Raw genomic sequence first — 50,613 nt, 5'->3', positions numbered from 1 at the left:
TTTAGGCGGTGGGTCCAAGAGGCTTTTTTGTACACCTCCACATGGGCTATTTAGGAAAAAATATTTCATGCGTGTACGCTCAACCTAGAGGGGGGGCTATTGCTCAGAAAAAGGGCATAAAATCAGTCACATTTCATGTCGCCATTAGGTATGGCAGAGTTCAACTGACAGCTGTGTGTGGTGCATGTGGAGACGTGTGCCATCTCTCCTCCTCCCTTTGTGTCCAGGCTGTAATGAGAGGAATTAAAAAAAGGAATTAAAAGTGGCATGGCTGTTGATCTGGTGTGAGGCAGATTGAGCTGCATGTGAGATTCACAGTTCCCCATGTGTCACTGATAGATCTCTGACTCCATCTGGTGGTCGCTGTGCGCCTGTGTCTCTCCCCTCTATGCTCCCCGAGTGAAGATTGAGTGAAAACCTGGCTGATTTACACACTTGGCTAAAAACATTTTTTTTACCTACTTTATCATGACTTTAGGCGGTGGGTCCAAGAGGCTTTTTTGTAAAGCTCCACTTGGGCTATCTAGGAAAAAATATTTCATGCGTGTACGCCCTACCTAGAGGGGGGGCTGTTGCTCAGAAAAAGGGCCTAAAATCAGTCACATTTCATTTTGCCATTAGGTGGCGCTCTACCTGTGAGTTAAAATTGCAGTGCAAGCATGAATATTTTGGAGCAGATCGGAGAAGAAACGGTGAAGTTATAACAGCTTTAATGCCTATGGCGAAAGTTGAAAATAGTAGCGCAGTCAAGGCGTCGCCGTGGCCACGCCCCTAAATATTCTGGACATCTTTTGATAACTTTTTCTCCTTAAGGCCTTTCCAACAACATATCCAATTTTGATCTCGATCGGATCAACGGTATAATCAGTTTTTGATTTTGTACGACCCCTGTGAATGGCCAAAAACAGGCAAAAACGGCCAAAAATGGCACTTTTTGGAAATTTGTGGCAGCGCCAAACATTACCCAATTTTAATGAAACTTGAAATGCATGTTCTTTGAAGCTATTGCAACATAGGTTTCGAGTTTCGTAATTTTGGGGGCAAAGGTTATAGAGTTATGCTAATTGCATTTTGGTAGCCCAACCCTCTAATGTTCATTGGCCGATGTCTCCTGATTAAATGCACATTTTCAGAACATTTTCGGACCATACCCTCAGCAGAAATGCGCAACTTCCTTTTTTTCATAAAATCCAAGATGGCGGAAAATTTCGGTAGGCGGACTTTGGTACTCCAAGAGGATTTTTTGTAGAGGACACTTGTTTGCACATGTGTGCAAAGTTTCATGTCAATTGGAGTTACGGTGCGGCGGGGCTGGCGATTCTCCAGTCTAGGTGGCGCTAGCGAGCAACTTTTTCATGAGCGAATGCAAAGATGCCAAATTCTTCAGTTTTTCACCAGGCCCTATAGACACTCCAATTTTGGTTAGTTTTTTTTCACGCTCAGGCCCCCAAAATGCAGGGCGAAGGCGTGAAAGAATAATAAGAAGAAGAAAAAACATTCGAATAACAATAGGGCTTCGCAGCCCGACGTTGTCGGCGCTCGGGCCCTAAAAAACATTTGAATAACAATAGGGCTTCGCAGCCTGACGTTGTCGGCGCTCGGGCCCTAATTAAATAACAATAGGGCTTCGCAGCCCGACTTTGTCGGCGCTCGGGCCCTAATAATAATCGAGCCGTTTTATGACTGAACATACTGTTGATGACTGTGTAGGACACAGCGGGATTCTGGGTCGGGCTTGGGCTTCAGACTCGTGATGTGAGCGGGACCGGAGCAGAACCGCTACTTTTATAATAAAAATGCCGCTGTGTGCTTTCACTGCCCCCTCGCTCAGCTCCACTCGGGAGGCTGTAATTAAGGTGACAAACGGTTGACGTTCTTCTTGCATGTGATGTTGATTCTTCCCCTACGTTGCTAGCAAAGTTGCGCACTGCCCTCACAATTCGATTCGATTACGATTCACAAGGTAACGATTCGATTCAATTTGATTCTACGATGCATTGCGATGCATCAAAAAAAAATTCATTTTTTCATCAGTTATGAGGCAATACAAGCAGTTAGCAGTTAGTTAATAACAGCTTTTATTGGCTGCTACATGTGTATTATCACTCTCCTGTATCTTTGACATAAATGGCATTAAATAAAATAAAATAAAATTGAATGGTACATGGTATTGCATATGGCATTTTCAAACCTGAAAAAGAAAACATAAATCACTGCTTTCAGTGCTTTCAATGAGAAATGTTTCTCTTCTCCCTCCTTTTGATCATATTCACTGAAACCGACACTATGCTCCGATAGAACAACATAAATCAGCCGGTTTTAGAAAAAAAACGTGCATCTAAGCGTTGTTTGTTTTGCAAAAATCCACAGCGCCCGTATCATCCTGTCCACAGCACAGTTCAGTTTGTGTACACGCCACAGATCCCACCTCCCCCCATATCACAGGCACATGCCTCAAGCTAGGCATACTCTAGGACGCTAGCATAGCAGTTGCTATCTATGAGTAAGTTAGCCAGCCTACCTCTGTGTAGCATGTACTCCATGCAGTTTATCGATGACACAGGCACGCGCAATGACGAGCACTCAATGGGAGCTCGGTGGTAGAGGGGGAGGGGCCTGAGTGTTGGAAACATTCCAAATGTGACTCGATCTGCCAGACTTGCCAACTGCAACTTTAATTACCCGTCTATCGCGGTCATCTCCCTCCGCCTCAGCCATCTTGATTCTTTAGTGTTGTTGGAGAAATGCCCCCGGAAATAATTGAAACTTCACAACTTTATTGTCCACTCAAGGCCAATCGATTATGGCATGTTGCCGCATCGATGCTGAATCAGGCATGCCCCGCATTGCGATGCATCGCCAGATCGATTATTGTTGACACCACTACTGTTTAGGGTCCATATCGGCTGATAACAATCGGCGGCCAATCGATCGGATCATCCCTACTATGTAGCCTATAGATGTAGCTAGCTGTTGTTCACAAGTGGGCAAATCACTTAGCATTAGAGGTTTTCAGATTTCCGTCACTAAAGTCTCATGTCGATCTCTCTTCTCTGCTCCTCCCTCCAGTATCTGTGGGACTCCTCTGGTTCTGACATCCCTCGCCTCCTCACCCCAGATTCAGACTCAGAGCTCTTGTGTGATAAGGTGACTATCTGTCCAGAGCCTCTGGTCCTGGAGATCAATGATCCTGCCCAGGAGGCCCTGGTGAAACCCCCCTCAGGCCTGGAGCCTGACAGCAGGTTGGCTTCTCTCTGACTCTTAACAGGTTTTGTATGAAGTGCCGCTACTCTGGAAAGACAAACTCCTCCATGATGTGAAAAAGTATCCATATGTGCAGGTGGAGAGGCACGTCCAGTCCCATCTATCATTCTGTAGCATTTACACCAGATCAGCCCATTAAAAAAATTAAATTGCAGTAGCTGGGTTTCAACCAGTGCAGGGCAGCCACTCTATGTATTTAGAACACAATATGTAAAATTCAAATACTTTCCACTTAAATTTCTAGATTTAGACCTAATCAACAACAACAAATACTCGATACCTTGTGTTTAAGCTGAATAAAGTGGGTTAGAGGTTTATTCTCTAAGAATGTGTTGATTTGTTATGTTTATATATATATTTGAATTACACAGTCAGCATTTAAATATTAAATATTTAGATATAATATAATGTAATATAATTTAGATATAATATAATGTGTGGTGTATATTTGTGAATTAATAAATGGATGAATTAATAATTCCCCTTTATGTCTCCAGTGGCAGACCCAATTCCCAGGACAGCAGCGGCAGAAGAGACTCAGGAGTGTACTCCACAGGGAGCAGCTCCGGACACAGCTCAGGCAACAGCTCAGGCAACAGCATCGGCAACAGCATCGGCAACAGCTCCGGACACAGCTCCGGCAACAGCTCCGGCAACAGCATCGGCAACAGCTCCGGACACGGCATCGGCCACAGCTCCGGCCTGCAGCCCCCGAACACCAAACAGTCATCCGTGGGGGGCGGAGTCTCTGGGCAGGGCCCTTTAGACTTGGAGCAGGTGAAGATGCAAGACATGGCTCGGGGGCTCAGGACTGAACTGGTGATTTCAGACGAGGGCATTGTAGACATGTGTGTGTGAAGAAATGCATGCAATAAGACTGTTGTTGAGAAGAGCATGCAGCAAGGATCATATTAAGGAAGATGGAGGTTTGCGGCGTGCCTTTTTTATTCAGCTGTCACTGTGGAACAAGGACAGGAAAGCATTAAAGTGTGGAAAAGGACTTTCACAAAACATGTTATCGACTCTTCACGGTTGACATCTCTCTCCTGAAGAGCTGGCTCGAAGATGTAGATCTTTTTTCATTAAAACCAGGAAGTAACTTTCCATGTTGTACATTTCCTTCATCTGAATAGCAGTCTGGTTCCAGATAGTAGCTTCATAATGCTAATTGGGTAGAATTACATAACCATAAAAAGATGAAGGTCTGAGCACACCAACAAGATAATGGTGAAGGATCTGGGAAGTAACAGGATCCCTGTGAGACACTCAGAGCAGTGAAAGCTCAACCAAAGAGTGTGTAATTGTGGCAGTGCTGGTCATTGCCAGTTAAAGTCTCAGACGGCAAGTCCGGCGGATCAAGGGCACTTTTGAATGAGATTTTACAACTCTCACGCTCCTCCCCCACGACCACGAGCTCATTCCCCTCAACTTCGTGCCCTTTGAAATCCCTTAGATCATGCCACCTTTGAAATGCGGGTCCGATGTTGACTGGTTTTATCACGGGCACTGTCGCAATCTTTCTGTTTTTCCTTATTTTCCACCGGTGTTTTCTTTGCCTTGGTTGTTTTGGACCTCCTCGTTTGGGTTTTTAACCGAGGAATTGGAAGCTTGTTCCTACTTCCCTCTGTCTCCCCCTATGATAGTGGAACGACCCGAGGGGGGAGGGGCTCTGTGTGTGCACGAAAACAGCCCTGCGTGCTGATTGGACAGGATGACCCCGGGCTTTGTTGATATTCTGCAAAACAAACTACAGTCTCTACGTGCTTTTTTTTCTGAAACCGGATGATTTATGTTGTTTTATTGGAGCATAGTGTCGTCTTCAGTGAATATGATCAAAAAAATGTTGCCGACTGGGACTTTAATCTGCTGACTTAAAACGTCTTCAAATGTCTTATATGTTTTTCTAATAAAAAGCCTTAAGAAATATGACAGTCTTAAATTCACATTTGATAGGTCTTAAATATTTTTGGTCACATTGTCTATGTCTTTGGTCTGACAGACTGAAGAAGGATGTTGAATGTGGGGGGCATTAGCTCAGGAGGTAGAGCAGGTTGGCTGGTAACCGCAAATTGCTAGTTCGATCCCCGGCTCCTAGCTGAGCTTCTGGCGTCTCTGAGCAAGACGTCTCCTGACGAGTCGGCTGTCGGTGTGAATGTGTGCATTAATGGGTGAAAGTCAGTCAACACTGTAAAGCGCTTTGGATGAAAGCGCTATATAAATGAGGACCATTTACCATTTACCAATGTTGTTCTCCTGTGGGAGGCACAATCCTCAGAGAGCAGAATCCAATTGATTGTTTCTGATACTACTAGCAGAGTTTGTCACGGATGGGACAAGTTACCAGTCTATCACAGGGCTAACATGTAGAGACAGACAGGTTACCAGTCTATAAGAGGACTGAGATGTACAGACAGACAGGTAACCAGTCTCTCACAGGACCGACATGCAGATACAGACAGGTAACCAGTCTATCACAGGGCTGACATATAGAGACAGACAGGTAACCAGTCTATCACAGGGCTGACATGTAGAGACAGACAGGTAACCAGTCTATCACAGGGCTGACATGTAGAGACAGACAGGTAACCAGTCTATCACAGGGCTGACATGTAGAGACAGACAGATAACCAGTCTATCACAGGGCTGACATGTAGAGACAGACAGGTAACCAGTCTATCACAGGGACATATGTACAGACAGACAGGTAACCAGTCTATCACAGGGCTGACATGTAGAGACAGACAGGTTACCAATCTATAAGAGGACTGAGATGTACAGACAGACAGGTAACCAGTCTCACAGGACCGACATGCAGATACAGACAGGTAACCAGTCTATCACAGGGCTGACATGTAGAGACAGAAAGGTAACCAGTCTATCACAGGGCTGACATGTAGAAACAGACAGGTAACCAGTCTATCATAGGGCTGACATGTAGAGACAGACAGATAACCAGTCTATCACAGGACTGAAATGTAGAGACAGACAGGTAGAGACAGACCAGTCTATCACAGCGCTGACATGTAGAGACAGGCAGATAACCAGTCTATAAGAGGACTGACATGTAGAGACAGACAGGTAGCCAGTCTCTCACAGGACTGACATGTAGAGACAGACAGGTGACCAGTCTATCACAGGGCTGACACATAGAGACAGACAGGTAACCAGTCTATCACAGCGCTGACATGTAGAGACAGACAGGTAACCAGTCTATCAGAGGACTGACATGTAGAGACAGACAGGTCTCTACATGTAACCAGACTATCACAGGGCTGACATGAAGAGACAGACAGGTAACCAGTCTATCAGAGGACTGACATGTAGAGACAGACAGGTAACAAGTCTCTCACAGGACTGACATGTATACAGACAGGTAACCAGTCTATCACAGGGCTGACATGTAGAGACAGACAGGTAACCAGTCTATCACAGGGCTGACATGTAGAGACAGACAGGTAACCAGTCTATCACAGGGCTGACATGTAAAGACAGACAGGTAACCAGTCTATCACAGGGAGACATGTAGAGACAGACAGGTAACCAGTGTATCACAGGGCTGACATGTAGGGACAGACAGGTACAGCATTTTTAGCGATGATCAACATTGGTTAAGATAGGGCTATCAGCCAAATGGCTTAGTACTAGCGCGATGGTACAGTGTGTATATCTCGTAAATTACCCCACTAATAATGCATGGAATATTACCAAACTTATGCAGTAGTACACATAGTGTTGGTACTCACAAAACAAGGCATTTGAAAGTTTGTAAGTACACCAGGAGTTTATTTAAAATAACACTTGCCTGATAGCTTCTATCCTCTGCTGCTAACGCTACCGCTGGGTATGAAAAAGATTTGCTGAATTTTTATAAATGCTTGTATCAGGTGAACAAATGTTGATGAGTGTTTTAATACCCCTCTCCCTCCAGACTGCAAACACCCCATCCAGCCGGGCAGGCAAGAATGAATGATTTTGACATATGGGTGTATGTATGGAGATACTGGGAACCTGGCAGGCAACTTTTATCTGCTTTAGGATACGTAAGGAGTACTTCGCAGTGAAGTTACAATTAATTAATTTCACTACTGGGGCGGAGTCAGAAAACAAAAGGGCAGGAAGTGAATACATGTCGACCGCAGCAGCTTCCAACTGTAGCCACAAAGGGTTATCCTCATCTTTGCCACTTTTACCGTTCCAGTAGGTAAGAGCCCTGGAGTTAGCTGCCCAGTAGAAGTGTTTAAAGACAGGCATCCAAGACCAACATTTTTGGAAGGTTTTTGAAGGTGAGCCTTGGATATCCTGTGTGATTTGTAACCCCACACAAAGGCCAATATGATAGAATCAAGCTTATTAAAAAAAGATGCGTTTAAGTATTTAGGCAAGTTCTGGAAAAGGTATAGCAATCTGGGTAGGTTCACCCTTTTGATTGCATTTACCCGGCCAATCATAGATAGGGGTAATATTCTCCAAGACTCAATATTTCTTACGTTTTTTTTATAGATTCTGTAAAATTAAATTTGAAGGGATGTTTAGGGCTTTTAGTCAGTTTAAGCCCTAAATAGGTGAAAGACTCCTTCATCACTCTAAAAGGCAATTTTGTCAGAAAGTCATCAGTGAATTGGTCTGTTAAGGGCATGAACTCACTCTCCCCCCAGTTTATAATATAGCCAGAGATGCTCCCGAAGGCATTTATATATTCTAGCAGGACGGGAATGGAGACCACTGGATCAGCTAAACAGATAAGGAGGTCATCCGCATACAGTCACAGTCAGTCTCAGTACTGCCTGACCTAATACCTTTAATGTATGGATGTCCTAATACCAATAGCAAGTGGCTCCAGTGCTATATTGAACAGCAGGGGGGACAATCGGTCCCCTTGGCGGACACCACGTTGAAGGGTGAATGGACCGGATCTGTCCCCATTCGTTAGAATGGAAGATTTTGGGTTGCTATATAATATCTTGACCCACTCTATGAAAGTGTCACCAAATCCAAATTTCTTAAGTGTTGCAAATAGATAGGGCCATTCTATCATATCAAATGCCTTATGAGCGTCTAAGGACAATATAGCTGCTCTGTCATTTTAATCGGCATACATGATATTAAGAATACAGAAGGAGTACCTGCCCGGAATTAATCCTGTTTGGTCAGGATGTCACACCGGTATGTCAAGCAGAGTTATTTTGTCCTGTCTCCATGTTTGTCTTGTCATTTCCTGTTTTATTATGAAAAGTAACTCTCCTCTCGTTTCAGGTCACTTGCCCTTCCTCATGTGCCCAAGTCTGATGTCATCCTTGATTCCTGATTGTCTCCACCTGTCGCTCATTACCCTCATGTGTTAAATAGTCTGCGTCTCCCTTTGTCCTGTGCCCGTGGTTTTTTGTTGGCCTTTTGCCTTTGAATTTTCATAGCCTGTTTTAAGTTAGTTATCATTGTTCCTGGTTGTAGTTTTTCCCTCCCCGGAGGCGTTTTCTGTTTAGAGCTTTTTTTGTTTTCCCCTTTTTAGACAGTAGGGTTTTTTCATCGTTCCTGGTTGTAGTGGCTGTTTTTATCTCCGGCCCCACCCCCACCTGCGGCAGAGGGATAGGCAGCTTCAGCAGGCTACTCAGCCTCAACACCTGGCTCTCCTCTGCCTGCAACTCCCACCATGTTGGCTTCATCAACAACTTTGATGTTTTCTGGGAGAGGCGACATCTTTTTGGGTCGGACGGACTTCATCCGAATCAAGCAGGTGCCCGCATGCTGTCAGACAACCTGGCACACGGTGTAGAGCATGCTAATTTCCCCAACCCCTCACCAGCTGCTCTGTACGCCACTAATTGACGTCCCCCAGGTCCTTGCCCCCATTCATTCAGCTCCACCTCTGACTACCATGCCCACAACACCGGACTTGGACCTCATAGACTCACCAACATTTCACCCATCCCCATAATCATTACACTCCATCATCACATCAGACACTGCCACACCCACTCTGTGAACTTAACAACCTCAGACCACTCACAAAACAACCGTCCTCTCCAGTCCACAAGCCACCTGTCAACATCAACATGGCACTTTTTAATGTTCGCTCTCTTTTAAACAGAACTTTTTTAATGAATGATGTGATTTAAGATAATAAGTTGGACTGTCTTCTTTTAACTGAGACATGCTTGGAATTTTTTATTTTCTACTAGAGAGGGTAGAAGAGGGGGGGGGGGGGGGGGCGGCATCCATCACCCACGACTCCGGTCACACGAAGCTGGGGCCTGTACTACGAAGTGAGTTCAACATACCCAGGGTATCTTTCAGAGATCCAGCTTAAGTAACCCTAACAAAGGCAATCGGAGATAAGCGGTCACACGAAGCTGGTTATCAACTCATTAACTCAACCCAGGGTTTACCTGTCCAGCTATGAGCGCGTGCACATGAAAGAGGCGGCGTTTGCAGCATTTGACCAATCACATACATGGATCAGTCTACGGCAGCGGAGCGGTGTATTTCACGTACGAGGAGCGAACCATAATCTTACAGAAATACGAAGAAGTTAAACATATAATGCTGGCAAAAAGCAACAGTTTCATCTGCCAAATGCAGGAAGAACAGCTGGCAAAAACTCACCGACTGTGTGAATGCGAAAGTCGTATTAATAGTATTAGTAGTATAATATGACTACCCCATCATAAGGACACTACTAGATCTGACTGATTAAATGCTAACCTTAACTTCGCTGATAGCTTAGTGGTAGCGTTACCGCCCTATGAACCAAGGCTCCTTGAAGCGGCCCCGGTTCAAATCCGCCCTGTGGCCCTCTTTTAAATCATGTCGTCGCTCTCTCTCGTCCCTTTAACTCTTACGATGTCCTTCCGCAATAAAAGGCCAAACATATAACTTTAAAATGATGAATGTGTTGCTTGGATGTAATTCTTATAACGTGGTTTATGACAATATCAGCCTCATTCTTTCAGCTGCAATCCTGGCGGTGTAAAGCGGACTTGGGAGCAAATAAAATACATATAAAAACATAATTCAAAGTGGTCAGTAGGATGTACGCTGACACAGACAAGTATTTCCCTCCGATGAGAATCTGTATATCTCTCATATAAAACATCATCAGACACAGACAAAAGGGTTTTGCCGGTCTCTGTACACTCTATAGTTTTCCTATGAGACCCTCTCACGATCCACCAAGCTTCTTTTTTTTTTTTTTTTCTTATCCGCGCACCAAGAGAGCTGATTGGTCAGTAGGCGGTGTGTTTCTCCACGTTGATCTCTTATCAGGAACATAATCTGCTCCTGAGCAGGTTAGCTCCACGCTGTAAGTTACCATGGCGATCTACCCCGGTAAGAAGTGAACCAGCGTCGTAGGACGGAAAACCCAGAGTTAACCCTTAAGTTACCTCGCTAAGCACAAATCCTGCTTCGTAGTACAGGCCCCTGGTTATCAACTCATTAAGTCAACCCAGGGTTTACCTGTCCAGCTATGCACGTGAAAGAGGCGGCGTTTGCAGCAATTGACCAATTACAAACATGGATCAGTCTACGGCAGCGGAGCGCTGTATTTTACGTTCGAGGAGCGAACCATAATCTTACAGAAATACGAAAAAGTTAAACATATAATACAGGCAAAAGGCAACAGTTTCATCTGCCAAATGCAGGAAGGACAGCTGGCAAAACCTCGCCAACTGTGTGAATGCGGAAGTCGTATTAATAGTATTAGTAGTAGTATAATATGACTGCCCCATCATAAGGACACTACTAGATCTGACTGATTGAATGACAACAGTAACTTCGCTGATAGCTTAGTGGTAGAGTTACCGCCCTGTGTACCAAGGCTCCTTGCAGCGGTCACGGTTTGAATCCACTCTGCGGCCGTCTTTTAAATCATGTCTTCGCTCTCTTCGGGTGCAGTGTGGAGTCGGTATGAGTGTTTTTAATGCCATGCTAACTAGAACGATTGACTTGCGCTAGCCATAGCACAAGCAAACTCGGCAACTAGAAGAACTGAATGAAATTTGTTGAAAACATCTCCAGACGTCTCGAAAACACCGGCTGAGTTAGAAAATAGGTCTTATGTCCAAAATTCCGAACTATCCCTTTAACTCTTATGATGTCCTTCCACAATAAAAGGCCAAACATATAACTTTAAAATAATGAATTTGTTGCTTGGATGTATTCTTATAACGTGGTTTATGACAATATATCAGCCTCATTCTTTCAGCTGCATTCCCGGCGGTGTAGAACGGACTTGGGAGCAAATAAAATAAATATAAAAACATAATTCAAAGTGGTCAGTAGGCTGTACGCTGATAAAAAAAGTCTTTCCCTCCGATGAGAATCTGTATCTCTCATATAAAACATTGTCAGGGACAGAAAAAACGTTTTGCCGGTCTCTGTACACTCTATAGTTCTCCTACGAGACCCTCTCACGATCCACGAGCCTCTTTTTTTTTTTTTCTTCTTATCCGCGCACCAAGAGAGCTGATTGGTCAGTCGGCAGTGTGTTTCTCCACATTGATCTCTTATCAGGAACATAACCTGCTCCGGAGCAGGTTAGCTCCACAGCGTAAGTTACCATGGCGATCTACCCCGGTAAGAAGTGAACCAGCGTCGTAGGACGGAAAACCCAGAGTTAACGCTTAAGTTACCTCGCCAAGCACAAATCCTGCTTCGTAGTACAGGCCCCTGGCTGTGTCTGACCACTACTGTGTATTTTTTAATATTGCACTGAGGAAGAACTATCTAACTTCTGAAGTGGCTGCAAATTTCATGGGGATTTTACAGAGCACTCCTGCTGAAATTTTACCTGCACCCTGCAATGTTATCGTTGATAATTTTAACAGTAGACTGAAGTCAACTCTGGACTCAGTAGCTCCACTTGTAACAAAAACAATAAAAAGAAAACCTACACCCCCATGGAGAAAAAACGATGAAATCATTGAACTAAAAATAAAATGCAGGAGTGCTGAGAGAAGATGGAGAAAAAGTAAATTAACAGTCCACTATGACATTCTACGTCAACAACTCAAAACCTATGATAATGCAGTCAGAAAGGCACGAATTTCCCATTTCTCAAAACTCATCACCAACCATAAAAACAACCCCCGGTTCCTCTTCTTCACCTTCGATATTTTAATAGGTTCTAAGTCTAATGAAGTTTTTAAGACACCCACAGATGATCTTTGCGAGAACTTTGCAGACCACTTCAGAACCAAAATCAAGGACATCAGATCCTGCCTTTTATCCCATCAAGTTTTATCTGTTAACACACCTGAACTGATGTCCTTCCCCGAGGAAACAATGGAGAGTTTTGCCCTGGTTGATGCAAGGACACTTGGTCGAGTATTCTCCCAAGTAAACCCAACAACCTGCCTTTTAGAAGAAAAATGCACAAAATACTGGTGATAACTTCCCTTTGCGACATGTCACATGACTTTAAAAACTTGCGGTATCTCCAGGGTACCTCCCTCCGCATGCTTTTCTGTGCAGCTGGGGTGCAGTCGAATAGTCTTTTTTGCTTAGGAAGGTTCCTAACTGAAGAAGTGACCCGGAAGTAAACAAGTGGCCACCATGATAAGAGCCGTTCGGATTCTCTAAATGCAAAGGAAAGGAGCTCCAATGCTTCCTTTCAGAGCTCCTTTAGCATAGGATGCAATGGACCTTCCTATGCGAAAGGAAAGGAGATTACGCCGACCCACAATTCTTTGCGAGAGCAACATTTAAACAGTTACTTTCATGCCGACATATAGTAATTGGAATAGTGATGATAAATGTGTGTGGACAGTGATAATAATTGAATGGTATTTTTTTTATTTATTTCAATCATGTTACAAACTTGACAAAAACGAAACTAAAACCACAAATGAAACGTAAATAAAGCAACCGGTCAAACAGAAAGGAGGAGCTGCTGGACCTGAAGCCAGTCAGCGAACCAGCTGTTGATAAAACCAACATGTGGAGAAGTGGACGACGCGATTTTTGTAGTCCATTATTGTAGTTTCTCCAGCGCAGACACACGTCAATCGCCAGTGCCGATCATCAGCTGTCAATCATCAGCGGCCGCGTTATAATGACGTAGCTTAGTGAAAGTCCGGTCAGATTCTCTGAGCACCGCGGTCGACTTTTCCTAAATCCTTTTGAGTTCTCCTATCGCCTTTCCTTAACCCCGTGACGTTTTCCCCATAGGTCAAGGAATAGGAGTTAGCAATAGGAGTTAGGACCTTATTTTTTGACTATTCGACTGCACCCATGTCTCAAATAAGTGCGGACATAAGACACTCCCCTTAATGTTGCCTAGTTGCCCTAGTTGCTTAGAATTACCCACGTGAGAAAATTCCTCAGCCTCCGTCAACAAGGGGGGTTCAAATGCCTTGGCTCGAATACGTCAGCGACGAAGAAAGCCAGCGCCACTGGGTAGACCATATTCTTTGTGCAAAGTCCGTGAAGTTTCCCCTCGCTCGACAGTTTTTGTTATGTATATAATTATTAATAAAGTTTACATTTTTTTTTTTTTTTTTTAAGTCTGTGAAGTGCACCTGTGTCCGACTTGATGTGGTGGGAACTTGACGTGTTTATGACGAGTTCCGGCGGATCCTCTCAAGTCTCGTGCATGCATAGACGCAAATGCATGCGATCCGAAACGCAGCCAAAAGTCGGACACAGGTGCACCTCACGGACCTTTTTTTTTTTTTAAACTTTATTAATAATTATATACATAACAAAAACTGTCGAGCCAGGGGAAACTTCATGGACTTTGCACAAAGAATATGGCCTGCCCAGTGGCGCTGGCTTTCTTCGTCGCTGACGAATTCGAGCCGAGGCATTTGAACTCCCCTTGTTGACGGAGGCTGAGGAATATTTTCACGTGGGAAATACCACGTGGTAATTCTAACCAACTAGGGCAACGTTGAGGGGAGTGTCTTATGTCCGCACTTATTTGAGACCATCTGCACAGAAAAGCATGCGGAGGGAGGTACCCTGGAGATACCGCAAGTTTTTAAAGTCATGTGACATGTCGCATAGGGAAGTTATCACCAGGGCTGCGTTCCAAAAACAGTTTGAGTCGCCCTCGCTCACTTGCCCTCAGCCCTTGCTATGACATCACACGGAGGCCACTTGGAGGGCAGAGGGAAAGTGTGCGCAGGAGGAGTGAAAGAGGTAAATGGAACACACCTGCCCTCGTTCACCAACAGCCCAGACAATCATGGATCAACCACACGTTGTTGGAGTAGCGCTATACTGCCTATTCCAAATTACACAAAATATGCGTTAGACTCATTTCATTGAGACAAAGACGTATTTTGCGCTTGACGGCAATACGTCGGCTTATATACTTACACTTGTAAACGGTGGGCTCTGCCATAACTCTGCAACAGACAGTCTAATTCAGACAGTCTAATTGCACAATTAGTACCTGCCCTTGCTGGCTCCTTTAATTCATTTTCTTCTTCTTTGGTGGTGAATAGACAGCAGACAATGGTGTTTGAGGTTCATTATCGCCACCGCATGGACATATTTTTCGTGCACCACTGCAATGCATTGTGGGTGATATAGTGAGTGAGGGCGACTCAACCTGTTTTTGGAACGCAGCCCTGGTTTTGCGAGGCAAATGCATGCGCATGCATGATTGGAAACGCGCCTATTGAAACCTGAAAGGATGCAGCGGCCGCTACTTTCAAATTAAAAGCCCCCCGCTAAGAACCCAGTTCTAAACTCCGATAGGGTGCGATGTAACGCTCTTATTTTTAAGACAAATTCGTTGTCTAAATCGTTTCCTCCGCCGCAACAACCTCACTTGCAGAAGGATGCCAGAGAATTCACAGAGACGCTGGAGAAGTTTGTGATATTTTCATCCCAGATTTTTGAGATGAAGGAATTAAACGCCTGTTCCAAATAAATGCCTTGTCTGTTAAGTGATTGAAACAAATTATTATTTGGTATTTTACGGTATGATAACTCCCGGCCTGGGGAGAGAGACACGCATCACAGTGCTCAGCTGCAGACACAGCAGAGAGATGACGAGACACGGCTCATCATGACTGACAGGCATCAAGGCCACTCAGCGTTACCTGACCGACCCGCCCCCAGATACTTCTTTCAAAAAAAGAGGCCTGTGGAAATGCAGGGATAAGTCTCATAAATTCACTTGCTCACCTGTCTTGCCAAATGCATTGCTTGTCTATTTTTGTTGAACAGATTGCAAAGTGGCACTTTTATTTTCTGTATTTTTGAACTTGATACAAGTTATGACACAGCTGCACTTTTATTTTCTCTATTTTTGACCTTGCTGTTATTTCACGTTATTGCGTTAGAATTTAGATACAGCATGATGTTACTTATCCGGAGGCGTGGAGCGAGCGCGCGTCGGTCTGAAAGTCTGATAACTGCACAGGTCCTTCACTCAACTAAATACAGAGAAATGTCCCACACAGCAACATTACAGAACCAAACAACAGTAATGTAGTAACTGTAACTGTCTTTGACAACTTATATGAGGAAAAAAATACCACAGCTGTATGTGGAGAAGCGTCCGTCCTCCCGCCTGTCCTGCCGACTCTTCCTCACATTTCTGCCCGAAAAACAGCGTCTGTCACCGGCAAAAAACTTTAACTCACCAAGTGTTTGTGATAAAAATGTATGTTCACCACAAACACAACAACGATTGTGGTGATCTGTTTTAAATAAATGTATTTATTTATTTTATTTTAAATAAATCACCACGACTGTCAGACAGAGTCAGACAGCGACCTGATGCCGATTATGTAATTATGTACTTTAGCGAGAAAAACCTAACTTTGTCACTTTCCAGGATGTTTGCTGGGGGAACACCTAAGAAACACCAACGTCAGCATCATGACGTGTACCATTGCGCCTCATTAGGAGCCTCACTTTCTGTGGGAATCTGTCACGGATCAGAACCTAAGGCTCAAATGCAGGCAAGAGACAGACCAGAGCAGTTTAAAAAAATAGGATATTTAATAAGCCCAAACAATGCAAACAGACACAGGTCAAGAGGGAACTAAGGGGGGCAGCTTACAATAACTAAAGGCGCTGTCTACAAAACACGAGACAGGGGAATCACAGCAAACAGGAACTAAGGCGGTAAACAATTAACGAAAAACGCTGTCGGCCAAAGTGCGCGACAGGTACGGGAAACTACTATAAGGTAAACACAAGCAAAACAGGAACTAAGGCAGCAAACAATTAACGCAAAACGCTGTCGGAAAAAACGCGCGACAGGTACGGGACTTAACTATTACCAGTTTAGGCGAGAGAGAGAGCGTGAGCCGGACAGACTTAGGTTACTGGCTGGAGGGGAAGAGGCAGGTGGCGGTGGCGTGGTGCGGCCAGGTGGAGACCGGCGGAAGCCACTGAAGAGCCGGCGGGTCCGAGTGCACGGGCGGAAGAGGACACTGGAGGCAGAGACGGAGACAGGGATCAGAAACTGTTCAACTGGAAACGTGTGACAGACGTATCTCGATACTGACTGGTTTAGGGTTACGGTCTGGCGTCGGGTCATGGAAGGTGTCTGGCTTTATGGTGGCAGGTGAATGAATGAGCTCGCTCCCCTCCAGAAGTGCGAAGTGGCTGCACCTGTCCGCCTGGAGACCGCATCACGCCACCGCCTGCTAGAGAGAGAGAGAGGGGGAGAGGCTGCCACTATCCAGTCCTAGACGTGGAGGGCGTGACAGAATCACAGGTGATCTGCGGAGATGCTTCGCTCTGTGTGAATCTGCACCGGAGAATTGCCGAACCACCGCTCCTGAGATAATGCGGCGACGCTGTTTGAAAAGAGCTAGCCTACAGTTTCACCACAAGTTTCATTTATTCACTCTTTTTTTTTTTGATCGGTCATCCCATCATTTTTGGGGGACCCCCAGGCTGCGGGGCCGTTTCAATTGAAACGGTTGAAACACAGGTAAGGCCGCCTATGCCTCCACGGTGTAGTCGGGGAAGATTAGGATTCGGTTACCTTCATATTCCATAGAGCTCTGCCTCCCGAGCCACAGAATATTTTCCATCTCCTGTGATAGATGAACCCGTGCGATTATCATGCGGGGACTGGATCCTTCTGGTGGTTTGGGTGTGTTGTGTGCGGTGCGCTCTGTCGATAACAACCGGCTTGGTGAAGTTGTCGTCCCCCAGCAGCTTGGGGATCAGGTTAGACACAAACTCAGTCAGCCTCCCCTTCTCCTAACCTTCCAGGACACCAAGAATTCTTATATTGTTGTGCCTGGATCTTCCTTCAAGATCCTGAAAGCCTGGCCTGTAGCTTCTTATTCTCTTGCTGCAATTCAGTGACCGAGGTTTCCACTGCGTGGATACGTTGCTCATGGTCCGCAGCCTGCCTCTCGGTGGTAGTCAGTCTCTCGGTAAGCTCCCGCTGGGCGGACAAAATGTTCTGAAAACTCTGCTTGAACTTTGACAATTTATGCCAAGCGGGTGGAAGCTCGTCTTTATCTTCAGCTGGTGACTTTCCTGGTGATTTCTTGCTAGCTTGATCACGGCTAGCATCCGCGGCTAGTGGGTGACTGGTTCCCTTTCCGCCTCGTGCAGTTTTACCAGACATTTTTGCTTTCCACATAATGGTGGTGTAGACACGAAATAAAGTTTGACAAAATAAGCGAGTCAGGTGTTCAAAAAACGGTTTTGAATAGTAAGTTTTGGCGTACTGTGAGGAGCTCTAAAAAAACACGTCTTCACTGCTATCATCTCACTAGCGCCCCCTCCGAACCATCACTTGTGAAATGGACTCACAAAACGAGGCATTTTAAAGTTTGTAAGTACATCAGGAGTGTATTTAAATGAACACTCGCCAGTTTATGAAAAAGTTTCGCCGATTTTTTATAAATGCTTGTCGACCTGAAAATATAAGCATTTATTAAAAAGAAATCGAAATCTTTTCATACTCTCTTGTGAAACTCGCGTCACAGAAACTGGGTATACGCCGACTGCCATTAAACACCAACGAAGAAGAAGCTGTGTAAACATGGTCTACGCAAACAGCGTAGCTTTAGCAGTAGAAGCTATCAGGCAAGTGTTCATTTAAATACACTCCTGATGTACTTACAAACTTTAAAATGCCTCGTTTTGTGAGTACAGACCCTATGTGTACTACTGCAGAAGTTTGGTAACATTCCATGCATTATTAGTGGGGAAATTTACGACATATACTGTAAGTACCATCGTGCTATTACGAAGCCGTTCGGCTGATCGCCCTATCTTGACCACTGCTGACCATCGCTAAAAATGCTTCCGAGGGGGTGTTTGGCTGGATGTCTTGGTGGAAATTACCTAGGGTCCATTTCACTCCGAACCATCACTTTAAGCATTTTATTGAGGAACAGAAGGTCAAACCAAATATCATCTGTATACAAGAAACCTGGTTAAAATCATCACTCGATTTCATTATATATGGATACACAGCAGTGCGCAAAGACAGGGATACTGGAGTGGCTACATTTATTCAAGAAGGGATTCATTATAGATCTGTAAATTCTACTAAGATATAGAGGCAGTCCTGGTTGATATCTGGGTAGGTAAAACTAACTAAAATCATTAACTTTTATAACCCTTGTAAAAGAATACTGAGAGAGATGCTAGATGGGTTGTATGAGGGGGGGGGGGGGGGGGTGGAAAGGTAGTATTATGTGGAGATTTTAATGCTCACAATCCTCTGTGGGGAGGAACAAAGATAGATGAGAATGGGAGAACTATTGAGGAGTTTATGGATGACTATAAGTTGGTATGTTTAAACAATGGAAGGAACACTAGGTTTGATGCATCACATGGAACAGAGTCGGCATTAGATCTTACAATAGTATCTGATCAGAAAGCAGGGGTAAGTCAGTGGGAGGTTAGTGGAATTTCTCTTGGCAGTGACCATTATATTATTTGGGTAAGTATTAGGAGCCAAAGGGTGTGTTTAGAGGAAAATTGGTTTCCAGGATGGAAAATGAGACAGAGAATGAGAATGAGAAACTAGGGGCTATATAACCTGAAGGCAAGCGGTAAGCTGATGGAAATAAGTTCAGATATGAGTTATGATGTTGATGAGTTAAATTCAATAATCACAAACATATTGTGTGAGTCAGCAGAGGAGGTTCTTGGTAAATCTTCTGGCATGAGGAAAAGGAGAATGGTACCTTTTTTTATTATTTAATTATTTGTATTGTTGCATACAAGAGGCAATACAAGTATCAGTATGTCTGTATCATATACGGTGCTTTGTAACATCTTACAGTTTATAAACCTCCCTATGGTTTTAGCAACACTCATGCTCACACATTCATACGTGCGACACAGACACCCCCACCCCCAGATACCGTCCCACCACACACACACACATTTTGACACACAAACAAACCCTCCCTCCCCTACTCAAAACACACACATACATACACACACACACACACACACACACACACACACACGGTTCCCAGCTCTCAGTCATCATACCTAATCCCTATTCCTTGGCTTTTAAATTTACAAGGCTTTATATTAGTCCTGCCACAGCTTTCAGAAATCGGACATCACTAAAGAAATCCGAGAGCTCAAAGAAGAAATTAAAAATGACATAAGGGCCCTCGACGTGAGCTTTAAACAGGAGTTTGCCAATTTTAAAGAAGACATCAACAACAAGCTTAAGGCGAACAGTGACGAGCTACAGGACCAGAAGAAAAGTCTTATTGAGGCACAAACACGCATCAAGGAACTCCAGACATTCAACATGGAAGCCAAAGGAGCTCTGTTAACAACCCTTTGTGAGCAGAGAAAGCTACAGGAAAAGCTAACCGACCTTGAGGGAAGATCCAGGAGGAACAACGTGCGGATATTTGGAGTCCCGGAGGGGTCGGAGGAGGACTCGGTCATCCGTTTTGTTGAGGAGCTGCTACAGAGAGAGCTAACTCTACCAGAGGGGACCAACCTGCTAATTCAGCGAGCACACCGAGCGGCAGCGAGGAGACCTGGTCCCGGTGAGACTCTGCGGTCTATAATCATAAACTTTCTTCTGTTTGACACCAAGGAGATGGTATTAAGGAAAGCCTAGCAAAAACGGGTTAAGCTTGGCAACACACCCCTGTTCTTTGACAACGATTACGCAGCCGAGGTGGTACAGAAACGCAGAGCCTATATGGAGATCAAAAAGACCCTCAAGGCTAAAGGCATCTGGTTCCAAATGCCCCTGACCAGGATCAGAATCCACTGGTCCGACGGACCTCGGCCCTACAACAGTGCCCAAGAGGCAGCTAAAGAGATGAGGAAAAGAGGAATGGATGTACAGATGAAGGAAGCTGACGAGGGGCGCACGATGGAGGAGCGGATACAGGTGGCATCGCGGTGGCAACATGTCGGAGGACCATGGACGCCTGGTGGATTAACTCAACGCACGAGAGGAAGGCTGCAGGAGTTTTGGAGGGCCGAAGATGGAGATAACACTTGATTTAAACGGGAGATGCAGACGTGTATAAGGGTTCATCTTAAAATAAGTATGAATCATGATAATACAACCTACTATCTGTATAGTACGACATGTCAATTAACAGGCATATAAGAGACAGAAAACGGTAGGGAAAGGACATTTGTATTATTGGCTTTTATATTCATTTATACATTTTTGTTCATAAATACAGAGAACGGCTATGTGGTAATGTATCCTTCAGATAAAGTCATCGTTGGGGGAAAAAGGATGGGAAAAACAGACTAAGTCATTGCAATACCCCAGGAGATAATATTTGTTTATCCATCAACTTATTGTCAAGTATAGAGTTTGTATACTAGGCTATAGCTTGCCTCCCACTACTAGGCTTTTCATATGTTCTATTCAGACTGGTAGAGTGGGAATGCAGAGAAATGTTGGACACTACTAGAAGGCAAGGGGGACTCTATGCAGGACCTTGGTTCACCTCTAGTGAGGAGCCCCTCCATTGCTGGGGGACCTTCCCCTCTCCTTCCAACAGGGGCACAGGCATGATAGAGGCCCGTTGTCATCGGAAGCATTGTTTTGGAGTTCATGTTCATAGTGTTAGAATTGCAGGCGTCAGTTGGAGAGAAAGGAAAAACCTAAAGAAACGAGGTGATGCAACATAACCAACTTAAAAGTAGTGTCTCTAAATGTGAAAAAAAAGGAAGGATCACAGGTTAGTTTTCTACAAGAAACACATTTATCTGATCAGGAGCATGAAAAATATAAAAAATGGGATTTAAAAGTACATACTATAGCTCATACAAAAATGGGAGGTGTAGGAGCTGTATTGTGTCACTGGTGGATTATTTGTCTTTTGATTTGTTTGGTCTGGTTGCCACGGTGATACACAGGGCTTGGGTCACGTGGGCACTGGGGATGATTCCCGTAGGTGATATAGGGAACTGGATCACCTGCACTGGGGGAGGAGAGAGAGGAGTGTAGCCGCAATTTTTGTTGACCGCATTTTGTTCAGTTTGTTGCTTTATTACATATTCGCCACCAGTGCATGTTTTCGTAGCCGTGATTATTATTAGTAAGTAAGTTATAAGTTATTAAATGATTGAAACTTACCTGGACTCAGCGTGCTTATGACCCAGCAGCAGCACGTCACACAAACATACAGGACCTCTCAAACGACTTTAAGGACAGGCAAGCGGTTACATTTGTCAACAAAAAAGGCAACAAGAAAGCGATCGCTCACAGCGCAAAGGCATCAACGAGACGCTCAGTAAGTACAGCGGTGTCAAAGGACAAAGCGCCACATCACATCCGTCATGAAGGACAGGTAAGCTCACCTGTGCATGTATGTGTGTGGAGAAGGAATCTGGATTGCATCAATGTCGAAGTGTCTCCGTTTGGAACAGTTGAATGAAGCTGAATGAAGCTGGTCGGATATGCGATGTCTGTGCCCTATGTTTGCTCCGTGCGCTGAATGACGTCTGCACTTTGTTGCCTGTATGCGAAAGTTTATGATGTTACGAGGAGGAATGCTGATGCTGCCTTGTTGAAATGAATTGCTCAGATTGATTGTGCATTGTGGATGGATTTAAATGTCACAGTTCGCTGAAACTGAATTTTAAAAAAATTAGTCAAACAAATGACGCTGCCTCGTGCTCTGACATGGAGTCTGGGAAAAGGAAGAGGAAATTCACCGAAAAGGCTCTGTTGAATAAAATTGAAAGCCTGCAAAATGAACGCAAACATGTTGTGGATACAATTAAAGGGTTGATACCAAAAATGAAAGAGCTCATGAAGCAAAGGGAAAATGTGTCTCAAGTGAAACAATGTTTGGGGAATTTAAACACACTGTGTGAAAATGCCACAACCTCATGTGTTGCCTCTACTTCCTGAGGATGAACTCATTAAACAAAAGGATTGGTTTTCAAGCATTATGAACTGCAGCAATACATTTCAAAAGCATACTCAAAAATGGATTGTTGAAACTGAACAAAAAATCTCTCAGGAAAAACAGGATTCACCAGAAATACCATTACTCTCTGTGGAAATGAATGAAGCAAATGAAAATGAGGATGAAATTTGACCAAGCGACAGTGTTTCAAATGTTGGAAACCACAAAACATCTCAGTCACAATGCTCTTCAATCTCTTCTGCACGTTTAATGGCAGAAGCCGAGCTGACAGCCTTAACCATGAGGCACAAATTATTAAAGGATAAGCACGCTTTGGAAGAAGAGGAACAACGCCTGCGCAAAAGGGAGAAGACCTTAATCTGAACACTGAAATTGCAGAAAAAAACTTGCAAAACTTGAAATTCTCAAGACAAAAAGCACAACCAGTGGAAAAAGAACATCAAAGGTCTCGGATGGAATGAAATCATAATTTGAAAAGGCACAAGTTAACAGTTACTCAATGTCAATGCAGATGAATTTATTCCAAAACAAACTGAAACAAATACAAACATGAATACAACTTCATATGAACAAAACCAAATGCAACTTCATATGAGCCCATTCAACACACAAGATTCACATGGACAACAAGGAGTGGATCAGGAAAACAGCAATGACGTTCTTGGTATCATGAGGAAACAAAACGAAATAACAACATTGCTAATGCAACAGCAATGCCTCTCAGCCCTACCTAAGAGAGAGATCCCAATTTATGACGGTGATCCATTAAAATACCACACTTTCATTAAAGCTTTTGAGAATGGAGTTGAGAGGAACACAATTTTAACAGCTGTGATCGTTTATACTTTTTGGAACAACAAACAAAGGGTCATGCCAAAGAGCTTGTGAAAAGCTGTCGACACATAATTCAGAACGAGGATAGACAAAAGCAAAAGCTTTGTTAAAGGAGCAGTTCGGAAATTAACAAAAGATCGCCTTTGCTTACATGGACAAAGCCCTCTCATGGTTTCCCTCTCAGATTGATGCAGGAATAGAGCAGCTGGAAGTGGTGTGTAGCGTGAATGATGGACCGTATGCCCATGCTGGGCTGGACTGCCAATGGTCCACTGACAGGAAACAGTGGAGATACTGTTAACTGGGAGCATCCACAAATAACTGTCAACAGAGTTTCAGTCGTGAACCTGGGTGACCTCGTGCAGCAACAGTTTAAGATTGACTTCCCTGAAAGCAGCATTGATGAACAACCTGCAATGTCAAGAGAGGATCAAAGATTCTTAATGTGCCAGGGGGTCCCCGGGATCAGCCGTGGGATATATAAACCGGCATCCACTTTGAAACTTTCTCTCCATCGCAACTCGCCGTTGCAACAGGAGGTGAACTTTTAACGTCTGCAGCGTTTTCCTTTGTCTTAGGCCACAGTCTTTCCCCCAAACTTGCTGGACGAGAGACAGACTGTTTTCCCCCTTTTTCTCGACTCGCCTTTTTCTTTTTTATTATTACGGATCCTGAGAAGATCGCCGCACCGCGCGACTCGACTGTTTGCCTGCAGAAGGAAGAACACAAACGGTTTCTTCATCCAAGCTACCAGCAAGAAGGATAACTTCTACGACCCGCTCTTGTCTGAAGTCAGCTGACCAAATCGCCACACCATGTGATTTTATTGTTTGCCTGCAGAAGGAAGAAACAGAAACTGTTTTCTTCAGTCAAGTTGATCAGCGAGAAGGATAACTGCTAAGCCCCGCTCTCGGCTGAATTCAACCGACTCGTCGCATCCCCCACTGTCGCACGAACCACAGTCCGTCGCTGGCACGTCAAGAAACGCCCACCGCATAGGACGGACCCACGCACATCGACACAAGTACGAGGCTTATTGTCTGGGCAGAAGCATAGGTTCGATAGTGAAGGATATGCTTGTAATTCTTGTTTTAAGTTTTGATCACGGACCGCTGAGTCCGTTGCTTTCTGTATTGTTGTATTTGAATGCTGATTGTGTACCCACGCCACTGGGTTTATTTCTGTAACAGTGTGTGGCCTAACCTCGGCCACATTCACGAGCTCAGTAAGCGATCTACTATCAGTTAAAGGACCGGGGTCCCGCCGAACGAACGCTAGTTCATTCACGAGATCTACAAGACAGGGCTGTTGCTTATCACCAACTCTTTTGGCTATTTTCATCGAGCCTTTGGCCCAAGCAATAAGAGAAGATGAAGGTATAGCAGGGATAGAGGTGAAGGTGTTTGTCTTCCAAGACTTATAGAAAGACTGGACTCATTTTATTACTTGTCAGGTTATAAACTCAATGTGACAAAAACACAGGTACTACCCATAAACTATACCCCGCCGCGAGTCATACAACAAACATATAAATTAAAATGGGAAGCAAAAACAATAAAATACCTAGGTGTAATAATTAGTAGAAACTTAACAAAACTGGACAAAATTAATTATGGGACTCTAAATCAAGATATTCAAAAGGATATGGAAAGATGGACGGCACTGACATTGGATTTCAGCTCTAGAATAGAAATCATAAAGATGAATGTGTTACCGAGAATGTTGTATTTGTTTCAATCATTACCCTATAGAAAATAGAAATTCCCATATCACAATTCAAAGAATGGAACAAAAAAATCTCATGTTTCATTTGGGGGGGGGGGGGGGGGGGGGGGGGGAATGCCAAGGATAAAATATACAACTCTTCAGATCCCTAGAGGCAGGGGCAGGTTAGCCTTACCAAACCTCTTAGAATATTATTATGCTGCACAGATTCAACCTTTGGTGTATTGGTGTGATCATGTGTATACTGCAAGGTGGAAAGATATTGAATTAAAAAGAGAGGGCTACCATATCCAAAGTATGATTGCAAGCAGGGACATATAAGAATATGCTTGACCCAATTACTCGATTCACTCTGGAAACCTGGTTTACAGTGATTAGGAAATCCAACTTGGAGAGGGAAATCAAAATTCTGAGCTGGCTGTTATGTGATTCTAAATTTAAACCAGGGGCAATGGATAGTAGTTATGAACAATGGATAAACAAGGGGATTACAGTTATATGCACCATTATTGAGAGGGGCAAAATTAAAAGCTTTCAAAAATTGAAGGGGGAATTTGGACTGGAGGATTACGACCAGTTTAGGTATTACCAAATTAGGGACTTCTTTGAGAAAGAAATAAAACCAGGTTTACCTTAGGAGCTGAACAAAGTAACTACTGTATAACACTATGTAATGCATATAGAAACATTACTGGAAAAGTGGTTTCAACAATGTACCAGGGTCTGGAGAAGAACAGAGGAACTTCTACACTGTATATAAGAGACAGGTGGGTAAAAGAAAGTAAAATACCATTAACTGATGAGTACTGGTTTAACATATGTGATGTACAGCCAACCACCACCAGCTCCAGGATGTAGAAAGAATTTTGCTGGAAAAATATGATCAGGTTCTTTATTACTCCAAAAACAAAGAGCAAATGTTCAATTACACAACAAACATGCTGGAGACGGTGTGGGGAGCAGAGCGTAGGTCACACATGTTTTTTGGGAATGTAATAAAATCAGAAATTATTGGAATGATGTGTGTGTAGAATTGAAAACAATACTGGGATATGATATACCGAAGACGTGATATATTATATCTGTGTAACCTGACAGGGGAAAATATACAACATGAAGACGGATTCCTGGAACAGACAAGCTATACCTTCCAACAAAATTATGGATTGTTTTTTTTATTATTTACAAATGTTAACACACAACATCCCACAATAGCAAAAACAATATTCCAAACCTTAGATACAGTATAAATCCTCTGCTTCTGCAATATCAGTTCAAAAACAATATTTCTCAGCTGATAATAAACAAACAATTTAATAATTGACACACAGCTGATTGATGTTGGGTAAATTGGGCCAACCACAGCTGATTCCAGTCTGGCTTAGACTCAGTGGCAGGGGTTATGTTTTTCTATTACATTGACACTTATACAGTAAAAGGAGGACTTTGAGGAGTGATGTCTTTGGAAACAGAAACAGAAAAAGACAAACTTTTTATCTGGGCTTTTTACTGTTGTTTTTATGTTCAGAATGCTTTTGTGTGTTTCATGGATATTTTGTTCAATGTAAGCAATACTGTAAAACTTTTTCTGTTCTATCATACGGTAAACAGTATTTCTACTGTACCTCCTGCAGTAAACAGTAAAGGAAAAAAACTGATTTGCTTTTTACTGGAATGCTTTTGAATGTGAACATTACGGGCCCTAGTTTCGTGGCGCAGCGCAGGGCGGCGCAGGGTGGCGGAGCCGGCGCAATGCAAGTTTCGACCCGCGCAGCCTTGCGCACCGTCAGTTTGGCAGTTTGGTGGATCGCCTGCGCCAAGATGGGTGTGGCGGCGCAGCAGGGGGAGGCGTCACAGATTCAGCTTGGCGTAGCGGAAGTTTCGTGGCAAAAAGCCTCGCCGAGACTGCGCTGAAAGCTCGCCAGCTCCAACCTGGTCTACTTTCGGCGCAAGGCGTAAATAAAGTCCATTCATTCAATGCGAATCACAGCTGGCGGAGTGGAAGTTTGGCTGACGGCGCGCAGTGCGCACACGTCACCGAGACCTCACAGGCAGGTTTCCACAGTTCCAGGCACATTTAAATGCAATACATAATCACAACAAACACTATTTAATGCAACTGATTGAATCAACACGTGAATTTATATCTATATAGATTGTCCCGTCACATCTGACGTCAGATCAAAGGCGGATGGCACGCGTAACGGAAACTCAGCCTCTCGGACCAAAACATCTCCCTCTCTCTCTCCTGTTTTTTATAATATCGGCATGGTTATTATTATGATACGCGCACACAGCGCGTGATGAGCGTGGTGGGAGCGGCGGCGCTGCTTCTGTCATCGGGTTGTCAAGTGACGGATCTTGCACTGAACCTCCCCTAACGCATTAAAGGAGAGGAGAGGAGCTCATTTGATTGGTGAAGATCTGAATCGGCTGTATTAATCCCAGTCCACGCCTCGTCTCCTCCTCGTCTCCCACACGCCTTCTTCTCCTCCCTCTTTCCCACTTGCGCCGGTGGGCGAGACGGGAGGTGTGCCTGCCCGAGCCTGCGCGGTGCACGAAACTTGTAAAGTCCAGGCGGACACACCCCGTCGGCGCGGCGCAGGTGCGCTGAAAGCTGACTGCGCCTGGTCTACGAAACTAGGGCCCTACATGTAGACATACAGTTCCCAACAAAGAAATTTAGTGTAAAAATGGTGGATTGCATGTTTTGCATGCAAATACCTCCATCCATCCATCGTCTACCGCTTATCCTGTATCCGGTAGCGGGGGGGGGGGGGGGGGGGGGGGGCGGAGCCAATCCCAGCTGTCATTGGGCGAAGGCAGGGTACACCCTGGTTGGGTCGCCAGTCCATCGCAGGGCCAACATGTAGAGACAAACAACCATTCACACCTACGGGCAATTTAGAGTCACCAATTAACCTATCCCCATCCTGCATGTCTTTAGACTGTGGGAGGAAGCTGGAGAACCCGGAGAGAACCCACGCTTACACGGGGAGAACATGCAAACTCCATACAGAAGGAGCCCGGGCCGACCCGGAAATCGATCCTCTCGCTGTGAGGCGACAGTGCTCCCCACTACACCACCATGCAGCCCATGACAATGTGGGCTAATTCACTGACCGGGAATCGAACACGGGCCGTGGCGGTGAAAGCGCCGAATCCTACCCAATAGACCATCAGGGAGTGATGCAAATACCTGTAAAATTGAAACATAAAAGTCTATGCAGTTTTTGTAATGTCAACAATAGCCAGTATTTTGAAACCTGGTGTACTTTGATTGACTGCATGTACCTTGTGAAGTGAAAACAAGTGTTATTCTTTGACAAAATAATTTCATTTTGAGTCAGATTTCCAGTGTTTTGGTAAAGTTAGTGTGTGCAGAGAAAGATGTGTTCTATTTTGAAATGAAGAGTTAGTATATATTTAACAAAATGTGTTTTTGAGAAGAAAATGATCCATTTTGCCAATCGTGTTTAAAAAGAGTTTCGAAAAAGTATCTGAAGTATGGGTAAGCGCTTGTTACCCAGCAAGCCAAATGACGTCAGATTGACGTCATTCGGTGACGTTCCGGACTAGGTTAAATTGGCGATGTTTTCGACGTCATAACCAGGACGTCCTAACCAAGACGTCAAATCGACGGCTTGTTAATGACCCTAAGCCGACCACATACCCGTCCAGTTTATGTCGTCGAGAGGACGTCTTGTGGCCGCGTCCTGGAAATGACGTCCAAATGTCCCAGACTCAGCTGTGATCTGGCCCATTACTGAACGTTGCTGAAAAGCCGTCTCGCAACCAGAGCGAGAGAAAAGTGCCAAATCAAAATTTTAATTCTGCATAGAAAATCATCAATTTAAGCAGGCAATATGTGATCACAACATTGACTTTACAAGATAGTGTTTCATTACAATAAAAAAAAGTATAAATAAAGAAAAGTATACATGAAGAGTTCATTTGCAAAAGCAGATAAGTGCCATTTTGAAAAAAAAGAGCTGAGGCTTTGTAATTATTCTTTGCATAGTGTTTTCAATAAAACTTCATTTTTTTGAGATATGTCTGTTTTGTTACATCTCAAAGTCACTCAACTTTGGTTTGACTGATATCACCTTATGTACGGTAAATAAAAAATAAAAAAAGAAGATTCTAAAATTATCTGCTTTTGCAAATTAAGCTTCAAATATGACACAAATCAAACACCAAACTTTAGCTGGATTAAAATAGAACAATTTATTTTTAAATTTAACAAAAATAATGTGAACGACTAAACATGGAAGCAGAGTGTGATACACACAAATACACTTTATGAACACTGGAAACGGGTCTCATGTTTGAACAGGAAACAGGTCAACAGGAAACAGGTCACATGTTTGTTTTTAAAAAGAAACAAACGGTGAATGAACAACAAGGCCTGAGTCAGGTGACCACAAGGACTGTCACCTGCAGGTGTAGGTCTCTCCCCCGTTGGCCAGGCCTATGAAAACAACCCCTGTAACCTTGAGTCCTCCGTTTGTGTGGTCAGGTATGATAAAATCTTTTACCAAACTGCCATTATGGCGTGTCAAAGGCCACCTTGTTAGCCGGGTTAAGCTTGTTGTAACCCCCTACACCAGTCCTCCCTGGTGCATGTTTAAGATAATCTGCCACCACAGCACTGACGGCAGTTTCTGTCGCTGTCTTGTCCCACCGTTTGATAGCATCTGTAATACAAAATCAATCAGACTGTCAGACTTTGAAAACATACAATCTCAGGAAAAAAGTGTCGGCTGGAAGCCCATCTTTGTTCCAGTCCCCCTCATGTTGAGGCCTGCCATCAGGCTGTTGGTGAACAATCTGAAATAGAAGAAAGACAAACAATATCAAACTCAGAACAAGAGGCATAACTTGGAAAATGATGGTAAAAATGACTTTTCATGTAGCATTGTGTTCATTCAGTTTGCATTAAAAAAAAAAATCAAATTTCATGTATTATCAATGGTTTGAAGTTTTCTGCTGTGTCAGTGTTGACCTGCACCAGTCTGCGTCTTCCAGCTTATTCACTGAAAATGTCAGTCATCTGTCTGTTACATTTTGGGTGGTTAAGATAGATAGCAGACATTTTCCATGCTTGATCTGTTCATTTGTACATACCGATCTAAAACCTTGTGGACACAGTCCGTCAATGATTTCCCTCCAACACTGGCCAGATACTGAAAAAAGGAAAAAGTTGGATTTACTTAATTCAATAATGGAAAGTGGTTGCACACATATATTTTGCTTTGGCATCAACTTAAACAATTGAGTTAAATGAACGTAAATTATTCATGTTAGTTCAACCTGTGTATTTTGTGTTGATCCAAAGCGATTAAAACACATTTTAATAATGTAATTTGACTTCTTTGAACATTTTCAATCTTCATAATTTCATCACTTTACTTCAACACTATTCAATAATTTTCACTCCAATACTATTTAGTCACTTAAATACTACACGTTAATTTCATATTAAAAGTTATTATATTCTATAAATATATATATAAATATTATAAAATACTATATTCTATAAATGTCTACTTTCACTGTAGTGATAGTAGGTGGAGAATTGAACCGACATTGCTGTTCTAAATCAACACTGAATATGTAATGTCAGTTGTCCAGTGTTTGTCAAGATTAAAATCAATAACAAATGTAATTGTAAACAACTCAATTAACTATAGAACTTATTTAAAATGCAAAAACACTAGTTACCATTGCCATTCCAGCAATCATGTATTTTAATATCTGTGCACCGTTCAATTAACTCTTAATCGTTACCATTAGCCATTTTTACCCCAATTAATAATAAAAATGAAGAGTTGCATGTCAAAACTTTTATTAGCAAAAAACAGCGTCAAAAGACACTGTAACAAGTTATTTTCACTGCTGAATGCTGCCAAAAAAGTACAAAAGACATTGAACATCTCATTTAACATGAATGCATAAAACATTTAACAACAAAGTCACACAGAAAAACACAACACAACACTTTAAACACGGCATCGAATGAGCAGAACAGTAAAAAAAAAATGAACATAAGTGCAGGATAATAACACCTGTCAACAGTTCTCCAAACCTTCCAGGAGCACAGCAATAGGGAAGCTCTACTGGAGCATTATCCAGATCTTGGAGAACCACCACCCCCTCGATGATGATTCCAACATCTGAACAGTCACCGCCTGGCGTGTCTCTGCTGACATAGATTCCCACGGTTGTGGTCTCTATGGCACTCAGTGCAGTGGCCTCAGTCACGTCCTGGTTAAAGACAAAATAGAGCGATTCTAATGGTTTATTTAAACCCATGTAAAAAGCATAGCAGATTACTGCAGCCAAAGAATGCCCTGCCATGCTGCCATTCATGGTCAATTTCTGAGAGAAAAAAAACCAGACAAATTACAGATCAAATGAAGAGAAGGTTTCAAGCTTTACAACTTCATGTTAAGATTGAATTTTCCTCCTCATTTTTTTCTGGAAGGTGTTTTTATGTTCCTGAATGATTATGATCATTAACCTGGACTTACTCTAGGGCGGTATCACAGTCCCAATTCTGCCCTTGTTAGGTAAGTGTCAGTGCAGTTTGAAAAGATTATGACATTTTCACTAGAATCACAAATTTGAAGAGTTTTCACACTGATGTAACCCTTAGATGTAATAAGCTATATTCATCATTTTTAGATGTAAGGCATTAATAAATGTCTATGTCTCAGCACTAGTGCTGTGCTTTCATATGGAGTATATGAAATATATGAAATCGATTATTACACCTTTAAAAGAGAAACATTTTTTTCACCCGATTAGACCCTTTTTTTTTGTCTCAGTACTGGAATCACTTTTGCAATGTGATAAGGAGGACCTAAACAAGTCCAAGCAGGATCACAGGGTTAGTCAACTAAATGAGTTTTGAAATGTAGAAAAGCCACAATCCACTCACAAAACACTCACCATGTACTCCTGCACCAGGACATCTGGATTCTCGTTTACATATATGCAGAGTCCTTTAATGAGGGACTCCCTCCTGGCATCACTGTCATCCTGAAGAATTGTAACAAAAAGAAAATAGACATATTTGAAAACTAATTTTCAGTAGCATGGAAGAAAGTGATCAAAGACTTAGAAACATTAAAATTATCTGTTTGAATGGAATTTATAATCTGCAGAGATTATATAAAAAACAAATGTCTCACAGTGGAACAGTGAATACACAAAAAAAAATGACTGGGTCATTTCAGTGTAATCAGGGCCCTGTTTCAAAAAGCAGGATTTGTGGAAACTCCGAGTAGCTATGTTGAGCCTGAGATGAGGGAGTTCTGTTTCAGAGAGCTGGATCAGCAGTCAGTTGCTATGGCAACATACTCCATGAGGCAAACCTGCTCCCTGGCAGGTTTGATCCATCTAATCCTGAGGTTGATTGCCCGCTGAGCGTAAAGCAGGAAGGAGAGACGTCGTGTCACTAATGAATGAAGTTGTGGACGTGGAAGTGAAACTTATTTAAAGCTGTTGAAGAGCGGATCATTACAGTAGAGCCTGTTTGATGTTCTGTCAGTCCATGAACAACAGCCTACCGTTTCACCACATCGGAGCAGATTTTATGTTTATTTTTATGTCATTACATTCTTTACTGACGGCAGCTTCTTTAAGTATTTCTTTCATAGAACTGATCAATCCAGGTGTGTCTGACCCCAGTGTGGTCAGACACACCTGGATTGATCAGTTCGTCCAAAAATGTAAAAGTTCAGGAAGTGGTGGAGCTGTGCAAAGAGCCCATTCTGATCAGCTGTTCTGAAACCAAAAACTCAGTTTTCCAGCTAAGGCTCAGTCAACCTGGAGCTGGGATTTGACTCAGTTTGTTGAGCCTGCTTTCTGAAACGGGGCCTAGTACTCACGGGTAAAGGAAGTTGAGCTTTGCAATGGATACATATAAATCTTTTACTGACCTAGTGTAATTCATATACACTTTGTAGTTAAACAATTTAAAAAGTTCTTACTGTCATCATCAGGGGTGCAAACTCATCAGGGATGAAAAAGGTGACAAGGACCCAAACCCCCTCGCGGAATATATATATATATATATATATATATATATATATATATATATATATATATATATACACACACACACACTATATATATATATATATACACACACATATATATATATATTGCATATGCTTCAATGTTATTCCTCTGCCTCACTGAAGGGGGCTGGCGAGAGCCTGGAAAATGGACTTCCCTTCCAGTGAAGGTATAAATAATGGGAGACCAATGCCAGGGCTAAAAGGTTTGCTTCAAACGACGGAACATAAAATAACTCGATCGACTCCTCACATTGAAAGACAAACTGCTTTGAAAATATTTGGAACCTCAAGAATAGATTTGACTCTGGACGAACGGAATAAATATTAGCAAGGGGAGGTAGGGGGCTTCTCACCCCTCATTCGCTAACATTACATCGATATCAGAGTAAGCCTTTGCTCCGTTGATTTTCCATTATTTATTTTAGGTTTTTTTTTTTAATGTGAAGGTATGGTAGGTACATTTAACGTTGTTTTCTCGCTTAGATTTTTCAAAGGTTCCTGAGAAATAGACACTGTACTATCCGATAACACCGTTATTGTAACCAGCAAAAATGGTTGTGATTTGCGATGCGTATGTCAGCGAACTGTCTGACATTAGCACGTTAGCCTACGTTAGAAAGCCTGATGGTACAGACACACCAACTCCGGCAGCAGACGTCAAGTCAACGGATCCCATTCATTGTCTATGTAGAGCAGGAGCTCCGCATGATGGATACGGCACGTCGAATTGACTGCCCTGTCGACGTACGTGAATTTGCATAAAGTTCGATGGATTTAACTTTATGCAAATGCCGTCCGTCCAACGCAATGCCGCCGGCTCCAGAAACTTCGTTCAAACTATCAAAGTAGGCAGTGTTGATCAAATATGAATCCAGATTCTGTTACTGCACTACACATTTCCCGCCTCAAATGTTTTCAGAAACATGCTTTAGCGTGTAGTTTAACTGTAAAATGAGATCGTTTGTGGCCCGGCCGCCATGTTGGAAACGGCAGAGCAAAACTCAAGTCCCGCCCACTTCGCAGGACGTCTATCCAATTGATCCAACTTGAACACAGAACTGCCCACTCGCCGGTGCGTTCGACGGTCCGTTGCGTCGCTGCCGGAGTTGGTGTGTCTGTACCATGACGTTTTTGAAGCGTACCAACGTCACTCCTGTCTAGTACGGCATCAAGGCAGCTACAGACCCGAAGATGACATGATTACACGGGTTGGCCAAACGAACAAGCTTGGAATAAATATTTATGACAGCTTGCGTTCGCCGATTACTTGGACGCCCCCCCCCCCCCGAAATATTTTTATTGCAGATCTCCATGAATCACACAAATGACCTTTTTCGGAACAAAAACGGCGAATTTCGCCGAAAGGTGACAAGTTTGCATCCCTGCATCATAGCAGCTATATCCTTCAGCTTTTGGCCCTGCTCCCCCGATCGCTTTCTAAACACTCTCGGCAGACTTTCAGAGTGAAGGTCAAGCTGCGCCAAAAACCTGGACTGGAGAGGCATGGTTGTGATGCGCTTGAACTCTTCGTTTAGCTGAAACAACATGAAATTAGTTTTAAATAACAGGTGACAGATTTTAGAAGACATTTCTAACATCAAAACTACATCTGCACACCATATCATGGCATGCACTGTGCATGGTTACTCATCTGGGTTCTGCTATAGAAAATTTGGAAACATCCTAATGAAGTCGAGTATTGCTTTTACACATTAACACTAGGAGTATAACGGTACACAAATATCTCGGTTTTGAGGTCACGGTTCGGTTCAGTACCTTTTTTATCATCATCATCTTTTTTTTTTAAATTACCTCCATGATGATGATGACTGGTTTTAATAACATGACATCTATGCAAATGAATTAAAAGTGCATTCCACGATCTTAAAGTGCATGGACAGCTTGCATGCACACATGGAATGCGATTGTTATTCCTACAATGTCTGACTCTATAGTGTAGCAGAAGATGGGACCTACTTGGAAAAACTGAAGGGCAGGCCTTACAATGCCACATTTACTCTGTCACTCGAACACTTCAAGCACCATTCACTGTAAAGTGGAAACAAAGAAGAAGATTAAAAGTAGGATTAAAGATCCTGGAAAAACAGGATCTCCAAAACAACGTGGTGGTGTTTATTTTTTTTTACTTTAGCAAAAGCATTTCATTACTTGCCACGAATGCCACAAAATAAGATCCCCAACCCTAACTTTAATAATAATAATTCATATGTAGTGATGAAAAATTGTGTTTGATTAGAAAATGCATTCATGAAATATCAAAAAGAGATAAGAAGTTATTATTATAATTATCATAAGTATAAGTATAGAGTCCTGTTCTCACCACAAAAACTTGAGCCCACATTCACATCAGCTGACTCCAGTTGACTTGGTATTTTGTCTTTGGGTTTGTCTGTCAATCTGCAGAAAAACAAGGGGGGAAAAATTCTAGGCATTGCAAAACTGTATATCAATAAACATACATTAGATGAGCACTCAACAGGGAGTCGAGTTAGTTAATTGAATGTTGCTGATAAGCCTATATGAATCATATAAATTAATATCGGCTATAAGGACGTCTGGCTTTTCCTTGCTCAGCAGCCTTGATGAGCGCAGAGAGAGAAACAATGTAAACAGCTGAAGTGTCTGTAGGTGATTGGAGCAGCTCACTCTGCCTCTCCTGTCTCACCTGCTGCTGCTGTCAACAGGTGAGTGACTGTAGAGCTGACACTTTGTTCAGTAAAAAAATACAATGCTGCTGATAGTCTGATAGTTTGCTTGTTTCTATCGCTCTGGTTTCGGGCTTCCGTCCGACAAAAGGCGAAACGTAATGATGCATTCAGAGCGGTTTGGAAACACACGAGTGAAGGAAATAAAACATTAAATAATCGTTGAAACCGCATGTTTTGCGGGGGTGAGCGGAGCTGTGTGGAGCTAGGGGGGATCCATTTGTGGCGGTGAGAATTTATTCGTGGCCACCGCCACAAATAAATTAATATATGGGAAACACTATTATATGTGCAGAATTAATTAACACTAGGGCACAACGGGTTAAATTTACCGCATTTTTATAAAACTATTTTAAATGTTAATACCGAGAAAAGTTAGGCAGACTATCAGCAGCATTGTATTTTTTTACTGAACAAAGTTCGGGTATAAACAGTGTGTCAGCTCTACAGTCACTCACCTGTTAACAGCAGCCAGACGTCCTTATAACGTTAGCCTATATTAATTGATGTGCATGCGTTCGGCATATTGGGCTCTCTGCATATTGACACGGCACCGGGGATGACGTGCTAACGGCTAACAGCCGTGCCACAGCGGCTTGCTGAGCCTCTTGGAGCCGCGGCTCGGTTCTCGTTAACGGCAACGAGGTTGACTCGGTGCGCTCGGTCGCTCGCGACTCACCCCGTTTCCACCGGATCTGGCATCGTTGCCACTCGAATCAATGAGCATTATTTCCACCGGGCGAGCTAATTAACGTCTAGGCTAAGTTACCCCTCCCCCCACTGTCTCTCATGCACGCACATGTTAACTCATGCCTGTGAATTGCACACTGCAGTCAGGGGCTTCTCGTTCGGTGTCAGTTGGACAACAAATTAAAACAGACGACCAAAGGAGCGTTACAAAGTTTTTTTTAGCTGTATTTAAAATAAAAATTAAAAAAAAGAAGGGGAAAAATGACCACGTGCTGATAAAACGTGAGCAAAGTAAGCTCAATCATTTAAAATTAATGTAACATGGTGACTCTCAAGACATTAAACTACATTTGCCGAATGGTTGCCTTCCCGCCTTTTACCAACAATGCAAAGCGCATATGACGAGATCCCGTGCGTTATCGCGATAATTAACATCGCTACATTATTGTCTCACTTCATCCCAACATGATCTGAACAAATTCACCTACTCTCTCTCCATATCATGTAGTTTCTACACTATACAAGTAAGCTTAAGCTTAGAACATGAGGCTGTTGTGTTAAACACATCCAAGATGTTTACATAAATCCGTGAGAAGGCTAGTGTCCTTTTTTCAGACTATAGTCTATATTTTACTTTTATATACAGTCAGTCACCACTGATAGAAGTTGTTCGCTCGCAGCAGGACGGATAATCAGATGGATAATCGGTTAAGTTAATAATTAAACTTAATGTGGCCGTGAATAAATTAATTCCGATGTTTCGCCTGTTATATTTCAGTGTCAAACAAAAAATACAGCTGAATGCATTTACTTTCTGTCACTGAAAACAGGTTTCAGACCTGATTTAGCGTCACGATTCATGCTAAACAGTCATTCATAATTCTGGAATATGACTTATGTAAAAGATTCACAAGAAATGAGTACTTTTTACTTACATTTGAACTGCCAGAGGCCATCTTTCGTCTCCGCCGTCCGGAGGAGGGGAGACACTCACGTGATTGGCTGTAAAGGAGGGAGACATCTGATTGGCTACAGACAACCTCCTCTTAGAAAAAACGCATTTGTGGATCAGAGTCACGTCAGGGGAGTCTCAAAAGTTTCACACACAAATGCAGGGAGGTTTACAAATTAAAAGCACTTTGTAAATACAGGTCCAACAGTTCATATATGAATGTAACAAGCCCCAAATGCGTATTTGATGAAGATTGCAAATACTTTAACATTCATGTATTTGTGATTTTTTTTAGATTTGTGTGTGCATTGGAAATATGTTTATGAATCTTGTTTTTTATATGTGAATATTTTTTACTTACATATGAAAAGAAACATATTTGTGTGTGCATTGAAAATGTATTTGTGTTTTGAGTCACATGTATATACAAATCCCCAAATACATTTGTAAATCTTTTTTGTGCATTTATGAATTTATGTGTGCATTTATGAATTATGAGACTGTTCTAGCTCCATAAAAAAGAAACATAGGGATTTAGAAATAAAGGCTATTGGGCAGTTGTGTAAATGAAGGACCCGGCTATGATTTGAGGAAATACAGTAAATTCAGTGTTTTAGTTGTTAGCACTACAATATAAGGATTATATAGGAGGAGTACAATATAAGGATGGAACAGAAAACAGATGGAAGGAGATCTTGTTATTGATGCAATAACTTCAAAAACATTACATTTTTATACAGTTCAACTTACATATGCATGGCTATACTTACTTTCCTGAGACATTGGGAAGGCCGGTGCTTGATTTAGTTGAAAGGAGAGGAATAAAACAGAGCAATTATAAAAACATTGCAACTTTTCAGAATAAAGACAATGTGGTTAAGAATTTTGATGGTGCATATTTTTTAGGCTTACCTGGCATCTTCTTGGGTGATTTTTTTGCAGAACCAAGGGACGGTGGCCTTTGGCTCCCCCTCTTCCCAGGAGATGTTCTCCGATGCAAGCCAACTGCTGACCTCTTCCTTGGTGTGGTGGAAGTGATTGGCTGCGGGCTTGACCTTTTCCTTGGGGGTCTTCTCACTATAGTATAAGCACAATATGAAAAGTAATTAATTACATTATATTTTCAGAAATATTACTTTTATTGCATGAGACTTTGGAGTTAAATGAAAAGTATAGCTTTAGCATGTACACCATCTTGCCATTGCGATCACTGAAATACTTTTAATGGAACACTGAAAAGGTTTACCCTTCTACAGAAACCTACATGCTAATTCTTACATACTACTTACATTACTCAAACTTTCCTTTATTTTGACAAAGCATAATTGACAGTTGAACAACTTCAACAAGTGAGAGGCCATCATGTGAAACTTACATGGTGTCACTTGAGGCACTGGAGCAGCCGGCAGCAACTCTATATCACTGCTTTCAGTGGAATAGGTATCAGCATCTGGATAGAGAATTTTTTCTTCTTTCAATACATATATCATTAATATAACTTAAATCTTAATCTTTATGTTATAATGAACCAGATGTAGTCCTTTTTTTTCATCCACTATGACACTTGTGTGTGCTCACGAATACAGAGCTATGCAATAAGTGCAGCAGTCAGTACGTTTACATGATACTTGAAAACCAAATTATTGCCTTTATCTGACTATAACTGGAAAACTGAAGTGCATGTAAACCCTGTTGTCCTACTAACGTTTACGAGTTCTACCGGCCAAGTAAAGAAAAAACCCGGGGTCAGTGCAGATTCAGTGCATTTCACAGTGCGACCAGCGAGAGATGTGTTTTATAAAAAGAGGAGAGAGAGAGAGAGAGAGAGAGAGAAAGACTGGTGTGTCTGGTCGGGAACTGTAGTTGAGAATTTATTAAGTTTATGAAGTTGTTTATATTTAGTTTTTTTACGAGGTGACAGAAAAGTCAACAGGACGGGGGGCCGTATTAACCTGCTGAACCAACGCATATCGCTGCCTTGGGGGCGGACACCCGTCAGTTACTCGATTTTCTCTGTTGCATGTAAATTGAGACAAAGACAGAACATCAACAAGATGCTCAAATGCTATGCTCAAAAAGCTATGAGCATAGCTCGATTAAGCTGTGCATGTAAACATACTGAGTCAGTAACTCTGCAGCTGTCTTTCATACATTTTACTGAGCACTGTGTGTAAAAGCATGGACAGAACTGTTGTGTAACTAATTAAAAACATACCGGTACCTTTCTTTGGAGCCACAGCTGGATGATCATCAGATGAGCTCTCTGTTTCTTCTACTAAAGATAACATGTCAATGTCCATTAATTGATTTCGAATAACTGACATTTATTTTATTGTAAGGATTATTGTGGTGTCATGAAACAGACCAACGTAAACTGCTTACCTGGGGTCTTCTTTCCTGCTGTTTGTTTGGATAACTTTTTTAAAGTGGAGTCTCCAGCTTTTGAGGTATCTAGACAGACAGAGATATCTCATCAAACAGGAATTTTTTGGGGAAATCAACCATAACTCTTCCTGGCAATTGAACTAACTTTAACATTACACTATAGGACCAATTCTCTTTACTGTTGTGTAACTAATTAAAAACATACCTTTCCTTTGAGCCACAGCTGGATGATCATCAGATGAGCTCTCCGTTTCTTCTACTATAGATAAAGTGTACATTTTCATTAATGGATTCTGGATAACTGATATTTTTATTTTAATGTAAGGAATGGATTATTGTGGTGTCATGAAACAGACCAACGTAAACTGCTTACCTGGGGTCTTCTTTCCTGCTGTTTGTTTGGATAACTTTTTTAAAGTGGAGGCTCCAGCTTTTGAGGTATCTAGACAAAAGTTGTGTCATCGAACTAAAAACCTATTTATTGTCAGCAACCAACACCTTTAGTATCACCCAACTCCCTCTGTGCAATAGGGGATTACATGATGATCGAGACGGCAATTACAAAACACAGCTTTTTTCCCCAAGTGTCTTGGGGAAAAAAGTTGTGCGATGATCAAAACGGTTTCACGTCGCCAGAGAGCCCTGCTGGTCCTTGTCTGCAGTGGAGACACAGCCACCGAGAGGCCCGAGTGAGAGGACGGTTCCTGTAGAAGTTCAGTTCCAGGAACTCCTGCAGTGGAAACGCAGCTATGATCATAGAACACAGCTAATGATGTCATGGCATTAGGAAAACTGTAGGAAACAAACAATGACAACATGGTGATTTACTCTAAGTTATTTGAGAAAAATAAAAAATCCTGATCATCCCAGAAACTGGATTTACACACTCACCTTTGGGATCAGTGTCATCCTGTTTTGTGGAGCAAAATTTTTTCGGTGGCGGAGGAAAAGCCGTCAATTTTCCTTTAAGAAAAAGGTAAAAGAATACTACAGTAAGCTTAAGTGCTACACAACATCAAATGCAGCCCCATATACACAATGTACTTACTTGTCCCTCTTTTTACACGTCATCATCGTCTTTAAGTTCTAGGGCACACAACCATTGAATATATTAGGTTCATTTATAATGCAATCAAATCTGTGCAAAAAATGTGAAGCCTACATAAACTATTATTCAATAAGTCATACTAACCATACTCAAAGTCTGGATCCTTTTTAGGGAATTTGGTTCTCTTTCCTGCAGTGACATATTAAATGTTTTTATTTATATACTGCAAGTATAATTCAAATTAAAACTAGAAGAAGCATGTGTGTTTGAGTGCATAAACCTGAACTGTGTTCTTTCTGCGTCATCTGTAAAGAAAGTTGAGTAGAGAGAAATTAACAGTGCACCAGATTTAAGCATTCATGTTACAGTCAGAGTACAATCATGTTCACACATGCACATACATTTGTTAATTGTTCCCCAAGATGTCAAAGAATAATTGAGGGACTCATGACTTACAGTTAACAAACTGGCCATTCTCATTGTCACCCTCTGTGGTTAGTGGGGGTTAGTAGGGTTAGTAGGAAAGCAAGTAAGTGTATTTGTGTTACTATATTAGTTATTATTTGTTAATATACTGATACCAGTCATATTATTTGATCAATGCATCATCTTACTTTTTGTGTTGCTTCATTGTTCCATATTATGGAGAAGGGGGAAGACAGCATAACCCTCCAAATGTGGAAGACAGACACACTTCCGGTAAAGATCATTTTTGTGTAATAACTGTCTAGTAGCTCCATTCAAAACGCTGTGTTTTATGTATGCCACATCTATCGTCTTGGAGTCTTTTAAACAGGTCCTCTGCACTGTCCTGTGAAATCAGGTCTACAACAACTGTGCCTTCCTGTCTGTTTTCTCGGATGAAGACAAAGTCCTCGTTCTTAAGGAAGAAGCAGAAATTCGGTGGTTTTGTTGAAACAAAGTGACCTTTGTATTTGGGGCGCACTATGTCACTCTGAACATGCTGTCTTTCGGCCACTCTCTTGGTTATCTGTGCAATTGGGTTGCAGCTCTTCCTGACCATTTTTTTCAGGCTCTGAAGGTGGTTTTCAAAGGGGAAGCAGGAGATGTCATTCAATGAACTGCCAAAATATGCTGCATCGTCTGCCACATGCCTCAACGAATGTACATTGTACACAGGGAAGTCATTGCTGTACAGCTCTGCACTGTTTCTGACAAAGTGCTCCATAAGCTCCTTGGCATAGGAAATGTAGGTCTGTCTCTTTGAATTGTCAGACTCCAGGAGAATGGAAGTGGCTACTGAGAGAGTCAAAAAATGTTCATAGTAAGCATCATCAACTACACCCTCGAGAACAACAGACCCAGTGTAGAGAATGAACTGCCGTAGCTCTGTTGCCTTCCATCGGTCGAGTTCCTTGAGAGAACGTGGCTGTCTGGCAAACTCAGCTGGCATGGCACCCCGCAGCATTACCAGTCTTTCAGATAGCTGTTCTCACTCTCTTGGTCTAAGCCTGCAGACATCAAGCAATCTCTTCGTCACTCCAAGGCATATAAGGTGCATATAATCCAGAGGAAACTGTTGAATACAGAGTATGCCAGCATCAAATAAAGGAGATGGGCCGTGTTGGTGCTCTGGGTACTGAAGTTGACTGAGCCCAAGATCAGTCCTAGATTCATGAGTGGCTGTGGACAGGAATGTTTGTTTGTTATTTGACCTTACTGCTTTTTCCACACAACGCTCACAGCCCTCAGTAGCGTTGTGGCCCTTTATGTTTTTCAGGAAGGCCCTGGCAGGTGCATCACACACAAATCCCCTCAAGGTGAATCGGTGCATTACGCCACCATACATAATGCCATTGGTCTGCAGGTGCTTCAGCTCTTCAACCAAGTCTAGCAGATATTCTGCAACAGGCTTTGGTTTTCCTACACCACAAAACAGTCCTACTAGAAATGGCTGGGAGTCATGTAATTTGGCAAGTATTGGCCACAGTTCTGTTCTGCTAGATTTGAAAAGGGGAGTCCCATCTATGTTGACAAAAAGTTCTATATCTCCTGTAAACTCGGGGCATACAGACAGATAGCGGGTAACTCCTTCTTCCACTCCGTAATAAATGTACCCATTGCATTTGTCCTTTACTTCAACTTGGCGTGGGGTAGCAAGAAGTGTACGCTTATCTTTGGGAAGGTTATGCCCATGTCCTCTAAGAATGCCAAGGAGTGAATTAATGGCATGATCGGTTTGCCTTGTTTCAACAGCCCACTTTGCCAGCTCTTGGTCTAACGTTGGCACTTCCACTCCTGGAGCAGCACTTGCACCAAGAAGTTCTGGTTCAGAGTCACTTGAGTGAATGTGCTCATTGAAGCCATAGTCATAAACGATGTCATCATCAGACTGGACTGGATTTACATCATTGTTCTCAGCTGTAGTATCAACCACTTCTGCAGCACTAGGTGATGTCTCGCTTGTTGGTAAATTGCTTTCACTAGTGGTAGCGCCCTCTGGTGCCTCCTCACCCTCCTCACCCTCTCCTGATGTGTCACTGTCAAGTGTGTCAATGTTATCATCATCTTCCTCAATAAAAACTCTGAGCCGCTTGTTAGACTGTTTCCAGTCACGGTTATAGTTGCGATCCATGTTATGACGACCTACCTCTTGTCTTTTGTGATCCTGCAAGGAAAAAAAGATACAGTTATTAACACAATTAACAAAAACTTCAAACTCTTAGTGCAAGATCTCCACACTTTAGTTTTCATATAAAATCTAAATGAATAAGAAATTATTTAAAAAAAGCAAAAGCTAAACACTTACTTCAGGCACTCTGACTGGGCCAGGAAAGTCTTTAAAAAAGCCTTTATCTCATTGAGATATGCCCTAAGGCTTTTAAAAGAATTCCTTGGCTCAGGCAGAGTGCCTGAAGTAGCAAAGCGTTTCGCTTTTGCTTTTTCTCAACTTCAAGAAGGCAAGGCAAGGCAAGGCAAGGCAATTTTATTTGTATAGCCCGTTTTTACAAACAGTTTGTCTCAAAGGGCTTTACATGGCATCGTAACAACATCCTCTGTCCTTAGACCCTCACATCGACTGAGGAAAAACTCCATGGACACAAGCACACCTGAACAACTTGTCTGGAGTCCACCCCTCACCTATAAGCACTAGGTAACTTTTTGTTTGTTGAAATAAATTATTTTTGTTTTGATTTAATTTGGAATTGATAAAAAAAAATAGTTACCCCCTTTTTTTTCAAACAATCATAGGTTTAAATCATGCAGTTTACCTTCGCCAAACACTCATTTACATTACATCGTCCTCATCATCAGAATTATTTCATCCACGCTGTATTTATTTTTTTTAGCGCATATGGGATGGTGGAGAACCATGTTTTCTCTCCAGCCAACAGAGCAGGTGAAGCACCAAGCAGGGGGGCTGCTGTCCCGGATGCTAGCGAGTGTTAGCAGCGGATGCTAAGCCCGCCGATATTGCGGTTTGCGGTCCTGACAACTGCTTCTGTCAGGTGCAGGAGGCCACAAAGTTGAACCCGAGAGGAGGGACCCAGAGCGATGTTATATCTATCGCTCTGGAGGGACCCAATTTGAACTGCAATAAATTCCTCCCGGCTCTATACCGAGTGCGCTGAAATACTGTTAGCAGCTAGCAGCAGGCCTTTGCGGCCTAGTTAATTCAGTGAGAAAATGGTAGTTCACGTGCTAGTTTGATTCAAAACACCAATATTTAGGAACTTGCAGCCTCTCTACCGACGGTGTGCCCGACAGTGACAGTATTTTACTACAACTCCGAGAACATGAAAAGGTTACTTACTTTACTCTCTGCTGTGCTACCACCGCTGCGCGTGCCGAGCTGCTCTGGTGCGTGACTGCGTGTTGGACAAATGCGTCACGTGCGGGGTCGTAGGTCAGATCACTCCCACTTTCTTATGTATATAATTTTTTGATGGTTGTTTGTCTGTTCATTGTATCAATGTGTGTGTGTGTCTGTGTATAATTTTTTTTTTTAAATAAATAAAAAACGCACTTTCTTCACCTAAAAAGTTTTTGTATGCCTGAGAGCCAGATTGGGTCGTGATGACGTCCAATCACAACTAGTCAGATCAGGCCGAGAATATGACCATATCACAACAATATGTCTGTACGCGCGGACGAACAAGTACGTTCAAGACCAGTCGTGATCGGACTTATTGTCCTTTTGTGCCTAAGTAATTGGTTGTGATATGGTCATATTCTGGGCTTGATCGGACTAGTTGTGATTGGACGTCATCACGACCCAATCTGTCTCTCTCGGACACGTCCGTGTTTGCTGGGCTCCCAAGGCGCTCGCCTCAACCAGCAGGAGGAGCAGATGTCCTCTCTGCATCATGGAGTGAAGGAGCTAGCGAACTGTCAGGAGGAATTCAAAGCTGCCATGACCACTCATGTGAACCTCCTGTCAGCCCAGGTACAAGAGATCCACTCTCTCCTCACAAAGAATCCCTCCCCCCCTGCCACAGAAGCCACACCGTCCCCAGCGGCTGCTGGAGCATTGTCAGTCCTGGTTCCTCCTACCACAGCCCTTCCTCTGTCTGCACCAGAGAAGTTTTCCGGTGAGTCTGGAAAATGCCGTGCTTTTATCGTTGACTGTGAAATGTACTATGAACACCTGCCATCAGCATTTCCCACAGAACGGTCTAAGGTGGCATTCATGGTTTCCCATCTCACTGGGAGAGCGAAGGCATGGGCTACGGCTGAGTGGTCTCGCCGTTCACCAATCTGTGGTTCCCTCAATTAATTCATAGAGGCTCTGACGGGGGCTTTTGATCCAATCTCATCTGACCGAGAGAAAGCTTGTGCACTGAGTAACATCAAACAAGGTATGGACTCAGTTTGTGATTATGCCATCCCCTTTTGGACCCTAGCAACTGACAGTGGATGGAACTCCACGGCTCTTTATGACGTTTTTCTTAAAGGACTCTCTGATCAGATTCAGGATTTGTTAGTGCCTCTGGATCTACCACCTTCCTTAGACTCTATGATAACTCTAGCCATAAGAACTGACAACCATTTACAGGAGCACAAGCGGAACCGCAACCAAGTGACATCTTCGGCTGATCGCCGTCGGACCCATACTGCATCTTCCACAGCCACTTGGCAGAGCCCTACACACTTCCCTCCACCGGCTCCTCAGCAGGATGAACCCATGCAGCTGGGACAAGCCAAACTGTCCGCAGAGGAGCGTTGTCGCCGTCTGCAGGAGGGACGGTGCTTCTATTGTGGGCAGCAAGGTCATCTCCTCGCCACGTGTCCTCCTCTGAATTCCCTCCCCGAGCCTTATCGGAGATCAAGGTAAAACATCACAACACCACAATTTCTCTTGGGGTGCTCATTGACTCAGTGGCTGATGAGAGTCTCATGGACTGGGATTTTGCCCAAAAACTTTATTTGAACACTGAACAATTATCCCAGCCATTAGAGGCCAGTGCTCTTGACGGGAGCTCTTCCCCTCAAGCTGAGGAGGCCTTCCAGCAGCTTAAGACCCGCTTCACCACTACTCCCATCCTCACGGTTCCTGATCCCAGCCGACAGTTTGTGGTGGAGGTAGACGCCTCCAATGAAGGGGCAGGAGCGGTCCTCTCCCAACGATCTGAGAAGGACAACAAGCTTCACCCCTGTGCCTTCCTGTCTCGGAGGCTTTCACCAGCTGAGAGGAACTACGATGTTGGGAATCGTGAGTTGCTGGCTGTCAAAGTGGCTCTGGAGGAGTGGAGACATTGGCTGGAGGGGGTGCAGAATCCTTTTGTTGTATGGACTGACCATAAAAATTTGGACTACATTCGCAAAGCTAAAAGACTGAACTCCCGTCAAGCCAGATGGACATTGTTTTTGAATCGTTTTAACTTTGTGCTGTCTTACAGGCCGGGGTCCCAGAACACTAAGCCCGATGCTTTGTCACGTCTGTTTGACCCTGAGCCTACTGCCAAAGAACCTGAGCCCATCCTACCACTGAACCGTGTGGTTGGAGCAGTGACTTGGCAAATAGAATCTGAGGTGAAGCGAGTTAATGGTGAGAGCCTAACACCTAGTGGTTGTCCGGTGAATCGCTTGTTTGTCCCTGTTACTATGCGTCCACAGGTTATCCATTGGGCTCACACCTCGCTACTCACCTGCCATCCGGGTGTCAAAAGAACCATGCACGTCATTTCCCAGAGGTTTTGGTGGCCCTCCATGGAGCGAGAGGTCCGGGAGTATGTGGAGGCATGCCCCATCTGTGCCCGCAACAAGACCTCCTCCAGAGCATGGATGGGGTTGCTGCAGCCACTCCCCATTCCTACTCGTCCTTGGGCTGAGCTCTCTCTGGACTTCGTCACGGGGCTCCTGGTCTCTGAAGGTAACACCACTGTTCTCACAGTGGTGGATAGATTTTCTAAAATGACTCATTTCATTCCTTTGCCCAAGTTGCTCTCTGCCAAAGAGACAGCGGAAGTTATGATGACTCATGTGTTTCGTATCCATGGATTTCCTAAGGATATCTTGTCAGACCGGGGGCCCCAGTTCATCTCTAGATTCTGGAAGGAGTTCTGCAAACTCATTGGAGCCACCGTCAGCCTCACCTCTGGGTACCACCCAGAATCTAACGGCCAGACAGAACGTCTCAACCAAGAGTTGGAAACATGCCTTCGATGTCTGGTGTCACAGAACCTGGCTTCTTGGAGCAAGAACCTGGTGTGGGTGGAATACGCCCACAACTCCCTCCCCACCTCAGCCACCGGTATGTCACCATTCCAGTGTGTCTTTGGTTACCAGCCCCCTGTCTTCTCTGAGGCAGAAAAGGAGATCACTGTCCCATCAGCTCACACCATGGTCCGGCGTTGCCACCACATCTGGGCAGCCGACCGCAAGGTCCTCCTACGCTGTGTGGACCGCATGAAGAGGGCTGCCGATCGGAGGCGCCGACCTGCCCCGGTTTACCAACCTGGCCAGAAAGTCTGGCTCTCTACACGGGACTTGCATCTCCACGTTGTCTCCAGGAAACTGGCTCCACGGTTTGTGGGTCCATTTCCTGTGTCGAAAGTCATCTGCCCCTCCTCTGTTCGTCTGCGTCTGCCTCGGCCCCTGAGAGTTCACCCAACCTTCCACGTCAGCCGGGTCAAACCAGTTAAGGAGAGCCCCATGGTTCCTGCAGCCAAACCCCCTCCACCCCCCCAGATGGTGGACTGGGGGGGTGTCTACTCCGTTAAGAAACTTCTTGCTGTGCGCAACAGGGGCCGGGGCAGGCAATTCCTGGTGGACTGGGAAGGTTACGTTCCTGAGGAACGTTCCTGGGTCCCTGCAAGCTTCATTGTAGACCCTGACCTCATCTCTGACTTTTACAGTCACCCTCAGAGGCCTGGTCCGTCAGGAGCCGTCCCTAGAGGGAGGGGTACTGTCATGGCCAAGAAAGCTGGCGGTGTTTAAATGTCTTGTGTCAATGTTGTCTTATGGTTTCCTGCTTTATTTTGAAATTCTACTCTCCCCTCGTTTCAGGTAACTTGCCCTTCCCCTTGTGTTTTCCCCACCAGTCTGATTGTCTTCCCTGCCCTGATTGTTTCCACCTGTTCCCCATTACCCTGTGTATATATGGTCTGCGTCTCCCTTTGTCTGTTGCCAGTTCGTCTTGTCTGTGTCAGTGAACCAGCTCCATGTCATCGTCGCATCAAGAATTTTCAGCCTTTGTTTCAAGCCCGTCTTGTCAGGTTTTGTACTTTAATTTGCTACTTTGTCAAGCCTTTGGTTTTGTTAGTAGATTTTCTGTTGTACTTTAATAGTGACTTTTTCCTCCTTGTGAGTGATTTTCTGTTGAACTTTAAATAATAAAAGATTTGTTTATTTTTAACTTTGCCTCCTGAGTCGTGCATTTGGGTTCAAGTCCTTGTTCGGTTGTGACAGTAGTAATAGTATTTAGGACCCAACTCATGTGGCAAAAAAAAGACTAAAACCCAAAGGGCAAAAGATATCACTGCACACAAACAAATCACGGCACACTATATACAGATTTCCACACACTGCCAATAAGCTATGAGCGCACAAGAGGGCCTCTCTAAAATAACAGTGAGCCTATAATTCTCACTCACGCACGCTACGATTTAGGCTTACACCTTACTCACACGATATATTGCACCTGCCCAACCTAAATTAATGCCAAAAGGAAAACAAACAAACAAAAGAAACAAAACGACCAAAATAACCAAAACAAATTAAACAAAAAGGCTCAGTACTCTTAATGACTTAGTATGGGGGGGAAAAAACAGCGACAGTCAAAATAATACACATGAAATCCTGTAAAAATAAACACAATACATAATAGATTACCTTAAGGAATATTTTTGCAAACACTATATTTAAATAAAAGTAAACAATATGATGTTCCTTAAGCTCACCCAGGTTTCACCAGGCCGGTGACCTGCCTAATGCTGTGACGACACCTTCTACAAGAGGAATAAGAAAATATACTGAATATCACAGATGCATTAATTTTGTCCCAACCTCTTAATATATCTCAAATGCATGACTTACATTCATAAACTCTGCTCAAACTTGCACCGTGGCCATACAGTGACGAGATTAAATAATGGTGTGCCTTTACGGCGGCTCTCTGACCAATCTCAAACTGGGCTCTACGGGAACACATGCACATGATTTAAATAACATTTTTCATGTGCTCTTAAGTTACATTTAAGTGACAATTTATTGATAGAATAAGGAACCTACCGCAACCAATTTCCTGCCGTCTGTCACACTGCTTCTAACGCTTCCGCGTCGCGCCAGAAGTAAAAAGGGAGAGGATGTACCCAGCTTCCGTTGTCCCTAAATAACCTCCCGACCGGATGAAGAGCACGTGAGCTACGTTGGTTCGGCATAGTCAGACCTCCCCACTACACTAGGAAAGCAGGCAACTAGTGAGAATGTACTTGTCAAGGATTTTACTTTATTTGAGCTGAGGAGAGCATTACATGGAGTCAGGAATGCTTCACCACGAAAAGATGGAATATGCTATAAGGTGATTAATGAAATAGATGATGTGGCTAAGTATGGAATTTTAAAACTCTATAATAACATTTGGGAGCGAGGAAGATTGCCTTTGTGCTGGAAAAACTCTGTAGTGGTTCCTATTTGAAAACCAGGGAAGGATACAACTGAAGTCAAAAGTTACAGGCCAATAGCATTAACATCTAATTTATGTGAGCTTATGGAAAGAATGATCACGAGAAGGCTTACATTTACATTTACTTTTCGAGCATTTAGCAGACGTAGTAGCTGTTATGCAAACATACCTTAAGAACAACAGTGCTATGATCAAAGTGCTATAGGTAAGAACATAGAAGTGCTTTTTGGGGGGGGGGGGGGGGGGGGTTGTTAAGTGGGTCATGCCAGTGGAAGCCATTCCATGTGACCTGAAAGGTGCGATTTGTCAGGTATGATGTAAACCAGGTGAGAGCAGAGTCAGTTATGCCAAGTTCAGCCAGAGTGGAGAGAAGGATTTGGTGGTTGACTGTGTCGAATGCAGCAGATAGGTCGAGGAGAATGAGAACGGAGGACTTGGATGAGGCTCTGGCGTCTTGCAGGGACTCGGTCACTGTGAGGAGGGCCGTCTCAGTGGAGT

At 43.3% G+C, this 50,613-nt stretch overlaps 2 protein-coding genes and 2 long non-coding RNA genes across 4 annotated transcripts; 1 reads left to right on the top strand and 3 right to left on the bottom strand.

Moving 5' to 3' along the window:
- Window positions 1-2,985: 2,985 nt before the first annotated feature.
- LOC311021837 (interferon alpha/beta receptor 1b-like) lies at window positions 2,986-5,184 on the top strand. Its single transcript, XM_084022677.1, has 2 exons — window positions 2,986-3,242; window positions 3,762-5,184. The coding sequence occupies exons 1-2, from the start codon at window positions 3,037-3,039 to the stop codon at window positions 4,120-4,122; spliced, it is 567 nt and encodes a 188-aa protein (XP_083878803.1). The 5' UTR covers window positions 2,986-3,036; the 3' UTR covers window positions 4,123-5,184.
- A 24,677-nt stretch (window positions 5,185-29,861) lies between these two features.
- Window positions 29,862-32,543, bottom strand: LOC311021734 (uncharacterized protein; the record flags this gene model as incomplete). The annotated part of the gene is made up of 5 exons (XM_084022496.1): window positions 29,862-29,969; window positions 30,267-30,325; window positions 31,208-31,406; window positions 32,094-32,183; window positions 32,505-32,543. 5 exons carry the CDS (start codon window positions 32,541-32,543, stop codon window positions 29,862-29,864), a joined length of 495 nt encoding a protein of 164 aa, XP_083878622.1.
- Window positions 32,544-35,226: 2,683 nt separating this feature from the next.
- On the bottom strand, window positions 35,227-37,920 carry LOC311021867. Its single transcript, XR_014598050.1, has 3 exons — window positions 37,578-37,920; window positions 35,568-35,644; window positions 35,227-35,275 (listed from the first exon to the last, which is right to left on the bottom strand). It is a non-coding gene; the product is annotated as an uncharacterized lncRNA (long non-coding RNA).
- A 645-nt stretch (window positions 37,921-38,565) lies between these two features.
- Window positions 38,566-40,789, bottom strand: LOC311021866. The gene is made up of 6 exons (XR_014598049.1): window positions 40,353-40,789; window positions 40,185-40,238; window positions 39,977-40,045; window positions 39,816-39,869; window positions 38,970-39,044; window positions 38,566-38,671 (listed from the first exon to the last, which is right to left on the bottom strand). It is a non-coding gene; the product is annotated as an uncharacterized lncRNA (long non-coding RNA).
- Between the last annotated feature and the right edge of the window lie 9,824 nt (window positions 40,790-50,613).

The sequence above is a fragment of the Eutrigla gurnardus genome, assembly GCF_963514095.1.
Source record: "Eutrigla gurnardus genome assembly, chromosome: 12".
Taxonomy (NCBI): domain Eukaryota; kingdom Metazoa; phylum Chordata; class Actinopteri; order Perciformes; family Triglidae; genus Eutrigla; species Eutrigla gurnardus.
This window is presented reverse-complemented; position numbering and strand designations above follow the sequence as displayed.

Coding starts and splice junctions, on each gene's coding strand:
- LOC311021837 (XM_084022677.1), top strand. CDS start 3,037: ATGTCGATCTCTCTTCTCTGCTCCTCCCTCCAGTATCTGTGGGACTCC. Junction 3,243..3,761: donor GGCCTGGAGCCTGACAGCAG/GTTGGCTTCTCT, acceptor TTATGTCTCCAG/TGGCAGACCCAATTCCCAGG.